At 42.1% G+C, this 72089-nt stretch overlaps 1 protein-coding gene across 2 annotated transcripts; it reads left to right on the top strand.

The window, feature by feature from the left end:
• The first annotated feature begins 27068 nt into the window (after positions 1 to 27068).
• PPDPFL (pancreatic progenitor cell differentiation and proliferation factor like) lies at positions 27069 to 39659 on the top strand. 2 transcript variants are annotated; one of them, XM_054017757.1, is made up of 5 exons: positions 27069 to 27271; positions 27705 to 27809; positions 29276 to 29368; positions 29458 to 29560; positions 36440 to 39659. In XM_054017757.1, exons 2-5 carry the CDS (start codon positions 27755 to 27757, stop codon positions 36474 to 36476), a joined length of 288 nt encoding a protein of 95 aa, XP_053873732.1. In that variant the 5' UTR covers positions 27069 to 27271; positions 27705 to 27754; the 3' UTR covers positions 36477 to 39659. The 2 variants fall into 2 exon arrangements, with proteins under 2 accessions (XP_053873732.1, XP_053873733.1); XM_054017758.1 differs by lacking the exon at positions 36440 to 39659 and adding an exon at positions 30208 to 31866 and having other exon boundaries at positions 27074 to 27271.
• The last annotated feature ends 32430 nt before the right edge of the window (positions 39660 to 72089 follow it).

Below are 72089 nucleotides of genomic sequence, written 5' to 3'. Positions count from 1 at the left end.
TTTGGATCGTTATCAAGCAGAACCCAGCATGACCTCTGGAATGGTGATTGAGCATGAAGGGACATATGAATCTTTAACACATCTAGCACATAAATATCTTGCAACGCCAGCTACAACTGTGCCATTCGAATGCCTATTCTCACTTTCAGGTGACATTGTAAACAAGAAGCAGGCAGCATTATCTCCTGCAAGTTGTAACCAACCTTGTCTGTCTGAGTGATTGGCTGACCAAGAAGTAGGACTAAATGGACTTTTAGGCTCTAAAATTTTACATTGTTTTATTTTTGAATACAGTTATTTTTAACATAATTCTACTTTTGTAAGTTCAACTTTCATGTTAAAGAGATTGCACTACACTACTTGTATGAGGTGAATTGAAAAATACATTTTTTTTATTTTTACAGTGCAAATATTTGTAATCAAAAATAAATATAAAGTGAGCACTGTCCACTTTGTATTGTTATAATTGAAATTAATATATTTGAAAATGTAGTAAACATCCAAAAATATTTAAAATAAATGATATTCTATTGTTAACAGTGCAATTAATCATGATTAATTTTTTTAATCACTTGACAGCCCTAATCAATATACCACCATGCAAACACCTGATAGTTGATAAGTACTGTAATAATTTGAAATCTCTGAGTGATACTGAGTTGTAATATGTTAATATAGGAAAATATTTTTACTTTCAGGAGTTCTAGTTGCAAATGTTTCCATAGTGCCTTGAAATACTGTTACTCTTTTTAGCCCACTACACAATAGGAATGTAGTACTGCTCTAACACCAGAACCATTTTCCATACTTGCTTTTCTTTTGTATGTTGTCATGTCAAAATTCACCCTAGTACAGAGGTTCTGCACAATGTGTTCTCTGCATCACATAAGCCCTTAACACCCCTGTGCCTGGGAATTTTACTATCTGTAAATGTTATTAGGAATAAAGAGAACCAATGGTGAAAACCAGAAGGCATGGAAAATACACTATGACAGGCTGAAAATGAAGACCGAGGAACAGACACACAAATGGGATCCTTGGATGGGAAAAATATTGTTATCCGAAGAGGTTCTTGCTCATGTCACCTTCAGGGACTGGCTGTTGTGGATTGCACACAAAGAAATCAACAGTAATGTTTTTACATGGATGTGTACACCATGATGAACTACCCTATATCTTTGTTTAGAAGCTACCACTTTTTAATAACCATTCTCAAACAGGCCTCATTCAGTGTCCATTCAAAACAACAGAAAGATTCCTATTGACGACAATGATCATTGTATCAGGCCAAAAAGATTGACGCCATGGGGGAGTGCCATCAATAATCATTAATGTCAATATGCCAACCCTAGATTTACCATGTAGTTTTAGCACCCACATCACGATAAAAAGATCATACCACATTTTTGCAAGTAAAGCTGGCTGAATAATGTGAACAAAATCCCATGATTACTTGTTAGGATTTTAAAAGAAATTTGCATTGGCTAAGATCATGATCATATTGTATTTACTTTTGCAGGATGTTGAATGAGCTAATGGTCATGAATGTTCACCAAAACAGGACATTATAAACAAGTGTTGGAGAATATTCATAGAAAGGGAATTTTGAAAGTATAAAGATAAGTATTTGCACTGCAAACTTGACTAGTAGTTATTCATATATAGTCAGGGTATAGAAACATACCATGTCCTGTACAGTATACATCCAATCAAAATTAACCAACACAGCTCAAATTTTTAATAAGGAATGCCTGCAAAGTTCTAGGTCACTAAAATATTACTAATTCTAAATGCCTGACATAGATAATGGGTCATATCCTAAACTAGTGTACCTCCTTCAATGAAGGGGTTTTCAAGAGAGCTACACCATTTTAAACCAGGTAAGGAGCTGGCTCAACGTCTTTGTAATTTATGGCAAGTGATCTACAGACCAAGAAGTATGTGCAGAAGATATTCAGTGACTAATTCTGACTAACAAATATGCTTGAGGACAAGAGCAATCAGCTTCATGAACAGATGGAGGCAAAATGGGTTGAATAGAATGCTTTTTGATTAATCTATTTACACATACGATACTATAAACTAGGGTTACCATACATCAGGATTATCCTGGACGTGTCCGGATTTTGCGATTTTAAATCTAAAAAGGACCAGGATTTCCTCCCAATGCAGAGCGCAGCGCAGCTACCAGAGCAGCCAGGCCAGATTGAGCCACTCGCATCGGGGCCTCCAGCAGCCAGAGCCCCACCCCTGCTCCCCTCACCCCCACAGTCTCAGCGCGCCTCACCGGCAGAGCTCTGGGGGAGAGGGGCTGTGCGCTCTGCGAGGGAGTGCGGCAACATGTCTGCAGCAGCGTGTCTGGTCTGAGCGGTACGGTAAGGGGCTGGGGAGTTGGAGAAGGGGCAGGAGGTCCTGGGGGGCAGTCAGGGGATATGGAGAAGGGGGAGTTGGATGGGTTGGAGGTTCCTGGGGGGGCTGTCAGGGGGCAGGGGTGTGGAGAGGGGTCGGGGCAGTCAGGGGACAGGGAGCGGGGGGGTTGGATGGGCCAGGGGTTCTGGGGGACCTGTCAGGGGGTGGGGGTGTGGATAGGAGTTGGGGCAGTCAGGAGACAGGTAGGGGATGGGGTCTCAGGAGGGGTCAGTCAGGGACAAGGAGAAGGGAGGCTTAGATAGGGGGTGGGGTCCTGGGGGCAGTTAGGGGCAGGAGCCCCAGAGGGGGCGATCGGGGACAAGGAGCGGGGGGGGGGGTTGGATGGGTTGGGGGTTCTGTGGGGGGCAGTCAGGGGGTGGGAAGTGGGAGGGAGTGGATAGGGGGGCGTGGAGTGTCCTCTTTTTTGAACGTTCAAATATGGTAACCCTATATAACCCAATCCCCTTAAGGTGTCAGAGTGCTGGAGTGCTGTAGTAGAGCAACCTTTTTTGGCTAGCTAGCCACAAGTTCAGAGGCAACTACTGTTTCACTAAAGCTACTAGCCTTTGGTGGGTTACCAACACTCAGACATCTGTTATTTATATATTTTACTGGCGGGAAAGAAAGGGTGCAAATAACCTATGCACAAAGTACTGTCACACACACCCAGTTCATTTAATTTCTGTGGCCCAGAAGCAGAACCTTAGACTGATTAATAACCTCTCTTTTTTTGTATTTTTTTTTATAGAAGGCCTCTGTATTCTATAAGTATGAGAAGCTAACTATGTGTTGAGAGGCTGCAGAGTCTAAGCAAAGACATGCTATAAGATATTTGTGACTGAGGCCATGAAAATGAAGAATCTGGGTAGTTTTAAGCTGAGTATAGCTGAGCAATGAAGAAGAAGAACAGGTCCAGCCTGTACAAATTGAGTCTTTGATCATCTCAGTGTTTGTGACTATCTTTCACCTTCTGCATGCTGACAAAGGTTGAAATGTAAAACCAAAGCAACATTTCTTGGCTGTAGCCTCAATATCCTATCCAAAGTAAGTGACTGTTTGAAGTGGCACAGAAGATCTTATTAGTGAATTTCCTGGCTTTTGTTTGTGTCCATCTCAAAACACAAAATACAAGCAAAGCAAAACAAAAGGTCCTACAAATCATCCTCCTGCATAGGAATTATAGAATAAGGGATATTGGAGATCAGTGATTCTCATTATTTTGTCTATAGCTAACCAGGAGAGACTTGTTGTGTAAGTAACATATCTCTACATGCCTCTGTTGCTCTTTGTTGCTGTGCCTGACACTGGGGAAGCTCACTGCAGAAGAACAGAAGGCCAGATCTGGGATGAGAGAAGGAGGGTCCCTGAGGCAGAAGGGTTAGAGCCTTAGGAATTTGTATCAGACTCTTCAGTGAGTCCAGGGTCACAGTGAAGCTTGAATTTCTATGTGAGGATGGTGGAAGAGACAGGACATCAGGCCTGTGGGGCTGTCTTTGTAAGTCAAAGCACACCCTGGTTGATGTTCATGGAACCAGATTCTGCTTGATAGCTGTTCTGAAGCTCTTTCCACTCTTCCTCCTTCCTTCCAAAACATGAAACTGTAGAATATGAGTGAGGTGATGCTCCAAGTAGGGGGATTCTTGGGCTCTTTGACATGGGCCTGGCTGCAGCGTTAGAAACATAATAGTGCTCTCAGTTTAACAGGGCTCTTGTTTTATTTGGTCATATTTTTGCAGTGGAGCCTTATTTGTTCTCCCATCCATTAGTACATGAATGGCCCTTCCTATATTTCTATCTTTTACACGCCATGGTCTAGTTTTCAATAGCCACAGACGCACTTTATTGTGGTATTCTTGCTTTTATCCTAAGTGTCTATGCTACGGCTTTCTGGCTGTAATCAAGAAAGATTAACTCAGACTGGAGCAGGTGCAGAGAAGGGCTGCTAGGGATGATCAGGGGAATGGAGACGCCATCTGACAAGAGGAGACTAAAGAACTTGGCTTGTTTAGCCTAGCAAACTGAAGGTGGAGAAAGGAGATGATTGGCTTCTATAAATACATCGAGGGATAAACAGCGGGGAGGGAGAAGAGCTATTTAAGTGAAAGGACAATGTTGGCACAAGAACAAATGGGTATAAATTAGCCATGAAAAAATGTAGGCAGGAAGTTAGAAAATGGTTTCTAACTTTAAGAAGTGTGAAGTTCTGAACTGTCCCCCCCATCCCAAATATGAGTAGTGGGGGCAAAAAGCCTAACTGGCTTTAAGATGGTGCTTGATAAGTATAGTATATGAAAGGGATTAAGGACAGGGTTGCCTGCAATATCAGGGGACTGGACTCAATGACTCAGGATTGGTTCCCTTCCAGTCCTATGTTCTTATGTTCCAGCTATGACTTTTAGAGTCAGCTGCAACCACCACCCTTAAATGGGCAGCACTACCCTTCACCTTTACTATGTTGACAGATTCAAATGGGTCTTGGCACTGAACTTTGGGTGCTGTGGCAGAACTTTGAACTACAGATAACAGGAAAGCTGATAGTGCCTCTGTGTCCTGGTGCAGCAGAATTACACTTGGCATAAGAAGAGAATAAAGTGTGGATGGGAAAGAAACATGCATTAGACTGCCGTTGCAGTCAGATGAAACAGAAATAAACTAAGGGCGAAGGCTGTGCCAAGTTTATTTATACCTATTTTCCACCATGGGAAATTCAATAATTAAAAAGCACATTTCTCTGTGTAAAGAAGAGCCACTCCCATGCATTACAGATTGAAGAATGGACTTCCTAACAGCTAGGCTGCCCCAAGTGGTGGCATATACAGGGGGGATATATTCTGGGCTAAATTCACCTCTCCATTGCTATGGTGCAAATCCTGAATACTTCCATTGAGGTGAGTGGAGCTATTCAAGATTTACACCAGTGTAACGGAGTGTAGAATTTAACTCACTATTTGTTTTTTAACTACACTTTCCCCTTTTCTCTGCTCCATTTTCATCCTACTTGTTAATTAGAGTTTTCTCTCTGCCTCCACAGTTTCTCCAAATCAGGCTGTGAATCCAAGAGAATTCATGTATTCAATGAACTTTCAAAACTACAAAGTTTGAATGGGTTTGAAATTAAACAAAATGAGTTCACCCACCCCTAATAATAAAGTTGGAATGCAAGTGGACCAAAGCACAGAATTAGGATTTAAGGCCTGCTCTATCTTTAATTCAGTCTTTTATAGCATATTGTAGAACATATGGTGGATAAAATTCTGAAATGATTTAAGATCCTTTTAATCATCACAAGATCTAATCAGTGAATTTCCTGGCTTTTGTTTGTGTCCATCTCAAAACACAGAATACAGACAGACAACTCCTAGCTAAACTCGATTAAAATCACATAACATATTGAATAAACACTATAGGGACTCTCTCTGTCTCTCTCTCACTGTATACCTACTACTTCTGTCTGAAGACTGTAGGATACAGTAGTCCGGTAAGTCATGTCACTTACATTAGTATTATGAACCCATCATGGATAATAAAGAAAATAGCACTAATGTGTTTTTTGGTGTTCAAAGGATTAGATAATGAAACAGTAATTCAGAAAAAAGATCTTACTTTCTAATTCACATAGTATATATGCCAGGACCAGATTCTGATCTGTGATACTGGTGTAAATCCAGAGTAACTCTGATTCTGATGGAACTACTCTAGATTTATAGTGGCATAACTGAGATCAGAATATGGTCCCAGGTTTGGAAACAGTCCACCTCACTCTTCTGAAACCTTCCAATCTGTGCCCTTAAAAGATATCTTAACATTTCTGTAATAATCCAAGGGCAGTCTTTTCCCCAGAAGATATGCACTTTACATTTATGGCTGATTGGAATATAATAGGGCTGGAAAAAAAATTCTAATGAAATTTTGCTTGACAGCCATCAGCTCCTTGCATTGTAACCTGTTCTTAATGCTGGAGAAGAAGAGGATTTTATTTCCTTTATAAAAAATATCTCACTTCTTCCTGGCACCTTGAAGGACTCTCTCTTTATCCTGCATGTTTGAAAATGTTCTGTATTGTGTATGAATTTCCTAAAGTAGTTTTTTTTTTGTGACTTTTCTTCATAATTTATTTTTGTAGTGGAGTCCCTCTCCAATATGTAGTTAATACAGGTTAACTAATGTTGTGGTGTTTAAAGACTTGTACATGCACACAGAGATAATTATAATTGATGCATTTTTTTGCATGCATTTAGAAAATAAATGAATGACAGAGTTTATATCAATGCATTAAAATCCAGTAATGATGGAATTACTTAAGCCATTTAATCTATAGGGGTCTGATTTTTTGTAGCTAGAATCAACACAAGTTACACATTCTTCACTTAGAACTGTGTTTTAAAGGCACAGCTTATCTTTTTCTTCTTGACTGTACAGGTCTAAATTGTGGTTTTAAGACACAGACTAAGCTAGGGTGCATTGTAGAGGTGCACCACGCCACTGGGAATTCCTGGAGGAAGGACTTTCTAGTACATGGAGGTGCAGTCCTTCCCAGAGTGTCAGGGAGGATTATACAGGCCACACCAACCTGTAGCATAGTGCAGCCAGCTACCCTTGATGTAACAGGTCCGCTTGCCTTGGCCCCACTTCCTCTTGTTGCTCTTGTATGTTGACTAAAAGTGATCAGTCCCTGAACCATCTCCCAAGCTTGGGTCTGCAATTATGACAGGCCCTTGGCTGTCCACACTAGGGGAGAGACTCATCGTGTTCCCCAACCAAGACCCCTGTATCAGGGCCTGTTAATGTCTGGGCCTTAATATTTATCAAACACATTAATACATTCTATAAATGCACTACAAGTAAGAAGGAGACAAAGGAAAGTGGGAATATTTTCATTACTTAATGGGTAAACAGAGCAAATAATGGATGACACAGAGACAAGTGAAGGGCTTAATGCCTTTTTTGCTTCAGTCTTCACTAAAAAAGATTTAATTGTATTAAGTATCTGGTCACAATTAATATTATTAACAATGTGGGTGAAGGAATACAAGGCAGAATAGGGAACAAATAGGTCAAAGATTATGTAGATAAGTTAAATGTATTCTGGTTGGCAAGGCCTGATGAAATTCACCCTAAAGCACTTAAGGAACTAGCCAACACAATCTCAAAATCACTAGCAATTACCTTTGAGAACTCATGGAGGATGGGTGAAGTCCCAGAAGACTGGAGAAGGGCAAGCATAATACCTATCTTTAAAAAGGGTAACAAAGAGGACCTGGGGAATTACAAACTGGTCAGCCTAACTTCAATACCTGAAAAGATACTGGAACACACTATTAAACAATTGATATGTAACCAGCTAGCAGTTAATAAGGTGGTGAGCAACAGCCAACAAACCATGCCAAGCCAATTTAATTTCCTTCTTTAATAGGGTAACTGGCCTAGTGGATAACGGGGGAAGCTGCAGATGTGATATATATCTTGACTTTAGTAAGGCTTTTGATAGAGTCCCACATGACGTTCATGTAAACAAACTAGAGAAAAAATGGTCTAGACCATTGGTTTTCAAACTGTGGGGCACACCCACCTGGGGTGCATGATGAGGTTATTGGAAGGGGTGGGTGCAAGGACCTGTTGTAGTTCCTGCTGCTTCTGCCAGACTGGAAGAACAAAGAGGAGGAAGGGATGGATGAGGAGGGAGGGAGTGTGACCTTTCCCAGCACAGGAGGCGAAGAGGGACCCATTCTTGCTCCTTCACCTCTCCAGAGGATGATGCACATGCGCCCCCTTGCTAGGGATCGCACCAGAGCCAGAGGAGCGTGCAGCCTATGAACGTGGACAGGGGCATGACGAAAGGGATGCAACTCAGCTGTCTGTATCCTCTGGCACAGCCTAGCTGGAGCGTGTCCCAGGGAAGTGATACTCACAAGCCACAGAGCAGCATGCACCCTGGCTGGGATGGGCTCCTGGATCACCGGCATTCATGGAAATACTGTTTCTTAGAAAGAAGGGGGCGCATATGCAACATGAATCTCTGAAGGGGGGATCAGCAAAAAGTGTTCAAGAATCTCTGGTCTGGGTGAAATAACTATAAGGTGGATTCACAGCGGTTTCAAAAATATATCAAAGAGCAGTTATCCATGGTTCTCTGTCAAGGGAAGGGGTACTGGGTCTGTCCTGAGACTGGTAATATTCAATATTTTAATTAACAACTTGGATGACAGAATGAAGAGTATGCTTATAAGACTTGCAGATGATATCAGATCTGGGAAGAGGTTGCAAACATATTGGAGGACAGGATTAGAATTCAAAATTATCTTGATAAATTGGAGAATTGCTCTGGGGAATAACTAGCTAGGGATTAGTATGGCTGAACAGGATTGGGGGCCATGTAGTGGGTCATGAATTGAATATGTCAAAAATGTGATGCTATTGCAAATTGGGCAAATGTCATTCTGGGATGTATTAACTGGAGTGTCATATGTAAGATATGGGAGGTAATTGTTCTGCTCTAATTGGCACAGGTCAGGCCTCAGCTGGAGTACTGTGTCCAGATTTGGGCACCATACTTTAAAAAAGTTGTGGACAAATTGGAGACAGTCCAGAAGAAAGCAACATTTTCTCTGTGGAGAAAGAAGTGGTTCGGGACTATTTAGAAAAACTGGACGTGCACAAGTCCATGGGGCCGGATGCGCTGCATCCGAGGGTGCTAAAGGAGTTGGCGGGTGAGATTGCAGAGCCATTAGCCATTATTTTTGAAAACTCATGGCGATCGGGGGAGGTCCCAGATGACTGGAAAAAGGCTAATGTAGTGCCCATCTTTAAAAAAGGGAAGAAGGAGGATCCGGGGAACTACAGGCCAGTCAGCCTCACCTCAGTCCCTGAAAAAATCATGGAGCAGGTCCTCAAGGAATCAATTATGAAACATTTAGAGGAGAGGAAAGTGATCAGGAACAGTCAGCATGGATTCACGAAGGGGAAGTCGTGCCTGACTAACCTAATTGCCTTCTATGATGAGATAACTGGCTCTGTGGATGGGGGGAAAGCAGTGGATGTGTTATTTCTTGACTTTAGCAAAGCTTTTGATACTGTCTCCCACAGTATTCTTGCCACCAAGTTAAAGAAGTATGGGCTGGATGAATGGACTGTAAGGTGGATAGAAAGCTGGCTAGATCGTCGGGCTCAACGGGTAGTGATCAATGGCTCCATGTCTAGTTGGCAGCCGGTTTCAAGCGGAGTGCCCCAAGGGTCGGTCCTGGGGCCGGTTTTGTTTAATATCTTTATTAATGATCTGGAGGATGATGTGGACTGCACTCTCAGCAAGTTTGCAGATGACACTAAACTAGGAGGCATGGTAGATACACTAGAGGGTAGGGATTGGATACAGAGGGACCTAGACAAATTAGAGGATTGGGCAGAAAAAAACCTGATGAGGTTCAACAAGGACAAGTGCAGAGTCTTGCACTTAGGATGGAAGAATCCCATGCACTGCTACAGACTAGGGACCGAATGGCTAGGTAACAGTTCTGCTGAAAAGGACCTAGGGGTCACAGTGGACGAGAAGCTGGATATGAGTCAACAGTGTGCTCTTGTTGCCAAGAAGGCTAACGGCATTTTGGGCTGTATAAGTAGGGGCATTGCCAGCAGATCGAGGAACGTGATCGTTCCCCTTTATTCGACATTGGTGAGGCCTCATCTGGAATACTGTGTCCAGTTTTGGGCCCCACACTACAAGAAGGATGTGGAAAAATTGGAAAGAGTCCAGCGGAGGGCAACAAAAATGATTAGGGGTCTGGAGCACATGACTTATGAGGAGAGGCTGAGAGAACTGGGATTGTTTAGTCTCCAGAAGAGAAGAATGAGGGGGGATTTGATAGCAGCCTTCAACTACCTGAAGGGGGGTTCCAAAGAGGATGGAGCTCGGCTGTTTTCAGTGGTGGCAGATGACAGAACAAGGAGCAATGGTCTCAAGTTGCAGTGGGGGAGGTCCAGGTTGGATATCAGGAAAAACTATTTCACTAGGAGGGTGGTGAAACACTGGAATGCGTTACCTAGGGAGGTGGTGGAGTCTCCTTCCTTGGAGGTTTTTAAGGCCCGGCTTGACAAAGCCCTGGCTGGGATGATTTAGCTGGGAATTGGTCCTGCTTTGAGCAGGGGGTTGGACTAGATGACCTCTTGAGGTCCCTTCCAACTCTGATATTCTATGATTCTAACATAAATGAAAAGAAGTTTAGAAAACATGATCTACAAGGAAAGGTTGAAAGATGTAGGCATGTTTAGTATACAGAAGAGAAAATTGATAACAGTCTCCAAATATGTTAAGGGCTTATAAAGAAGATGGTGATCAATTGTTCTCCATGTCCCCTGAAGGTAGGACAAGAAGCAATGGGCTTAATTGTCCCGGGTTTAATCTGCAGCAATGGAAGATTTTAGGAAAAACATTCTAACCATAGGGATAGTTAAGCACGGGAACAGGTTACCTAGGGAGTTTATTGAATCCCTGTCACTGGAGGTTTTTAAGAACAGGCCAGACAAACATCTGTCAGGGATGGTTTAAGTGCAGGGTGTTGGACTAGATGTACTCTAGAGGTTCCATCCAGCCTTACATTTCTATGATAAATCCTTGGATGGAAGGTATTGTTTATTATAGGATCAAGTCCTGAAGTTCTTTCTTAGTCTTTATTTGAGTTAATGGGAGTTTTGTCTGAGTAAGGAGCAAGAACTTGAGAATTTGGTCCATTAGGTTATTAATACCTAATAATACAATATCCACTATGGTCTGCTTTATTTACTTGCAGAAAACTTTAAACTGGTCCAGGCATCAGCAAGGAAGGCACAACTGGAATAATTCAGTTTCTCATGCATGTGTTGGGAACATGATCATAATTAGATATGATGCATTTTCAGTGAAAGCCACATTAAATCCTTGTCTATATATTGGGTTGGAGTGAGGAGGTTATTTAGGCTTTACAAAGAAAAAGATTTAGATTGGATAAAAAATACTCTATTGATGATTCATGATCTCAGGTATTGTGTTTAGAAATCTGAACTTAAGCTTGCTTAAATATCAGGCGGATGTTGTTTATCTGTAGGATTAAACCTTCAACTATTTCTTCAGGCATTTTTTACTTAAGCCCACAGGTTACCTTTGCTCCACAAAAAGGCTACTGGTTACTAGATGGTATAGTATGTGCAAAGAGTAAATTACAAACAGAGACACATGTCCACCGCATAACAAGCTATTTTTAATATCCACTAAGATGTCGACTAAAGATTGCATCTGGTTAACAAACTGATTGACAATGCATGTAGAAAAGTGAAAAGGAAACCCAAAATGCTGAGCTCTGCACTATCAAAAACTTTTAAAAGCATATTAATTTTTAAATACCATAAATTGCCTTGCCCTAAATGTACATGCATAAAACAGCATCCATAACATGGTTAATAGATTACAAGAGGGCTTAAAACAAAGAGCTGCTGACACCAATTTTTAAGACAACCGCAACATTACAGTTCATTGAAGGAAATTCACTTCTGAGGTATATATATTAGGGCAGGTGAATAACTCAGGCAGGAATATCAGCCAGCCTGAACTAGCTACATTCATGCTGTAACTGTGCCTCACCATTACAAGCTGGGTTCAGAAGACAAGGGATAACCTTATTTTAGCAAACATCACCACATTATAGCAATCACTTTTGCCCTGACAGCCTAGTGAAGCCCATTCTTTAGGCAGGTCTGACCCTAAGGACCTGTAACCACAGGAGGCTCTCAGTTCTCAGGGATCATTCAATGAAAGGAGGTGTGAAAGACAGTACAATATGTGCAGGGTGTACTCACTCCTGATTTGACCTTCTTCACAGAGGTCTTCATTTGGCCAGAGGCCAGCATTACCTAAAGGGTGGTAAGGAGAGGACTAAGTAGTTGGTGATGGCCAGGTGAATGGCCACTCTCTACCCACCAGACAACAGCAGAGATTTCCAGTGTAAATTATGCCGTTCCTCTTCTCAGAATGCTAATGTACTTTTGCCTGAGCATTGTATAATTTGGCCCATACTTCTGTCATGTGACAGACTGTACATTGACACAAATTCCTAATGTGACCCTCTACATTTTGCTTGCTCAGTTGTCAGGTGGGTGAAAAATGCATGATGTTATGCTGAAAAATATTTTTGGAAGGTGGGATAATATTTCAGAACTTTCTGAAAAGTACAAACTCTGATCAAATGCCAATTACTGGTGAGGGCATGAACTTTTCATACAATAAATACAGTTTTTTAGGCCTGTACCACAGACAAGGGATTGGCATTGTTCGGGAGGAGCTCCTTTTTTATCTCTGAGTAGTTTAAAATTTATGATTATTCCTGTTATATGAAAGATCACGTTGGGAATCTTTTGGGAACATGTCTTGGCAAGTTAGTAAATAGGATAGACAGTCCTTGGTTTTAGACTGGATAGGTACAGCATTCCATGTATGATATTACTGGGCTTCCATTCAGTGGCTATAAAATGGTTCATCCCATATTTTTGGAAATGTATGTACCCAGGAGGTCTCTGCTCAGATACAGCACCTGATTTTCAGTGATATATTGCTTTTACCTTGCTCTCTAGCTTGCCTAATACACACAAGATGGTAGAAGAGACTTGCCCAATACCATCATGTAAGTGTCTCAAACCAGATTATAATCAATATTGCTTCTGTGTCTGAAATCTCTTCCTGTAGCCATGAGGCCATATAGCCCCCTTTGCACTCTTTATATTATTTTAAGTGGATTTATTGCTTATGAAAGGAGATGGATTGATAGCCTTGGGACACAAAGTTTTCTATTTCTCCCCAAACAGGTGTAGCATGGATAAAAACAGTGCATACTTCTGCACAACAATATATTTGCTTTTAGAAAATAGCTTCCTATAGCCCAAAAGTATTAAAAATGACTTCCAAGTTCATTGCATAATTAAATATGACAGTAAGCAAACCGGTGCATGAACACGCTGACAGGAGAAGGGCAATATTTTCCAGTTTTTACTATCTGGTCACCTACAGTATCTAACTTACTGTGGTATTTATAAAAAACAGTGCTGGAAATTCTGCAACATACAATAGCTTTCAAGGAAGCTCAGATTTTATGTTTAATAACTTTGAGCAAGATTGTGCAATTTATGCACAACCAATAAGGGGACATTTTGCAGCTGCAGCACCCCATATGGAGCACTGCAAGGCTCCCAGGGGTACACAGGTGCTGTGCTTGGTACTACATTCATTTATGGGGGTCAGTAGCTGGAACAAAGGGTGACTTGCTCCCCTCAGCTCTGCTGAATGGTGACCAAAGGAGGCATCTCCCTGTTCCCTTTTGGATGCTGTGTGCCCATGGAGAATAGGAAGTAGAGACAGGGCAATCCTACACTCCCTTGATTTCGAGCCTACTGTGCCACCTGGCCCTTACACAGGCTGTGAAAAGGAGGGAAGGATGCTCCTTCAGCCACCACCACCCCTTGAACGTGCAACTGCACAAGAGTCAGTCTAATCTGTCCCTTTGATAGTTTCCCTTTAAGTACTTATACCACATTTAGGGCCTAAGCCTGCAAGCTTTACTCCCATGAGTGTTCCCTCAAGTCCCATTAAAGTCAAATGTTGAATGCTCCTGAAATCAATAGAATTATTAATGTGGGAAAGATTTTCAGGATCTGGCCCTTATTTCGTACAACACATTCTCAAAATCCTTTGCCAGATTAAGTAATAACTAACTGTAGATGGAGACGGTGATGTATCAGGGCACAATCCAGACTAATGAGCAGCTGTATCACCTCTGCCCCGCAACCTTACAATGCCTTAGAATGCTTGGTGAAGTAGCTCCCAGCTGGGCTGCTCACAAACAGCCTTCCAGCATGCAGGCCACACCCTGAGTGTCTGCGTGTAACTGCAGCCTGCCAGCCACACTTGGGTTACACTCTGGCTCCCACCAGCCTTAGTTATAAAGCAGGGTGGCCCCAACACACCCCCAGTCTGAGATTTCCCCCCAGATCTGTATGTCCTATACTACCCAGCCCTCTCCTGGGCATACAAGTTATATTAAGTCTGTCATTCCTTTAAGAGGATAATATACATACAACTTGTCACCCCAAATACAGTTACCCAGACACTTCAATTTAAACACACTTGATTAGATAAAGCAAGTTGATTAACTACAAAGAGAGAGATTTTAAGTGACTTCAAGTAATGAAACTTAAACGTCAGAAATGGGTTACCCAGGGAGGTGGTGGAAGCTCCTTCCTTAGAGGTTTTTAAAGTCAGGCTTGACGAAGCCCTGGTTGGGATGATTTAGTTGGGAATTGGTCCTGCTTTGAGCAGGGGGTTGGACTATATGACCTCTGAGGTCCCTTTCAACCCTGATATTCTATGATTCTAAATGGTTACAAGAAAAACAAAGATAAAATACTTATTAATGCCTAACTTAACAAACTATGTAAGATTCAAGCAAAGTTTTTCACCACATGCTTTGACTAGTCTTACTGACCAAACCACGTGGGTCAGAACCCCTCTTCCAGAGTCCAATGAATTCTTCCTTTGACCTTCAGGTGTTGTGAATACGATAGGCAGAGAGAGGAGGTACTTTGGATGTGTTCGTCCCTCCTTTTTATAGTTTCAGTCCCTCTCTTGAAAAACATTTCCAGCTGGGCACCAGGAGATGGAGAGTCTATGTGGGAGGATGTTCCCTGTTGTTTTTTTCTCACCTGTTTGAGCTTTCTTTATTTCCCTCCCTGCTTGATGATTCTATTTACTGCTAAGATGCAAATTAAGCAAAGCACACATTCCTTTTTTTTTAGGACAGACCTGTTTGCCAATTTATGTTTGGGCAGGGCTGTGAGGTTTGGTACATGTGTTAGTAACATCATATAGGGATATCTTATAACTTCACATGCAATGTTGACACACATTTTACCACAACAATAATGACCAGCAAATTATGAGTTTACAGATGACACCTCACAAGACATACTTTGTGCAAAGACTATGACAGAAGTGGATAGGGTGTGAATACAGGAGTGTATTCTGTCACAGAGACAAAAAGCTAGACGTGAGAAAACATATGGTTTGGGTGACATTAGAAATGAGCTGGAGAGCTGAGAATGGAGGGAGATAAGACAGGCTTTTCCATGAGGCAGGAAAAGCCACAAATTTTAAACAGTGAGGGTAATTAACCATTGGAACAAAACACAGCAGAAATGATTTTTCTACATCTCTTGATGTCTTCAAATCAAGATTAGATGCCTTTCTGAAATATATACATTAGCCCAACACAAATTATTGAGCTCAATATAGAAGTAAGCTTGATGAAATGTAATAGCCTGTGATATACAGTAGGTCAGATTAGATAATCTAATCATCCTTCTATGAATCTGTAAAACACAGATTGGAAGGTTCCTGTATTATCAATGGTCAGATGATGTTCAGGAGTATTGTGATGGGGTGGACTAGGCCTGGAGTACCCCTGCTGGAGGCAGGGAAAAGAGCAGAAGAGAAGTCCTCCAGGCTGCCTAGAGTGGCTGCAGGGGAGCAGCCAATCAGAGGGGCTGCTGGAGCGACCAATCAGTGGCCTGGAGCACATAAATAGACCCAGTAGAGGCACAGCAGTTAGTTGCTGCCTGGAGCTTGAAGAGGGAGATCTGGGTGGTTGGTTGGCTGGAAGAGCAGCAGGACTGTGCACAGCTCACTGCAGGCAGGATTGAGTCCTAGGGAAGGCTGCCAAAGAATGGGTGCCTGGAAGAGCAGCAGGACCATGGACAGATCTGTGGAGTCAGCTAAGCCCAGGGGACTGAGCCCAGACCCTAGCCAAATACTGTGATGGGCCCTGCTGGTATGGTTGAAGACTGAGGCCAGGGAGGGCTGCCGAAAGGACACCAACTGAGGGTACTGAGATGGCCCCTGTTGGGATGTTAAAGAAGGCAATGTCTCTGGGGAGGAAGTCTGAGTGCTACAGTCTCATAACAGGGCCATGAGAAAGAGCTAGAGACTGTATACCCCTGAAGGCGGGACAGTGTGTATGACTTGGCTGGAGGGCTGAGTCGTTGAAGGCCTGCTGAAAAAAAAGCAGGCTCACATGCAACCAGAAAGGGGGTGCCTGTGAGAGGTGGGTGCCGCACCGTGAAAAAGATTGAAGGATTGCAGGCACGTATTGGCCAGAAAGGGGGCACTCGCGAGAGGCAGGTGCCAACGCCGTTACAGGAAGAAAGGAAGCCAGTGCAAGATGAGTGGAGAGAGCAATGAGGAGAGAAGAGGTAGACCACTTAATACAACTGTAAATCAAGTGATTTTGCTGAAATCAATAGTTATACCAGTGCAACATGAGAATCGGGCCTAGCATGTGCATGTGTGTGTGTTGACAAGGCTTTCAAGCAAAGGAATAAAGGTTCAGTTATGAAGGACTTTTAGAAAGGGAAACCTGAGAACCTACATTCATAATACTGTCTTTCTTTAGATTTCTTAACACATGCAAAATAACTACTTATGTGCGTTATGTGAATTATTCAGGGAATATGGTATCCCCTGGATGAACATGTGTTTTTCCCCAATATCAAATGATCTTTGGGTAAACATAGTATTTTTTCCATTTACCTAGTCATTTTTAGTAGTACTGATGATAATATATGTGAACACTGCAATAAATACAAGTTAAAATATTGCAGTGTATATTGCAGAAAACCAATAAACAGCTTGTATGTATGGACGGGTGTGAAATTATTGCTTACTTTTCAACTATGCTCTAGCAAAATTGTGATTTTCAGATTTGATCTGTTCAGTCAAATTAAAGTTTGGTGACTGCCTCCAGACATCCATTTATCATCAAAAAACAAATCAAACAGAGAGAATGGTCAACAATACATGACTGTATTCAAAAGCAACAACAACAGCACCGGTGGGTGAACTTTCCAGCAGTAGGCAGATAACAGAAGCAGGAAATAAGAGTACCACAATAGATCGCATTAGGACAGGATATTATAGTATCTCAACCTTGTTCACTAATATAAAATTATGAGCTACAGCTTTCATAGCCATACCTGTCAAACTATATTAAAAAGCTAGAAAAATGTGATTGTTTCCTTTCGCATGTGGTGATTTGGTCAAGAAATTAGGTGTGTATGGTAACAAACATACAGTATGTCCTGCATAATTCAGAACTAACCCCCTGCCCCCCAGCATATTATAATACTGTATACTGTATAATACTGATTTGTATCTCACCGGGTCCCCTTTGGCTCCATTCACTGTATTCAGATGAATATCTTGCAAACCCTTTCTTGATCCTTAAAGCTGAAGATCCACTCATTGGTGCAGGAACTAGGAGTGCTGGGGGTGCTTTCGCACCCCCTGGCTTAAACTGGTTTCCATTATATACAGGATTAACAGATTGGTTCAATGGCTCTCAGCACCCCCAATATACAAATTGTTCCAGCACCCCTGGGTACACTAGTGAATAGAGTTGTGCCAGTAGAACATAACCATCTGGCTCTTTGTCTGTGGTACCAGCTCATACTCTTTAGAGTTGAGAAGACTGCAAAAGCTAAAGAATTTGCAACCCCCTTGTCACCTTAAGTAACTTATTTTCATTTAATCTATTTTTATTAGCTGGGAGATGTCTGAACCTTTTTATATTCTTAATCTTAGGGTGTGAAAGTGTGGCTGGCGGCATGCGTGTATGAACTCTCAAAAAGTCCTTATGGGTAAGGCACCATAAAGAAATTCCCCAGGTTTAAACAGCCCTAAATAATCTCTTATAAGATTAATCATTAGTGTGTGTTCTGTGTTCTATATTTAGAAGTCCTGAGAGATTATCAGTTGACATTTCTGGTAAATAGAACATGTGAAACTTTTGTTTATTAAGAATGTCCTGTTAAAGTGGCTTTTATGATATCCTTATGATGGGGGAGAGAAGGAAGAAAGGGTTAGCCACCATAGGAGTTTTAAACTAACAAGGAAGCTTTATAATTGGCTCTGAGACATACAATTGTTCAGACATAGATAATAACTTGGTTTCAGAATTAAGATATCTAATCAGCTCCAAGATTTGATTTTGGGAAAATTCCTTAGTTAGGATTTGTAACCAACTAGCCAACTTCCTCCTTAGACTCCCTCTTAGAATTTATAAGAATTTATTAGTTTTGGTATTACTTTGATATAACAAATGTGATTTTACTACAATCCAAAGTTGAGACTAACTTGTTTGCTATGTTGATTAGATTTTGCTATTAAATTGATAGTTGTATTGCTTTATTTCTAGTTTAATTTAATATTAATAGCTTATCTTTTGTGAGGTTTTCTTGATTTTTATGTTGTTTGTTTCAATGAAACTTATAAAAATAATACTGAATCACACTTATTTCAACAAGCAATCCAGATCCAGCCCCTTTGAGGACCTGGGTGGATATCAACTGGACAAACTGAAAGCCTGACAAGCTCCCTCCATGGCCCTCCCTCCTCCCCTGGTAGTGTTTGGTTCTCACAAAGGTGTAATGTTAAAATGTCCAGGCATCACACTGAAAATGTATTTCTTAACCTGGCATTAAGATAATATTTTCTTTGGAGTTTTTGTGTGTATGTATGTGTTCAAATATATTTGATGTTGTGCTACTGTATGTATCACAAAGAAAATATGAAGCAATAGTAACTGAGGCGATTTTATGTAGGTTAGTTAGATCCACTCAGCAGGGAGAAAAAGCAGAGACTAGATAAAAAATGTTTATTTGAACCAAACGATATGGATATTAAAATGCTCATATATTTGTAGCGTGTAACTGTAAAATGGACATGGATTTGAGTTGCCTAACCATCTCCTCTCATATCTGCAAAAGAGTCTGTATTTATATACCCATAGGGTTATATTAACATGTTTGTAATTAAAATCCTATTTTAATCCTATTCCACTTGGTAAGACTATGATTTATGATCACTATTCCTTATTTAGACACTTTGTCTATTGCTTAAGGCTTCTTGTTTGGAATACATAAGAGATGAAGACAATGAAAGAATCCCAAGTGAGAGCTGGAAACTATTCATGTACTATCTTGGAAAGGAAGCAAAAGATTCAGTTTGCTGGAGGTATTTAATCATCTTGTTGAGCATATAATATGTGCATCCTCCCCAAAAAGCATTTTAATTAAATGCTAAAATGTAGGATGAATGCTAATATGACAATACTGAAGTGTCTATGTTTCCTTGTGACAAGATCATACCATTGTGAGCACCATGCTATATAGCTGCACATAATATATGCATATTGAAAAAGAGAAATGTTATCAATACCTTTGACAGCTTGATGTATGTACTCAACTGCGAATGATCTTTAATCTCTTTTTAAGCTAAAAATTATATTAGTAGAGTGGTGCAAACAATTTTGCAACAATCTTTTCCAGGAGTTTTTGTAACACAACTTACTGCTGAGAAGTATTTCTCCCCTCTCCCCCACTCTTGTTGACATCTGGTGAGTTGACTTGCACATCACTGAGGTGAGCTGTAATGAGGCTGAAATTCCAGAATTACTTTGTTTTTGATGTTGCCTGGTTTGAATCTACAACTTGCCAAGATGATTAGTAGTGTTTACTCTTGCAGACAGACAACACAAGGAAAGGAGCTAAACTGAATGAATGATGGACCAATCAGGAAAAAATGCAAGGAGCATCACAAATTTGTTTCCTGATTTAAAAAAGAAAAAAAAAATCACCTAATGGGTGCGATTGTTTAGTACATAAGCAGTGATGGTGTAAAAGGTCCAAATAGCAGCCAGAACTGCCTGTTGAAAATTCCACAGTGCATGGGAGCTCTCATTTGATAAAGAGATGGCATGGCAACATACCCCACCTAACCCTGGCATGGGGACAGAGAAGTGCATATCCAGTCCATCATGTGCTCAGTCTATACCGAGCTAGTGTATGGCCTCTTGGGGATTCTTGCTAGCTGGCATAGGTTAAAATAACCCCACTCTCTTTACCTGCCCTCACATTTCTGTTTAACTTCTCATGGGTCCCCCAAACTCATATTTCCCTGAGCCCAAAGCCATACTTCCTGCTGTCTGGTCTGGCTCTCTGGCTCATTAGTAGTGTGTGCAGAGCCCAATCAGTGAGACAGGCAGGCTGCCAGGATTGTTCAATGGAAGTAGCTAAGAAACTGGAGAGGTTTTGATAGCTAATCTTTGCATAGCTCAGAACCATTATTCTGAATAATAGAAATAGCTTCTTGCACAAAGGCTGCTTTCAAATGTTACCATTAAACATGAAGAGTTATCAGAATGAGTGTGTGAAGCTTGGAATTTGCAGCAACTGTTGTTTAAACTCTATCTTTAACATGTGAAACAGAGCGATTTCAACTCTGCTCTAAGTGCAAATCACAGTGCAGTCTCAACTATGGAATCACTATTGACATGTCTATGACTTTATTCAGTCTTGCCATCTAATTCTCATGTATATGAGAGTCACTTGTGTCAACTCACATTTAGAGAGATGACTAAATGATGTAATATCCTTGTGTTTCTTAGATCCTCCTGAACATTGGAAGCAAGGTACTGCCTACTCTCTCAAAGTCTTGAGACAATGGAATGCTCTACTCTTCATCATATGCCAGAGAAAACCTGTGGCATCCTTTTAGGCACAGATGGGTGGGTATTACCAAAAATATTCTGGTTGAATGTTTAAATGAACTTGCTTAGGCCATTCTCATGCCATCTTTTAAGTTCACACTAAACAGACATGCTGGAAGTACTTGCACAGTCAGTCAAAGAACAGGCATGTGACTTATTTGACCAATCAGAACAACCACTGCTCAAATAGCAAATGTTAAATACTCTGAGTCCTGTTCATAATGAATACAACAGTGGGGGAGTTGGAATACAAAAAACTGTTTAATAATTTCACACAACAAATACAATCAAGGAGCTCACAGTCTGATCTCAGATATTCCAAGAGCAAAGAAAGCAGCTAAGTTTATTAAATAAACTATTTATTGCAAATGATTAATTTAGCTTGACTTCAAGGTGGAATTGTTCTAGTTTTGTTGAGATGTCATTTTATTTTTGTACATTTTAAAAATGGGTCATGCCAGGTAATATCTGACATTGTAGACTGTATGTTTGAACTCTGTACTGGATAGGAGATGTATTTATTTTGGCCATGTTGCCTTTGTTTTTCGAATTTGTTTTATTTTATAGTTGTGATAGGTGCTATGAAGGTTTGGGGCACCATATAATTCAATCTTGTAACTTTAATTATGCACATGCACACATACATAAAACTAAATTAAAAGCAATTATTAAGGTTGCAAAGTCAAGTACTCAAAAGTTAGGATATGGCAGAATTAAGGTAGCTCGTACAACCTTAATCTGGTCCCTTATGCATATGCATTACGATACAGTCTTTAATTACATGATCTCATATTATTATTTTCCACCCTTGCCTTATTCAGCACAGAATGGATATGCTCCGATAGTGGAGCATGGTTGTGCAGTGTAGGAGACTCTCGTCTGCAGGACCCCTGCTTCATTTGTTGCAGAAGTTGGAATTCAATGAAGCGGGAGATTGCAAGAATAGGAAGGATGGTCTCATGGTTAGGTGAATTGAATGCAGCCCTGGAGAACTGGATTCTATTCCTGTCTCTGCCACACAGTTCCTATGTGGTGTTAGGCAAGTCACTTAAACCATGGGTGGCTGTTAACTTTGTATTCATCATTTTCTGGGTGCCTGACTGGCCTGATTTGCAGAAATGCTGAACCCTCACAGCTGAAAACTGAAGGTAGAACGGTCTATGTTCAGAGAACTATAAAATGATAAGTACTCTGAAAAATCAGGTCCTAGGCACATCAGATTTGGCACCCCAGATCAGTGGATACTTTTGACCTTAAACTTTCTGTGCTTCAGTTCCCTATCTGCAAAATAGGGATAATACCCCTCATTTTACAAAAGTATTGTGAAAAAAATCATTGATATTGATGAAGCACTCAGACGCTATACTGATAAGCACCACAAAAAGGCCCATGAGGAAATTAATAATTAATAATCCTGTATTCAAGCAGGATTTGAATAGCATACCGAAAATAAGGCCTGGGGTGACTCACTGAACAATGGGGAGAAAACAAAATAGAGAAAGCTTCTCAGCAAGTGAGCACCATCCATCCTGTCACTGAATGAAGTCAGAGTCTTGTGGGAGAAAAAACAATAGGTGATTATGTAATGGAACACTGTATCATAATGCATAAGCACCATGGAACTGAATTAAGCTTACACAGGCAACCTTAATTTTGGCATTTCCAAACTTCAGAGTGGATGACAGGATGACAAAAGCAATATTCCTGATACAAAGACCATGCCCCTACTCTAGTTAGGGGGAAGGGATAGCTCAGTGGTTTGCGCATTGGCCTGTTAAACCCAGGGTTGTGAGCTCAATCCTTGAGGGGGCCATTTAGGGATCTGGGACAAAAATCTGTATGGGGATTGGCCCTGCTTTGAGCAGGGGGTTGGACTAGATGACCAGGTCCCTTCCAACACTGATATTCTATGATTCAAGTACCTGATCCCAAGCAGAATGGTACTAGAGCTTTTCAAAAAAAGGGTCACCAGGATTTTTTTTACAGGGGCAAGACAATATTTTTCACTAGCCTCATTCTTGGAAGTGGCTGAACCAACTGGCTAAACTTTAATAAAAAAAAATCATCTTGAGGCAGACACAAAGAATGGAAAATTTCATCCCAAATAGTTAAGGTTTGGTAAAGTTATAAGCAACTGAAAACAGGTTCTTATATTGGGAAGTATTGGGCACCTTTAATCAGAAGTGGTGCTACTAGCTCCTCCTATAAGACTGTGGTGAACATGATAAATGCCTTTCTAAACCCTGGACCCAGTTACTGTGGAGTTAACAATTAAAGGGCCTTTGTGGCATTGATGGCATGCAGTAAATGAGAGTAAACAGTAGTATCTAATGTCTGCCAATACGAAAGTACCAAGAGGGAAATTCTCCACTGAGTCAGTAAATATGATCTAACAGGTATTAGATAAGCTGAGCCAATAATGCAGATAAAATCAGTTCAGAGTTCTGTTTAGCTACCTTGAAACAAGATTCTGCAAACAACATCATGTGGAACATAAACTAGTGTGTTTTAAAGATATATTATTAATCTTTCAAAACTAACATAATGAAGTACTACTCTGTATATCGATTTACTAACATTCCAAGGCAAAAACAAGAAGTAAATCAGGGGTCTCAAACTCAATCTACCTTAGGGCCAGTGCCAGTCCTCAAATCCTCCCAGCGGGCAAATGTCACTCATGCCACCTAGAACCTGGCCCCCCAAAACTCCGCCCCCCACCTGCCTAAGGCTCTGGGACGGAGTTTGGGTGGGGGAGGAGGACTGGGATAGGGGATTGGGGTGCAGGCTCTGGGAGGGAGTTTGGGTGCAGAAGGGGTGAGAGGTTGGGCTCTGGGAGGGAGTTTGGGTGGGGGAGGGGGTCTGGGGTGCAGGCTCTGGAATGGAGTTTGGGGGTGGGAGTGTGTGTGGGGACGGGGTGCGGGCTGTGGGAGGGAGTTTGGGGGCAGGAGGGTGTGGGGACAGGGCACAGGCTCTGGGAAGGAGTTTGGGGATGCGAGGGGGTGTGTGGGAAGGGGAAGGGGGTGCAGGCTCTGGGAGGGAGTTTAGGGTGGGAGGGGGGTATGTGGGGAGGGGGTGCAGACTCTGGGAGGGAGTTTGGAGGTGGGAGGGGGTGTGTGGGAAGGGAAAGGGGGTGCAGGCAGGCTCTGGGAGGGGGTCGGGGGTGCGGTGCTTACCTGGGGCTCCAAGGCGGGGCTGGCCGGGGGGCCTCCGCGTGCTTCTGCCCCCGCAGTGTCCCATTGACCGCAGGGATGCTCGGGGCAGAGGCAGTGCGTGGAGGCACAGCCCTACCCAACCCCTGGGCCACAGGGAGGGGCCGGCAGCCACTGGAGTGAACAGGCAGATGCCGCTCAGCTCCGCTGCGCTGCTGGGGCCCCTAATGGGGGAGCGCCTGGGAGCGGCAGGTGGGACCAAGGGATAGACCCATCCCTAAAACAGCTGGAGCCCCACGGGCCACATTGGGGAGGCTTGCGGGCTGCATATATCTCGCAGGCCGGAAGTTTGAGACCCCTGAAGTAAATGATCTAAGTACAGTTAGTACCAAACCAATTGCCAGTTACTTATCCTTGTCAGCCTTACTATTTTAACCAAGGCAAGCCTCCACGTTCAACTCAGGATAGTTAGTCAAAGCTGCCATTTAAATCTCTGACAGAAGATCAGTGCAACGACCCTATACTATACAGTGTCATTAGAGATGATCGCAGGGCAGGAGCTCTGCTGTTGTACACTTTCATAAGCAATATGTTTCCCATAAGTATCATTTCACTTTTACTAAATGCAATAGAAGAAGACATCACCAACCCTGTTCCGGTTCTTTTGGTATAAATTAGGATATACCAGCTCTAACTTTTTTGCAGCCCCAAGCAGCAAAAAAAAGCGCCGCCCCGCCCCGCCGTAACACCCCCCCACGAGTGCCGCACTGCCGAACCCCCCCCGCTGAGTGCCGCACCGCCAAACCGGCACCCCCCGCCGCGCTGCCAAACACCCCCAAACCCCCACCACACTGCTGAACCTCCCCACGCGAAGCGCCGCCAAATATCCCCCACCAAGTGCCACGCCGCTGAACACCCCTCGCCCCCTGCTGAGCACCGCGCTGCCGAACACCCCCGCCCCCCGTGGAGCGCCACGCCGCCGAAACCCCCACCGAGTGCCATGCCGCCGAACACCTCCACCCCCCGCAGAGTGCTGCACTGCTGAAGCCCCCCCGCGCGAGCACCGCCAAACATCCCCCGCTGAGCGCCGGGCTGCCAAACACCCCGCGCCCCCCGCGGAGCACCGCGCCGCCAAACACCCCCTGCTGACTGCCGTGCTGCTGAACCCCTCCCCGCAGAGCAATGCGCCGCACTGCCCCCCCGCCACCCCAAGCACGTGCTTGGTTGCCTGGTGCCTGGAGCCGGCCCTGGATATACCACTCAAGGTGGTTAAGCAGCATTGAATGATGTGACAACTGCAACATAAACTGTGTTTTCATCTCTGCCAATCCTCCTATGAGATATGGCTAAAACTGTTCCTCCTTAAGATTAAAAAGCCATTTTTTAAAATGTGAAACAAAATTACATCAAGTATCAGAGGGGTAGCCGTGTTAGTCTGAATCTGTAAAAAGCAACAGAGGGTCCTGTGGCACCTTTGAGACTAACAGAAGTATTGGGAGCATAAGCTTTCGTGGGTAAGAACCTCACTTCTTCAGATGCAAGTTGTCCATCCGTTTGCATTTGGAAAGGAAGATGATATCTGTCTGTATTTGTGCAAGTTTCTTCATGAGGTTGATAGATTTCCATTCCATACGGCTAAATGCAGTGCCTTGCATGGTGTCAATTTTTTTTTTTTTTTGGGAAATCAAAATGCTTTGTTTAGATTTTGAGCCTTTTACATTTTTTAATATAACAAATTTTGAAATGAAAAGTTTTTTAGAAAAACATTGACATTTGTTGAAATTGATACAATTTTGCAAAAAAAAAGTTTGTCAAAGAGCATTTTCCAACTGAAAACCGTTTTTGATTAAAAGTTTGACTAGCTCTATTGCTGTTGGCAATTCTGCATAGCTCTGAGGGCAAACATCAAACCTTTCCTGATTAGGCTGTTTTGGATTTAGAGTGTTCAGATTCCATGGTGATGATTAAGTATGGTATAAATACATAGACATGCCAACCCCATATGTTTAAAAGAAAAACAAAACACCATGAGTCACAGCCCCATTTTTTTTAATTGGTTTGTTTTTATTTGCCATGTAGTTTCTGAACCTTTAGGGTGCAGTCACGGCACATTTTCAAGCTTTTCTCTGCAATTAGAAGGGTTGGAAACTAATTTCTTCAATGAAAGCTGAGAGTCTTATCTAATCACAGGATTTCAGAAGCTGGGGTTTTGAGAAACGCAACGCATACCACAAGCCCCACGATAAAATTGTGAGAGCTGCTGGCAACTCCCTTCTGCAAATCCTCTCCCCGTTGACTGCTTAAAACAGAGGTCTTTGAATAGCACTTTTGGGCCACTAATCTTTTCCCCCACCATGCACCCCAATAAATGGACTGAATATTAGGGAAAAAAGTGGGCGTGGGGACGAGCTAGAAGCCTCTCTATAGGGCGTGAGATCATCAGCAATGGAGTGATTGTACGGCAAGGCTCTCCTCTTCCAAATAGGGAGGGGGAGGGAGGAAGGAATGAAGGGGTGGTTCCCCTGTCTCCACCCTCCCTACGTGCCAGGAACCACCTGCTATAAGAGGTGTGTGCGCCCCCCAAAACCCTGGCCAACCCCATTCCTTACAGCATTTCCACAGCTGCAAGGCCGGGGGGTGGGGTGGGCTGTCCCTCACCAATCCTCTCTCCTTATAGCGCCGAGCCCTCTGCACCCCGCGATCACACAGGCCGGGGCAGTGCAGGTCCCCCGTGCCGTTCGCGGGACGTTCCCAGCCAGTGCAGCACACACTCCGCCCCCGCTCGTCAGCTGGGCGGCATGTGCGCACGCACAGCCCCTGCCCACCGCCGGGATTTCACTCCGCCCGCCTGGCCCGGGCCGGGGTTGTGTGAGGTCACCATGTCAGGGGGAGGCGCCCGCGGCTAGGGTTTCAGTCGCGCGCCAGGGCTCCTCTATATACAGACGCCACCGCCTCGCGCTTCCCGACTACTTAGCGCTCGGAACCAGACGGGCGCTTGCTGCTGAGGAGGGCTCGCGTGTGCATGCAGAGCCCCGTCCCGTTTGCTGGCTGGGCGGGGACGCTGCAGAGGGGGAGGCCTTTCGGGGAGCGTGGGCCATCCAGGTAAAGGGAGCAGGATTTCTTCTTCTGCAGGGGCAGCGGGGAGTGTGGGTAGGGGCTTAGGGTTGCTTTGCACAGGCCACCAGGATAGCTGCTGGAGCGTTAAGTTGGGTTACCCAGTGGGTGCTGTTGGTGCTCATTAGAAGTCTGTTGCATTGCAAATTGGGGAAGACCTGCAAGTGCTTCCTGACCTTATACGTTTAAGGTTTCTTTGGGACATATTTTCCCCTGCCCTCACGCTGTAAGTACAGTAAATCGGAAGTTATTTAATTAAAATCTGCTGAGGTCCATCAACGTCAACATTTAGCCCAAAGATCAGAAGGGCCCCAATAAAGATGTTGCACGAGGTTGTGCTGTACCTTGGTGTGAAAGACACTTTACACTAGAGCTCATTATTGCCAACCTATTTCTTTTTTTTTCTGTTGCTCTCCTGCAGATTGTTCTGTGCCAGTCTGCTTGACTTTTGCCCCAGTCAGTGCCTTTGCTATGGCATCTGTGCCTTCAGCTGGCTGCCTCCTGGCCAAGAATCAGTACTACAGAAGTAAGGTGTTTTTTAAAACAAACAAACAAAAAAATCTTTAAACAAAACCTGGTGCATGTTTTCTATTTTGTGGCAATTTCTTCTTGTTTATGAAGGAGAGAGTTACATGGCTGAACATTCTCCATCTCTTTGGATAGGAAACCTCTCAAAACTGATGCTGATTATAAAAATGTTTCAACACCTGGTTGTACAGTGTTTAAGTCACTTCTGAGGGATTTGGAGGTTTGAGGACTGTTCTATTTATTTTGTTCTTTATTGTCTATGTAGGGGGGGATAATCTTAATTTTTAGGGGGCTTGTGTATTTCTGTGACTTAATCTCCTACTTCTCCTTCCTCATATGAAGAGGAAAAACTTTTTCCTCTCATGAGGAGTGTGTAATTTGCAGTTGACATTAATAGACATCAAAAGGAAGGATGTGTAACCCACTGGTGAGTTTGTTGCAAGTCCCCCTCTTTGCCGACCCATAGTGGATCTGAGTTCTTGCATTAGCCAACTGTAGAACTTTACTTCTTTAGCTAAAGCTTGCTTTGAAATCTGGAGGTCCCTGGTGGGTTATTACATAAAATCTTATGGCTAACGCAGAGAACTAGGAATCAAGTGATTTGGCTTTTGTCTCTGGTCCAGCCTTCCTGTGTGGGCAGGTCACTTAATGTCTCTGTGCCTTTTTTTCCTCATCTGTAAAATGGGGAAATGCTACTTGCCTGCTTCTCCCAAGTAGTTGTGAGCCTAAATGTTCTGATGCTTTGAGATCCTTGGATGACACACTATAATGTAAAGCATTATTGATATTAATTTTGTTAGGAAAGCATAGGGAGAAAAAATGTTCTAGTATAATGTGTCCTATTTCTTATGTGCAGTATTGTTGTAGCTCTGTTGGCTCTGGGATATTAGAGAGACCATGTGGGTGAGGTAATATCTTTTATTGGACCAACTTCTGTTGGTGAGAGCGAAGCTTTTGAGCTTACACAGAGCTCTTCTTCAGGTCTTTGGAAGCTTGTCTCCCTCATCAACAGCAGTTGGTCCAATAAAAGAGATTACCTCACCCACCTTTTCTCTCCTATTAGTTATATCAAAGGTCAGTATTCTAGAACTGAATCTCTTGTATTAATAGCAATATATATGCCTGATCCTAAAATACATCTTGTGGACTTAACTTTCATTTAGCTTCAGTGAAAGTTACACCAGCAGATTACATCTCAGCATGCCTTTTCTGGTGAGGAATAAGTGGTAGCAGTAGGTGAACTCATAAAATAGTTATCTTGCCTTCATGCAATGTCCCTAGCAAAAAAGGGATATAAAATATACTGGAAAATTAGGTTTACTGAACAAAAGATATTATCTGTAGCTATACAGTGTCTTCTATGAGCCTTCTATCAGGGGTCTGTAAAGTCTTGGAAAAAAATCTTTAGTGTGGAATTAATGTATGTTCTGTAATTGAGACCATTGCTCTGTTTTCTACACTCAGCTCGATTGAATTCTGAATCCAGTGTTTCATCAGGTGGTTCATCCTTCTGTTCTGATCCCGTGAACTTCTCAGACCAGGATAAAGCCCATCATGGTATTGCCCTTTTCTTTCAAACATATGTTTTTCCCATTTGGGGCACTTCGATTAAATGCCAATCACTGCTATTATGTTCCCTTTTGTAGGGTTACCTGAATTATTTGATAAATGCTGGTGGATAAAAAACTTTTTCCATTCTGAACCATCTTCTTCTCCAAACATGAATGGAAAAACGTTATCGACCAGCAGGTAAGTCTTGCTTCTTGAATGATGGAGATAATTTACTTGTTTTATTTTTCTTCTTTACTTTTACTGATTGGAATACCCCTCTCTTTCCCCTGCCCTCCACACCAACTTTAAGGATACAATATCTTGATGTTGATTTAAGTGAAATGTAGTGGAAATGCAAGGTCACAGCTGAATGCCTGTGGACATTTCCACTCGTTTCTTGTTAGTCAAGTCCTACAAAAGTTTACAGTAAGCAGAGAATAGTGACCTTAACTTTTCTGATTGCTTGAAGTGATAAAGCAATATTTTGTTTGTTGGCATGTTTGTAAGATAATGCTTGGCTACCTGGCAAGGGTTAGAAAAATTACTGATATAGCATCTTAGCTAGAGGCCATAGAGAACAGTACAATACATACAAATGTGAAAATCTATTCAGTTCAGTAAAATTAATACAAATTTTAAAAATACAAAAGATAAAAACTTAAGGTCAGCCTTTCCCTTGGATCAGTTACACTTTTAAATCACAACCTCTAAAACAGTATAAGCTTGGGTACCTAGAAATACATTTCCTCTTCACCCTAACTTCGTTGACTTAAATACATATTTCATAATTTTGTTTACACTGGATATTATAATCCTGTTAATAACTTGTTCTTATCTGTTTACAGTGTTGCAAGTTGACTTTACCTGCAGTGATGTTACATATATAGATTCATTTCTCTAAAGCTCAGGGTCTTTCAGATGGCTGCATTCAGCTGTGTGAAGAAAATATACTGCTTGAAACTTCACTTCCACGAGCGAAAGTAGAATTTCACAAAGATTTGTCAGTAGCTTAAATGGTTTTGCTTAGGCAGGCATAGTTTCTACCTATGCTGTCTGCTACTGAGTTGTTAACGTTTGATAAATCTATTTTTAATATTTTTAAATGAAAATTAAATGGATTTAATATCCTAATGACTAGCCCATATCACCGGAAGAAATGACAGTAAAAAGTAAGATCAGCATAAAGTGGCCAGTGATTATCTAGGTTTTATTTCTGTAAATTGAAAAGCTTCTGTGGACTGTCAGTGTCAAAATTTTTCAAGGGTGCTGTGACTTAAAACAGAAAAGTTTGTGTTTGAAATGTCTATTCAGTAAGTAGTATTTTTCCATAAGTTTAAGTTTTACTATATCAACTATGCTGACATCAAATGGACATAAATTAGTTTCAGATTAACAGATTCCTGTTATATAATGGATCTGGCACATCTTTCCCAAGTGCCAGGTATAGCAGTTACATACTGTTAAGGAAGTTTACAAACAAGTTAAAAGGTTTAATACCTTTAATTGTGGAAAATTCTATTAAACAACAGTCATTAGCTCTGTCCCCTTGTTATGGCTGAATATGGATTCTGACCTTAAATACAGATGTGTACTTCTCATTCACATGCATGCACCTAAGTATTTGAGGACAGAAAATGAGGACTTCGTAAATAGTCTAACTTTCATGGATTTTGACCTTTTGATGTGCAACCATACTTCACTTTTTTTTAATACTGTTGGTTAAAGAGCCTCTTGTTATGTATTAAGTGCTCTCTATAAACTAACCTTATTGTATGTGAACTCTTTGACAGTTCTGTTATTAACAATTATCCCTGTCCATTACATATATTTTTACACTAATCATGATTTCCCTTCTTAAAGGATCCTAAGCTGCTTAAATTAATTATTAATATAATCGCTTCACTCAGTGATGAATTGCAGCCCTCTCTGGTGTGAAGTATGGTAGTTTAACAGTGCACAGTTATACAACAGCAGTTATGTTTTGTGAGGCGGATGAGTGAAATTGCTTAGGTGGAGGGGGAATTGCAAATATTTGGCTTGAGCATTTCATATCCATAAGTTTCAGGACTATTTCTCTATGCAACTTTATGATGTATCAGGTCTGTTCAGGTCACTTACTGAATGTATCTGATACATTTTTAAGCACTTCAGGTATTAAGTAACAATGTATCTTTTTAAAGTAAACATGTAAACTTTATCATGACATACAGATAGTGCTATAGATGTCCATGGCACTTGAGAAAATAATGAAGTAGTCCCTGCCCCAGAAAGTTTATAATGTAGCTTGAGACAGTATACACAGGGTAGGTGAGAACAAGGATGAAGACAGCCGTTAGAAGAAATAGTGTGCTGGAACTCATTACATGAAATATAAAAAAGCAATTTATCTATTTGTTTGTTTAAAATGATTGCATCTTTTGATCTTAGAATTATTTTAAATGTATGTTATAAGCTACTCTATTTTTATACTAAAATTTTATATTAATAAAGTTTAATTATTATGAGGTCTGAAATGTTTCTTCTCTAATACAAAATGGTAGTCACTGTTGCATGTGCATTTGTGGCAAAATCTACAAAATGACCATGAACAGAAATTAATGAAGTCATCTTTCAAAGTAATTTTTGAAACAATCATAACAGGAATGTGAGAGGAAGGGAGGAGTTTAAATTAGGAAAGAGAAACCAGGAGGAAAAAATTGCTTTAATGTCTTAGTGAAAACATAGTAAAAGAATATGGACTTGTAACTACAAATTTTGAAGATGATGATCTCCTAATTTGTCTTTTTCTTTTCGCTAAATGTGTGCAGGAGTTGGAAGAGGAAGTTTGCCTACAATGGCATGTGGCCCATCTGTGACTGCTAGTAGCAAATATTCCCAATGGCCAGAGATGGGGCACTAGATGGGGAGGGCTCTGAGTTGTTACAGTGAATTCTTTCCCAGGTATCTGGCTGGTGGATCTTGCAGAGATGCTCAGGGCTAACTGGTCATCCTGTGTGGGGGCAGGAAAGAATTTTTCCCCAGTTCAGATGAGCAGAGACCCTACAGGGGGGAGAGGGGGTTCACCTTCCTCTGCATCATGGGTCACTTGCTCAACATAAGAACAGTCATACTGGGTCAGACCAATGATTCGTCTAGCCCAGTATCCTGTCTTCCAACAGTGGCCAATGCCAAGTGCTTCAGAGGGAATGCACAGAACAGTGCAATTAAGTGATCCATCCCTTATTGTCCAGTCCCAGCTTAGGGCATGGTGTTGCATCCCTGATGGACCTGTCCTCCATGATTTTTTTTTTTTTTAACCCAGCTATAGTTTTAGCCTTCACAACATCCCTGGCAACAAGTTCCACAAGTTGACTGCGTTGTGTGAAGAAGCCCTTTGATTTCATTGGGTGACCCCTGGTGCTTGAGCTAGGTGAAGGAGTAAATAACACTTCCTCATTCAATTACTCCACATCATTCATGATTTTGTTAGACCCCTATCCTATTCCCCCATGCCCTGAATCATCTCTTTTTCCAAGCTGAAAAGTCTCAATTGTCTTAATCTCATCTCATATGGAAGCTGTTCCATACCCTTAATCATTTTTGTTGGCCTTCTCTGTACCTTTTCCATTTCTAATTTTTTTTGAGATGTGGAGACCAGAACTGCACACAGTATTCCAGGTGTTGGTGTACCATGGATTTATAGAGTGGTATTATATTTTCTGTCTTATTATCTATCCCTTAATGGTTCCTAGCACTATTCGCTTTTTTGACTACTGCTACACATGGGGTGCATGCTTTAAGAGAACTGTCCACAATGACTCCAAGATCTTTCTTGAGTGGTAACGGCTAATTTAGATCCCATCATTTTGTATGTATAGCGAGGATTATATTTTCCAAGGTGCATTAGTTTGTATTTATCAACACTGAATTTCATCTGCCATTTTGTTGCCCAGTCACCCAGTTTTGTGAGATCCCTTTGTAACTCTTCGCAGTAGGGTAACCAGACAGCAAGTGTGAAAAATCGGGACAGGGTGGGGGGTAATAGGAGCCTATATAAGAAAAAGACCCCAAAATTGGGACTGTCCCTATAAAATCGAGACATCTGGTCACCCTACTTCGTAGTCTGCTTTGGAAGTCAGTGAAAAAGTACCATTCACTTCAACAGGAGAAGGACCTATTAGTGCATTTTAGCTATGGTAGCTTTGAGCCGCTAAATTCAGAACCCTGATAAGGTTTCCCAGATCATGTATCAACTCCATGCCATTCTCCGCATTCCCCAGGTTAATATTAGGTTACATGACTGACTCATGCATAATATAAGGGCCTTGCTGCTCACCTACATTTGAGGGTTTTTTCCTCATCAAAACAAGGGTTGAGGTACTGTGCCTATTAGACCTGGAAATCTGCAGAGATATGAATACTTTTTTGTGTGTGAAATATATTACTGTGATAATTATAATAGCTGAGTTTTAGCAATTCTACATTATTCTTGGAGAAGTAGTGAGTACATTATTTTAATGCATTTAACTTTAGAAGTGTTAACTCCAGATTGTGGAACATTGTGTAATAATATTGACAGTCACCAGATAGCCCTAAAAAAGTTCTAATTAACAGAATGTATTGACCAGGGGTTGGCAACGTTCGGCACGCTCGCTCGCGCCACTTCTCGCTGCCCCCATTGGCCCGGGACGGCGAACCGCGGCCAGTGGGGGCCGCGATTGGCTGAACCTGCCGCGTCAGCAGGTAAATAAAACTGGCCCGGCCCACCAGGGTGCCGAACGTTGCCGACCCCTGGTATAGACCATTAGAACATGGAAGAAACATTGTACTGCTAACAGCATTTTGCCCACAAGATCTAAATGCCTGTTAAACAGAAATTGTAAGAGTATTTGTAATAGCATAATTACATATTGTGTATAAGAAATGAGTTTAAAGGGGGGTGGGGATCTACTGCCATGATACAATTTTGAGTTTCCTACTTTGTAGAGCTCTCTGCAGAAGAGTGTTAAATAAAAAGGATTCTAAAATACTTTTTATGAAAATGCAACAGCAAACTGCAAAGGGAGCTAGTGTAAGGTGTTAGAAATAAGTGTATCCTTTTCTGCACATGTGCAGTCATAAAGACTCTGTCACAAATAACATTTTACATCAGGACTTATTTGTAGCTTTCCCAGAAGGGCCATGCCACCTATGTCTTCTGGTTAAGGTATAGAGCGTCAGTATTCATCAGTATGGATTCTGCATTGTTTAATGAGTTACTGTGTCAGTAAACTCCTGAGACTGCACTAACCCCAAAAGAAAAGGAACTATAAAAACTAGCTATTTTTGTGGCTCCTTGACACTAAACAAAGAAAGGCTTCAACAAATCTGAAGGATAAATTAGCTTTAGGCTGTTGTAACTTACACAACAGACACTTGTGTGGCATCTTACTTTAGTTTTCACTAACACTGACAGTTTTATATGCGTGGTGGTTTTTTTGAGGATCAACAGTTATTACACTACTGTTCCCATGTATGGATTATTTTTGTACAAGTTACATGAACATATTGCTTATGTCTCCCTCACACCCTTGATGCAAAGCTTTAACAATCTTTCTGAATAATGAATTTGCATGACAAAAAGGTGAACATGAGAGAGCAAGGATTATTTTCTACCCTCCGCAGAAAGAATTTCACACTCACTATTGATGTTGATTTTATTGGTCTTTCATACTTCTTTCAATAACATGGAAAACTCTACTGGATTTTACTAGAACAATATTTTTAATTAGTAACTTATTTTTCTGTTGTGATGACACTACAAAATTGTGATGTTACAAAATAGAAAAGATCCTGCCTTAATTTATGATTTCCCCTTGTTTCCTTATGACCTTTATAAAAGGGCATCAGGACATACCCAATTAGCTATCTTCTTTCTGGGGAAGCAAGATGTGTCTAGCATTCTCATCGCTCTTCAGATGAAAACCTGGTTCACTGCTCTTCAGTTATTTGCACCAGCATTAACATTGTTTGGAAAATGCTTCTTAGATTGTGTTTGGCAGCTGGCCACTGAAAATTCTGACTATGTTAATGCTGAGTGACCTGCCTTGCATTTGAATGTTAGGAGCGCTCTGTCAGATATCCAATTTCATGTGCTCTGTCATACTGCCATTTTAGACTGTTCCTGCAGTAGCAGATCTGAAATATGCCGTTCAATAATCACAGGAAGATACGTCGGTGCAATAGGAGGAGGAAGCTATTAGCAACAGGGGAGGGAATCCGGTCAGAATATTGGGGAAAGGTGGAGGAACAAACTTTTTTATACATCCTTTGTCTCTGACAGATACTAGGGAAAATAGATTTGCTCTCCCCCTATTCTGAGCCTATGAGTCAGATTCTGATCCCAACTACTGTACACGAGTGTAAATCCAGAGTAACTCAAATGGCTTGGACAGAATTACTCCATTTCTACACTTGTATAACTCAGATCAGAATCTCCCCCACCGGCAATGCCCGGGTTGGTAGTGTCAGGTGAGAGGGATATTCTTTGTCTGCTACTGTGCAGCATGAGCTGTAGACTCCACAAGGACAGCCTGAAGACTTATAGCCTGTGAGGTAGCAAAAGGAGTGGGTTAGGGCATCCCAGATAGATGTGCAGGAGTTGAGAATATTTTGAGTGGTTACTAAAATTTCCTCTGCTTGTCCTTTGCAGCAACTGAAATCACTAGCGCATTGGAATGTATCTGATCCATTTTGCACTATGTTGCATGTGGATGATGATCTTTGAACAGTAGTCAAGAGATTAATCAAGAACATGTGCCACAAATAAGAGATTTTAGAGCCTGATCTAATGGGAGTCTATATTGATTTTTTTCAATGGGATTTGTGTTATCCCATTGATGATTTTCTGATAACAGCAACAACTGTACAGTTAATTGTTGAACGTAAAGATGACAGTGAGGATGCCATGCTTGAGTATGGCATTTATTGTTTAATACATTTTTAAAGCATGTAGGTGTTCTATAAAATCAGTGCTATACTAACCCTTTTTGCTACTATAGGCTAAAACTAAGAACCAGTTTTTCCAGAGTCTGATCTCTATATTTAACTGCAATATAGATCACTTGGACAGCTGAATGACAAATCAGATGTGTGACAGGCTGGATCACAGAACCCGCCGTGGGAGCTGCCATCTGATGTGCCAAGACTACTTCTGCCCCTGCTTTCCCTGCCAGCTCGGGACCCAGCACCCTGTCTTACTGAGCCAGACACGCCCATCTGTTCCAACAAAGACCCAGGGTCTGAATTACTTGCCCCAAAGCTGCAGGCTTGACTGAAAGCAGCTTACAGAAGTGTTTCTGTCTTTAACACTCAAATACCCAGTATCCAATGGGGTCTAAACCCAAATAAATCCGTTTTACCCTGTATAAAGCTTATACAAGGTAAACTCATAAATTGTTCGCCCTCTATAACACTGATAGAGACATATGCACAGCTGTTTGCCTCCCCCAGGTATTAATACATACTCTGGGATAATTAATAAGAAAAAAGTAATTTTATTATATACAAAAAGTAAAATTTAAGTGGGTTCAAGTAGTAACAAAACAAAGTAAATCACCAAGCAAAATAAAATGAAACATGCAAATCTATGTCTAATCAAACTAAATACAAATAATCTCACCCTTAAAAATGCTTCAGTAAGTTTTTTCCTCAACCTAACCACCTTCCAGGCCTGGGCACAATTCTTTCCCCTGGTACAGCTCTTGTTCCAGCTCAAATGGTAGCTAAAAAATTCCTCATAATGGCTCTCCATTTTGTTCTGTTCCAGCCATTTATATATCTTTTGCATAAGGCAAAAATCCTTTGTCCCTCTGTGGGTTCCCACACCCTCCTTCTTAATAAAAAAAACACACCAAGTTAAAAATAAATTCCAGTTCGGGTGACATAATCACATGTCACTGCAAAACTTCATTACCCACTTGCCAGCACACATGTATACAAAAAAACTTACAGGTAAAACAAAGCCATCTGCAGTCAATTGTCCTGGTTAATAAAAGTTATCAAAATTTCAAACCACAATTAATGGCCCATACTTTGCATAATTACAATAGGCCCTCAAAGTTATATTTCATATTTCTAGTTTTAAATACAGAAGTGGTACATTTATACAAATAAAAGAATCACACTTAGTAAATTATAAGCTTTGTAATAATACCTTACAAAAAAGCTTTTTTGTAAAGCATATTCCAGTGACATTATATTCACTCATTAGCATATTTTTATAAAATCATAAAATATAAAAGTGCAACGTCACAATATGTACATGCCAAGTGACCTAAGCTGCAGGCAAAAATAACTGCAGGTTGGAATGTTGCAAGTACAGCCACAAAAACGGATGAAAGACTGAAAGTTGGGCCTTAAAACTATAAATTGTTGCCTGCAGCCTGCTTCGCTTAAAGATAGAATTTAAAAATCTTGCACCTTCAGCTGTATAATAAGAGTGCTAAGGGCATTGTTGTATGATGACCATAAAAAAGATGCAACAAAGAAGCATCGAAATAAATCCATTTAGATTTATACCATTGAACCCATTTCATCCCATTGACCCTCACAATAAAGGATTCTACAAAAACAACAAGGAGTCTGGTGGCACCTTAAAGACTAACCGATTTATTTGGGCATAAGCTTTCATGAGTAAAAACCTCACTTCTTCGGATGCATAGCGAATAAAGGATTCTATGCAGCTCCTTCCAGAGACCTTCAGTGCTGCTCTCGAAACAACAAGTGCAATGTTCAGTCAGTTCACAAGGGTACACCTACACTGGGGGGGTAGGGGGTGGAGAGTCAGGGTCAAGCTGGAAGGTGTATTAATTCAGGTTAGTGAACCCAAGCCTCCTCTAGGCTTTAACTTGAGTTGCTAACCCAAGTTAAAAACTGAGTTGCTGTGTCTTCACTGTTATTTTTAGCGAAACTCACTGTTACCACAGGTCTCTCAGCTAGGTTGTTGAGATGATTGCCTGATGTAATCTATTTTGTTTAAAACTTTTTAAAATTATATTACTTAATGGCAAATGATTCAGTGTTTCGTAAAAGCAGAGAAATGAAAGAATAATTTTAATGGCAGAATATCCAATGAAGTAGGTTCCTTTAAAAAGGTATTGTTCCATTATATTTGAATCAGGTAAATTTAATGCTAGTTTGACTCCAGTTCAGATCTGCAGTATATTTTAAGTGTAGGTGAAATCTAGAATTACTATTTGAATTACAACTAGCTGGATTTGTTTGTGAAGGTCTAGTACTTAGCAGTGCAATCATAGCAATACAACTGAAGTTTTGAACATACAAAGCAGACTAAATATAAATTATACTTGGCAACTCCTTTTTATTCCATCAAAATAAAATTCCTGCCCACAAAATGTATGATCTATTTTTTAAAAAGTTTTTTTCATTATGTTCTTTTTTTTTTATAAATATTTTTTTTCCAGGTGAAGCATCGGTTGCTTCATATTTCACACTGAATTTACCTATTAAAAACCAAGGTGAATGGATGAGGTAATATCTTTTATTGGACCAACTTCTGTTGGTGAGAGAGACAAGCTTTCGAGCTTACATAGTAGATTATTGCTTTCTCTACTTATTAGTTTCAGTTATCATAATTTTTGTTCATTTTCTGTCAATTTTCTGTCATATAATGTATTTGGTGAGGGAGCTATTTGTTCTGTGTATCTATTACTATATAGTGCATGTAGCATCAGTGGTATTGGAAGGAGATGGTTTTGTGCTTTCAACATCAGGTTTTAAATACCTAGACACCTTGGAATTACAGTTTCAAATCCTAGGAGGGTCAGATGAGACCTTCAGGCTTCTGCGATAAATTTAATTAGACTGTAACTCTGGTGTGGGGACTGTTATTAATTCTGTGTTCTTACAGCACCTACGTATAATGGGGATCCTGAGTGCTACCGTAACACAAATAATAATATTGTCATGCATTATACTACTGTGTCGATCTTTCTAATTAAACTGTTAAAATGGTAGCCCTCTATGTAGGCATTAAAACTCCATGGCACTTTTAATAAGAGTAGTGTTTTGTCCTAGTGTCCTTGACCAAAATTTCTGTCACCCAGCACAAAATTGTGGGCAATTTGTAAGATGGCTATATTCTATACAGTATGTCATAACCAAATGTATTTATTGTTGTCACTGATTTCTACCATTTATCTTAGTCTTTAAACTAAAAGTTAATTTACTGTGTTTAAGACTGAATGCTAATTCAGTTGCCAAATCTTGAGCTCCATTGGAGTAAAGGCTCCTGTTCATAATAAATTGATGAAAATTCTTTATGGCTGTTTCAGTATAGAAAATGAACATAGCTTACCCTGGGCTCAGTGGTTGCCACCCACTCCCTATTACTTAAGGTCTTGACTCCCTAAAAAATAATGGCTTCAACAGCAGAAAGTCACAGAAACTGTGCCAGGTAACTGCACATTTGACTCACTCTGTGATCTGCTCTAGGAATGCCTGTAACAATTCTAGCCATCACCTTTCTGTGGGTTGAGACCTGCATCCCTTTTCTCTCCAGACCAGAGTTTTAGACAATATGGTCCCTAAAGGTATTGCATGAGGTTGCAATATCTGCCACAATATCCTCTACCCTTAGACAGTTAATTTATTTTGAATAGGGCTTCCAAGCATATTAAGATGTGGATTCAGTTGGGAGGCAGAGAGATTGCACCAATGAACTCTTTCTTCTCTGTACCTTGCTTTTTGTTTTTGTTTTTTAATTAACCCAACCACATTCTGGTTGCCCACAGAATATAAATTGGAGTCACTTTAGATCTGCATTAGTGTATCTCGTTAGCTCCTCCATATACAGGTGATACAGAACTACTATTTTACCTTGCCACGTCCTGTCTTCCTCTGCACAGCAGAACTAAACAGATTCCTTTGCTTTCTGGGCCTTCTGCCCCCATGGAAAGGACCAGGGACTGGAAGTATTCCTCAGAGCTGCAGGATATGATCAGCACATCTAGAAGACGTACATCTCTTCCTGGCTTGTGTTAGAAACAGACCGGACAGTTTCCCAAGGAAGAGTCCAGGCCTACATTTAGAACCCCACATAGACTTCACTGAGCATGTTCTAGGTAACATTTATATTCAGCCAATTGTCATGGATGACTATCAGATTCAATACCTATAGTCCGTACAAAATAGTGTGTAGAACTGGATGAAAGATGTTTTTTTCCTCTAAGGAAAATTTTGACTTTGCAGAGAAAAAATGAAAACTAAATTATTTCAAGTTGGATATGCTACTGCAGTGCCTGATGGAAGTTTTAGTTTTGGTACCTCTTGCTCCTGTTCTCCTTGATAGGCTGCACTCTCTGTTCTGAATATGTCTCCCATTGCACCACAGTCCCATGGCTACAGTGTCCAATAGGAAATGAGGTCCAGTTGAGGATTCATAGACTAGTTGGGGAGTCTGAAGTAAATGAACTACAACTCCCATGGGAGAATATCCAAATCAAAATAATTTGGCAGAAATATTTCAGTTTTAGAAAAAAAAATTTCAACAAAAGTCAGAGTTTTCCATGGAAAGTTGACAATTTAATTTTCCATTGAAAAATAGCATTGATGGGCTGTTTTGGTTTGACTACATCAAATAGTGTGGGCTAAGGATGATGGAGAGAGATGCAGTGTGATGAGTAAACTTAATATCATGTTCATCTGCCATGCCAAAGAGGGGAAACATTTTAATTAACCCTAGGTGAGCAACGCTAACTTCTGTGGCTATCTGCATATGTGGTTATGTCTACACTGCATGTGGGAGGGAGCCTCCCAGCCCAGGGTAGACCAACTCATGCTAGCAGGACTTGAGTTAGCACACAAAAAATAGCAGTGTGAATGTTGAGGTTTGGGTGGCAGTTTAGACTTTTCAAGCCCACCGGACCTTCTGGGTCAAAGCTTGGGTGTAGACACTGTTGTTTTTATTGGATTAGCTCAAGCCCCAGTAGCATGAGTTTTTCTACCTTGGCTGGGAAGCTTGCTTCCATCTGAAATCTAGATATACCCCTGAGGCCTGACTCTCCCATTTTTTTTATAGGCAGAACTGGTAGCTATGCCTATAATTAAGGTTGCCCCACACTTTCCATTAAAAGACCCTGTTTTCAGTTCCTTATAACTTTATCATACATTAACAGTTTGGGCTGAAATTTTCCATGCCCATTGTCTCTCTTAGGCTGAATTTATTTTTGGAAAAGCTGTTGCACAGGCAACCCTAAGCCTGGCATTTCCTCACTTTGGATTGCTTTACTTTTCCATCCAAACCCCAACCACCACTCAGCCTCATTTCCATTTCACTTTTTTGTAGAGGAGTGGCCTATAGAAAACATTGTTTATTTTTAGCTTTCTCAGATACAGTCCTTCCAGTTTAGGAGGAGGAGTTAATCACATGTAGCCTTCTATTTCCAAGTAATGAAAGAGCCGTGTACTATTACATAAGCTAACCAGCATACCTTGGTTAAAATCTCTGCTGTGTAGCCGGCATAGCTATATTCTATAATTAGCTGACAGGTAATAGAACATTTATTACAAGAACGAGAAGGAAAAGCAGATTCATAAATAGATCATGGGGACACATACATTGTCCAAACCCATTTGTTTATATAGTGGTCTTAAAAATATATTTTTCACCGAAATCAAGGACTTGCACAGCTTAGGGTATTCTGCTTGCAAGCCAACATATTGCAAGTATTAATTTTTTATTTCAACTGTTATCCTTGAAGAAAAATTCTCAAGTGATCCCCCATTATTCATATTTATAGTACTGTACAGTAATGTTTAAAAATGCACATTGGAGGGAGGGAGAGATCCTTGTGTACCTTGGTAGAACTATCCACAATCTAGCCTTTGGGGTTTGGTGGGGAAGGCAGGTGGATGGAATTTTGATAACAAAAAGTTAAAAGCTGCTGAGCATTGGTTCTGAGTATGCTCAGATGAGATCTGCTAGTATTTCTTTTAGCAGAAGCTGATTAGGGCCTGTTCTGTTTGTGCCATCACTCAGGGGCTGCTACTGTCAGGTGGCTCTTGGGGTACTTTGTGAGAGGGAGATTGGAAATATTTCATTGTATCATTCACGCAGAAATTAAAAGGAATAAAAACAAAACCCTAACTTTCCTTGGTATCTAAACAAAGAGAAAATCATAAGTGGGGCAGGAGGGAATGCAGATCCTATGATTTTTAGTTTTACTCTTCCAGGTTTTGCTTCATCCTGCAACATTTTGCACATTCTAAAATTATCATTTAAAAGTAGTCTGTCTTTTTCCATTGTGAAGTTATAATTATTCTGCTGTTTTGCTAACCAATCTTTGCTGCCACAAATTAAACAGCACCAGCACACTTCCCCTACCCTTAACCTCAGTGATGTGTGAAATATGAAGTCTGAGATCATTTAAATGCTAACATTATTAAGCACAAACATTTTCTTTAAAATAAAAATAAGATAAATGCAAAAACTACATTCACAAAAGGATAAAGTATATATCTGGAGCGGTGCTAGCTGATGAAATTTACACAATCCTCTGTATTTTATGGTACACATTAAACAACAAGCACAGATATGTATTGAAGTGTACACACACACACGTGCGCACACAAAAAGATAGTATTGAAATAATACTTATATACAACATAGTCAAGACATCATCATTGTAGGAATTTGCATTTACTGAAAATTTTTGCTGTTCAATTTTAAAATTATATTAAGTTTTTTAAATTTAAAATGGATACTAATGTGTATTTCATAATGCAATCTGTTTAGTATTCTATATCATATCAAATCTCCAAAACCACCATCAGGGATACTTTTTCCTAATTAGAGGACTTAAATTAGAACAAGTTTAAATCCAAAAATTGCATTGCAATGGTGCCTGCATTTCTGCAGGGAAAATAGTTTCTGAATACTGTAAGTCGTTATAAGACACTATTACTAAGAGAGTTTCCTTTTTTTCCCCACAGAGAATTGTCTCAATTTTTGTGTACCATATATGTAAAATTTATTTCAGAGGAGACCATTGAGACATTTTTTTACATTTTCATTTTATTATTACTATTTATTTGGAAATAGTTTCTCCTTTTTCTTCTCAGATATTTGCCTTTCCCTTGGCAAATACTGTCTCCCTCCCTCTTCCCCCCCACCCCCCCGTGTTTCTATTGAACTGTTTTATTTAAATAAAACTTTGGTTTTCATGTGATTGTCCATGTCCTATCATCTCTGTCCATACAACAGAGTAGTTAATGATGTCACCACAGCTCTGGGAATGGTATTTGTGAGATAATAACTACTGCAAAGCCAGCAGAGGGAGCACAATACAAATTCTTCCACGTTTTTGGTGATGGTGGTAGATTTAAAAATATGTATATTCACAACTGTTGTCTGAGGTTCTACTTATGGGGTGAGGTACTTTGGCCTGTGTTTTGCAAGAGGTCATAATGGTCCCTTCTGGTCGTAGTCTATGAATCTACAAACCAACGAACTAATGTGTTACACGGCAGGGGCACTGTTTTTAGTTTTTACAGATGATTATCCCACTGATTCAGCATGGCTGAACATTCTATAAGGGATTCTAGTCTCAAAAATGAGGGGAACTCTGAATGAATATGTGGCCATGGGATTGGTCATCAAGTGAAGAGATTTCCACAGCATGTTAGGTGCAATGGCCAAGCCCAAGCAACGGTGTTCCAATATTCACATTATGGTATTATGCCAAGTCATTGCATAATAAATACTAATAAATACTACACCTCTACCTCGATATAACGCTGTCTTTGGGAGCCAAAAAATCTTACCGCGTTATAGGTGAAACCCCGTTATATTGAACTTGCTTTGATCCACCGGAGTGCTCAGCCGCCCTCCCCTCCCCCCCGGAGCACTGCTTTACCACGTTCTATCCGAATTCGTGTTATATCGGGTCACGTTATATCGAGGTAGCGTTGTATATTTAAAATCCGCAACCACATAGGGGGAGTTATCCCAGACACTGCAACAATGCCAGAAATCTTCTGGACCAAGTTATTCTCTAACTCTGCTATTTGGATTTTCAACCTGTTGTTCAATACCATAAGCATCAATCATTATAGTCAATGCATGTGCTCATTCCTTTCTAAGGATCTCATCCTACTTCCATTAAAATCAATAGCAAGACCATGCACAGGAATTTAAATGTGACCACTTTTGGAGGAGTATGTTCTGTGTTCCCGCTGCAGCCTTGGGGCTGGAGGAGCTCGCTCTCCCCTCCCTCGCCCTGGGGCTGGAGGAGTTCTGCACCCCTGCTGATTACTGGGGGAGCCCATGTCCCTATTTGCCCTCCCTCCCTCTTTTGCATGCCCCCGATCAATAGTAAAACTCCAACTAACTTCAGTAGGTCAATCCTATAATAACTGATATACAGGAAGGCAAAATCTTCATAGAGTGATATTTCATCTCAGCAGATTTTTAACTGGCCTTTGTGACAATGCAATACACTGATTTAATCTTGAATATATGATTTGCCCTTACATTCGTCATGGGCAAACATTCTTTTTTATGTATGAAGCCATCAGTGTATTTAAGGCAATTTGCTAAATATGGCAACTTCATGAGGCTGGAAAGGCTGATGTTCCAGGCACTGAATACAGCTGTAGATCAGTTACTTTGTCTTCTTTTCTGAGCAGGCATAGCACTCAATGGTTGCATCATCAATCATCATCATCATCAATAATAATAAATATTATGTATTTATATGGGGCCAGATTCTGATGGGCCTTTATGGTGCTGCACAGAGGGGAGAGGCATAGCCTGCACAATGACCAGGCAGAACTGCAGTCCCAGCTATATAGTATTTAATAGAATATGCTGTTGTGTAACTATTTTTACTGTAATGGTGCTTCACTACTTTTTAATCTCCTTATATGTGGGCCTTGTCTTTCTCCCACTGGAGTCAATGGGAGCAGGACGCAGGCCTTTTGCTTATAGAGTCCATGTACTGTTTTTATGTATGGGTATTTTCCCCCTACAAATGCTTCAGGGTTGATTTCTTTTAGCAAATATATCACTGAGGACCCAGACATCAGTTTCAAGCATTCAAAGTGTTCTAAATGGCAGTGAGGAAAGGAGTGAATTTAAATAGTAATAACTTCACGTTTCTATGTCATCTCCATCTGAGGGATTCTAAAGCACATTCCACACAGGAAAAACTGTGCAACAGGTTTCTTTTGGGAAGTGTAGTGAAGAATAACTGTGAAGAATAACTTCTCTAGTTTAAACCAGAGGGGAAATTATAGGTAAGTAGAATATCAATACCCAAATTGGATTTTGTCCAGTAGTCAGGGTCAATGCCATTATTATTACTTTATTATGTTCTGTACTATTTGTTAAGTGCTGACATTGTCCTCAGAACTGTGCAAAATGCAAGATACAGTAATTATCTACCCCAAAGTCTTAGAATCCAAAGAAGACAAACACAGAGACGATTGGATGCCCAGGAAAGCCCCAATCAGAAAATAATTTGGAGTTTTATTTTGGTTTTATTGCTATTCACCTGCTTATTACTCTTATGAAAAATACCCCGGGATCTTTTAATGATAATAATTGTTCTGGGTCTTGATTTTACATCTCATCTGAAACATGGAACCTCCTGGAGCACACTGCCCTCTAGTGACTATGTTAACTCTAGTGTCCAGAGTTTCAAAGTAAGATATGTACAATTCCCACATACATTTGCACATGCCTAAATTATGCATGCAGCTACCCGATATAAGTGAATTGCACTCTCACTTTGCCAGTTACCACCTCGTTCTCCATGTACCTGCGCAGATACCTGATTTGTACACAGACATAGTGTTTGTACTCATAAGTTAGGCACATACAAATGTATGATGGGAAGCTGCACCCTAGCTTTGAAAATTGGACCCAAGGAGTATTACCAAAAGATGGCTGCAGACCAGGGCCAGCTCCAGGCACCGGGTTGCCAAGCAGGTACTTGGGGCGGGCACTCCGGAGAGGGGCGGCAGGTCCAACTATTTGGCGGCAATTCGGCGGACGGTCCCTCACTCCCGCTCGGAGCGAAGGACCTCCTGGCGAATTGCCGCCGCAGATGGCGATCGCGGCTTTTTTTTTTTTTTTTTTTTTGCACCGCTTGGGGCGGCAAAAACCCTGGAGCTGGCCCTGCTGCAGACTTTAGCACTGGGAGCTATCAAAGAAAGGAAAACACAACAAAAGGGAAAGGAAATATACCTTTAGATTTTGAGCATCTTTGCTCTGGTCAGTTTTCAGATCGGTGGAACCAAGGCTTCCCTCAGTGTGGTTCAGCTCAAAGAATCCACTGTCAGACTGAGGTAGGCCTGCTTCAGCCAAAGGAAATAAACAGCTTTATCTCAGGGAATGTCTACACTGTAATAAAACACCTGCGGCTGGCCTGTGTCAGCTGCCTCAGGCTTGTGGGGCTATAACATTTCAGTGTAGAAGTCTGGCCTCAGATCTGGGGCCCTGCGAGGGAGAAGGTTCCTAAAGTCCGGGCTCCGGCCTGAGTCTGGATATCTACAAAGCAATTTTATAGCCCTGCAGCCTGAGTCAGCTGACACAGGCCAGCCATGGGTTTTTTATTGCAATGTAGAAATACCCTCAGTGTCTCTGGCAAGAGGTACAGGCTTTGGTGGCAATAATATAGTCAGCATCCCAGGTTCTCCATGCTCTTAGGCTGAAGCATGGTCTGGGAATCTCTTGGGTTTCTTTATTTTACTGAAATTGGAGGAGAAGAAGACGACCCCTTTCAAGTGACTAAGGAATCAGTTTCCCACAGGTTTTATGGCACCTTATCAGGGCCTGCTCTGGGTTTCTTTTGTGAGTATTGCCTTCCTAGACTGGATGAAAACAGAGGGTGAAATTTTGTCAATAGCAAAATTCCCATTGGCTTCAGAGAGGCCAGGATTTCACCTAGAAATAATTCCTGTCTTCCAAGAACTCTTGGAAAGGAATTAACTTCTTCCCAACCTGATTTAGTGTAGAATATGCACACACACAATCCCTTATCCCTTAATTGGAACAAGAGTGTGGTTGAAACAACAAATATGACTTAGAAATGACTGAACACTGTACCAATCCCATGACTGAAAGATATAACAAGAGAAAGGCATAACACAATCCAATGGCTGGAAGCTGAAACCAGACAAATTCAGACTGGAAATGAGGTGTACAGTTTTAGCAGTGAGGGTAATTAACCGTTGGAGCAACTTACCAGGGGTCATGCTGGATTCTCTATCACTGACAGTTTTTAAATCGAGATTGGAAGTTTTTCTAAAAGCTATGCTCTGGGAATTATTTTGGGGAAGTTCTGTGGCCTGAGTAATACTGGAGGTTAGACTTGAGATCATCCCTTCTTCCCTTGGAATCCATGACTCTATGACTGAGAGAAAGTTGTAAGTCCATTTCTACAAAATTAACATCTAAAGGGTAATCTGTCATTAAGAATTTAATAACCAATTTTGCAAAAGCCACTAATTAAGGGATAAGCTGTGAAAGTCAAACAGCAATAAAATCACACATCTAAAAAATGTGAAGAATAAAACATCAGATTAGTCAAGGGACATCTGGAGGGGAGAGCTGTGATCATGAATTACTAGTGCTAGCAAAGCAAGAGATTCAGTGTATTAACAAACAAAAAATATCATTCCACTGATGCTTGTACAAGATCATAAGGTAACTCTTGCATTAATTATCATTCAACACTTCCAAATCAGGTGCAAAGGAATTGAAAGAAGGTCAACTCAGAATGATAGTTTGTTTGTATTTTAACTTTTCAATTATATATAACTTTACTAAATAATAGTTCCAGAGAGCAAAAAATTATGACATTATTAAAACTCCCCCCAGGGAACTTAGTTCTTTCTAAGATTGCTCATTATGAGCTATTTTACATTTCTGGTAAATATGATAAGCAAGATTCTCTTCTCATACCCATTAGTTATTAGTGTAACTCCATTGATTTAAGTAGAGCTACTCCTGCTTTTCCCCAATATGAGGGGCCGTATGTGTGTTTTGCACTGGGGATGTGCTTGTATCAAACAGATGAACTTCATAATAAAGGGAGTGGAGGGCAATCAAACCTGGGAAGGGCAGGGAGGGAGGGAGAAATGAGTCTATTTGTTTTATCAACAACTAAAAAAATTAAGGAATTTTTGAACAAAATGAATTGTTTTTAAATGGAAAAAATATTTTTTTTGACCAGCCCCTAAACATGAGAGGTTTGGCTCATAGGAAAGGCTGTTCTCTACAGCATTATACTCACAAAGGATTTCCCAGCTCAAAATAATACTGACCCCATCATCATTATCTTTCACAGTGATCCCTCTCTGTGAGCCCCTTCAAATAGCACTAAAAGGCAGCTTCCAGCAGCACCTGAATGGGAGCCTAGCCCTGTGAGTGTTCTAAGGGCGACTAAGATGATCAGAGGAATGGAAAACCTGTCGTATGAAAAGAGATTAGAGGAGCTTGGGTTGTTTAGTCTGACAAAGCGAAGGCTGAGGGGGGATATGATTGCTATCTTTAAATATATCAGAGGGGTTAATACAAGGGAGGGAGAGGAATTATTCCAGTTTAGTACTAATGTGGACACGAGAACGAATGGATACAAACTGGCCGGGGGGAAGTTTAGGCTTGAAATTAGACGAAGGTTTCTGACCATCAGAGGGGTGAAATATTGGAACGGCCTTCCAAGGGAAACGGTGGGGGCGACGGACCTGTCTGGTTTTAAGAGACTCTTGCCTATATGCTCGGGGTATTACTGATCGCCATATTTGGGGTCGGGAAGGAATTTTCCTCCAGGGTAGATTGGCTGAGCCTCTGGAGGTTTTTCGCCTTCCTCCGCAGCATGGGGCAGGGATCACTAGCAGGAGGGTCTCAGCCGATTGAAGTCACTAAAACACAGGATTGGGGACTTCAACGGTAGAGTCCAGGGAAGGGTCTTGCGGCCTGCAGCATGCAGGGGGTCAGACCAGATGATCATAATGGTCCCTTCTGACCTTAATGTCTATGAGTCTATGAGTCTATAAGGTCCGTATACATCTCAGGACTCTGTGGGTTTATGGGACCAACCCCCCTGGCTGCTCCTAAGGAAGTGCAATCTCTACCCACCAGTGGGGTGATTCAGAAGAAACTTTGCAAAGAGGCCTAGCAGATTTTCCACCAAAATTCACCCCCTTTCACAGATTTTTCCTCAGAAAAGGCTGATAATAGACCTAGCTCATGGGATAAAACTGAGCGTTTACACTATGGATTTCTTTCCAGAATTGGAGAGCTGTTCGGTTGTGTGTACTCTCCTTCCAGTGGAATTCCCTTTCCCAAGCTTTTGGACAAATTTTTGTCAATAACATGGTATGAGGGTCAAACATACTTGTGAAGGGGCATATGCCCCACGATGACACTGGAACAGCAAAGGGGAGCTGGAAAGCTCAATTAGGGCATCTGCTAGGAACTACAGGCCATGACAGGACCAATTAAGAATAAGGCCCAGCTGGGGAGGAGCTGGGTGGCTATTATAAAGGAAGGGCTTCAGAGAAGGCAAAAGAAAGTGTAGGGAGAGAGTTAGCTGGGGAGAGGACTACCTTGTGTGTGCCCTCATAGGGGGAATTATGGTAGAAAGTCAGGTGAGCTATAGAAAAGGCCCTGGAATGTGGTAAGCCTTGGTAGAAGGACAGCATCTGGGTCTTTTGGGAGGTGTTCAGCTGAGGAACAGAGCACAGGGGAAATTTAAGAGAACCTGAAGTTCTTGCCTGAGAAGGGCAGAAGGGGTTTAAGTCTATATTTTAATTTGGGATTTTGGGGGGGATTTCAGGTAGGAGCCCCATGCTGGAAGGAAAAGTGCACCTTGAGGTTCTGTGCCTGAGAAGAATACAGGTGCACAGTGGAGCCTGAATGGGGATGTGTGAAAATCTTGCAGATAGGGTGATCTGGGATGGAGAGATGGTGAGAGTCTGAATAGGCTTCCTTTGCCTGCTTATTAGAGGGTTCCTATGCTGGAACCCAGAGGAGAGGAAAGGACTGGATTCTTAACTTTCCCAGTGGGGTTGGAGATGTGAAAGTCCTGAGACTAGGCATGGAATGACTACTGAGTCTGGATTTGGATCAACAATTCAGCATGATGCTTTTAGACGTTGTTGTTGCACTCAGTGTTACCCTGGAAGGGGTGAGACAGAATGTGATCTAGCCAGAAGGCTGAATCACCTGAAGAGGCAAACAACAGAACTGTAGGTTGTGGGTGCCAGATGAAGAAAGTATGCCCCAGCCACAAGGGGGAAATGCTGATCTGTGAATCACTCTTCTACCATTCTGCACTGGGAAATCTGAAATCACTTTTTTTTTTTTAAAGCTTCCATTTATTCTTCTACCACTAAAAGCTGGAAAACAGGGCAACTGATATATAATGATTGAATTCACCACCTTGAATTGTTAGGATGAAATTCAGGTCCAGGTGAAATAGTGGGTAACTCACAATAACTTCAGTGGGGCTACAATTTCACTCAGGATGTTTGATATTTTAACCACCCCTTTAAAACAGTGTAATTCCCTAGACTTCCAGGGTTTACTGACTTACACCAAGGTGTGCAAGAAGGAAATCAGGCTCATGAACAGCACCTCCACTTACCAAACCTAAGCAGAATTTATATTTCTGGAGCCTTTCTCTCCCCCTCCCCCCCCCCCAATAATATTCCTGAAGCCTAAATGAATGTTTGTCTTCCTGGGTTATTAAAAAGGACTTTTCTTGCTTGTTTGCAGTGTTGTAATTGTTGGTTGAAGGATATTAGAGATAAGGTGTATGAAGTAATATTTTTTTTTTTTATTGGACCAACTTCTGTTGGTGAAAGAGAAGCTTTTGAGCTACACAGCTCTTCAGGTCTGAGAAAGGTATGCAGCATCACAGCTCAATACAAACTGGAACAGATTAAGTATAAGATTTTAATTTGTGTTGCAAGAAACCATTCAAGATTAAGTGGGCAATTAACAACTTTGTAGTCACAGGACAAAGGAGGGTCTAAGGCAGGGGTGGCCAACCTGAGCCTGAGAAGGAGCCAGAATTTACCAATGTACATTGCCAAAGAGCCACAGTAGCTCCCCACTGTCTCCTGCCCACCGGTAACCCTGCTGATTAGCACCTCCCCCTCCATCCCCATACCACCTGATCAGCTGTTTTGTGGCATGCAGGAAGCTCTGAGGGGGAGGAGTGAGGGCACTGCAGGCTCAGGGGAGGGGCTGGGAAGGAGTGGAGTGGGGGCAGGGCCTGGGGCAGAGCCAGGGAATGAGCAGTGAGCACCTGCTGGCCCATTGGAAAGTTGGCGCCTATAGCTCCAGCCCCAGAGTCGGTGCCTATACAAGGAGCTGCATATTAACTTCTGAAGAGCCACATGTGGCCCTAGAGGCACAGGTTGGCCACCCCTGGTCTAATGGGTTACAGATTGGTATAAAACCAGCATTTCTACTGAATCTATGATTTTTAGTGTTCTAACAAAGTTAGGCATTTAAGCTCCCAGGCTTGTCTTTTGGAGCTGATGTGAATGAGGACTCAGAGGTCAAATACAAAGTGATTGCTTTGTGAGAAGTGTTCAACCATTGGTGATAGACAGTGGTTTTTTTCTGTTTTTTATTTACTTTATTGCTTTACAGGAATCTATTTCAACTATGCACACAACTTATGATTTAACTAAATAGCCACAGGACATAAAGACAACTTCAATGCCACATTGGTCCACAGTATTTGTGGAAAGGTGGCATTTTCAGAAGTGAAAATATGTTGGTAAAATTTAGACATGAGTTCCTTACTGCTGCTGGAGTGGAAAATGCCATTGTGTTGAAAGTCCACAGCAGGTAGTACTGAACATGCAGCGTGGTCATTTTTTGTGAAATGCAGTCAAGTCAAAATAGCTGTTCAATGTAAAGACAGCAGGGCCTTGCAGTTGAAGAAAGTCTTTCATGAACTAGCACTTTGTTTTATAATAGGAGAGAACAACTATCACCTTCAAACTGCTGGGTATGGTATGAGCATAGAAGAATACACTGTCCCTGCCACCAAACAATTTACAATCTTAAAAAAAAAAAAAACCAGAGAGGCGGGGGAAGGGGGGGTAGAAATACAAAAATAAATAAATAGTAATTGTTCTCATTCCTTTTTTCTACCGCTGCCCCACTTATCATCCTGGCAACTCACCTTTACCCATCTCTTCTTGCCAACGTTCGTTAATTCACCGGTGCTTGCCTTCCCTGCCTTCTTGCCCCTACTAATATTGACTGAAGACTGAATGACCAGAGAAATTGCAGCTAATTCACAACTGTTAAAGGCCCAGTTGTCCAAAGGTGCTGCAAGTGTGAGTCCCACAGATGGCTGCCATTCCTCACCCCAAACTAGAGGCATGGTGGGGGGAGCTTAGGTTAAGGGTGAGGGAGTCATCCACTTTCCAGCTGCTTTACGCTGGGTGAAAGGGCTGGTGCAGACTAAAGGTGCCCTAAAAGCCTCCTATCTAGCTGGGGGAGTCTCTACAGTTTCTGTACCAAGGGAACAGCTATAGGGCTGCTTCACAGAGACTCTCAAGCCCTGGCATAGGAGGGAATGGCAAGGCTGGGGCGGGTGTTTTAGAGGGTGAGGCCACAGTGCAAAGCATTGTGGAGGTTCCAGACAGTGATAGGGTTCAGAGGGCAGCCTGGCGAGACTGCTGTCAATGGGCTGTCTGCTGTGCCAGGCGCCTCTCTGGCCCCTGGAGCACCCCAGAATTGGCATGTTTAAAGTCACTCTAATGCTAGCCCACTCTCCCCTGGGCTGTGAGTGCTCTGCTTCTTAAGGTATATCTACCCTGCAATTGGGTGGTGTAATTCCCAGCTTGGGTAGATGTACACGCGCTAGCTCTGAGCTACTGCCCTCAGATTGGCAGCGTGGCCTCAGCAGTCTGGGTGTCTGCTCAGGCTAGCAGCCCAAGTACAAACCTGTCTGAGGTGCTAGATGCACACTCCAAATAGCTAACCTGAGTCGCTGCCTGTGCCACTGTGCCCACATTGCTATTTTTTGCATGCCGGCTCAATCAGAGTCTGATTGTGGGTCTGTCTGAGCTGTGAATTACACCTCCTAGCTGCAGTATAGATGTACACTAAAAAGTACAGTACAGACTCGTACAATAGCTCTCAGTATATGGTTTGGGTAGGAGCCTCTATACCACCTTCCTGCCCAATAGATCTTAAAAGCAACAGTTCCTGCTGCTGTTCCTGAACAGCTAAGACCTAGTGTACAGTGGTTATAGGATGGAAATCACACCTAAGATTTTTATGAGCTGCCCTGCTAATTTCTCAGACAAGGACAAAGCAGTTCACTTCCTTTTTCTGTGTGTCAAACACAATGTGTTGTCAAAAATCATTTATGATCACAGTTGTGCTTGTCACAACAGCAATAGTTAGAGGGTTAGATTCACTGTATGTACACCAGCCTGTTGTGCCGCATCTGAGAGAGATTCACAGAGGAGCAAGTGGTACTACCTGCTCTTTCTAAGGATGGCCTCTGTGGGAAGGCGCTGTTTTCTATCTGCTGGAGTCTCCATGAGAGCTCTACTGGTGGAGGCTACACTGAATCAGTACATCTCCAGCCATAACAGTGATAGCACCCCTTGCTGCCCTGTCATGTTTACCCAGAGGAGAAGTTGTGGTCACTTTGTGCTGCGGTCACCCTTCATTGTTACTTACTGACCCACCAGGGGTTTTATTGAAGTTATTCTAGGCAGGATAAAACTTGATAAAACTGTCAGCATTAGCAACATGATTTCCATGCTAACTCCATGTTTTCACATGTTTAGAACAGTCTGAAAATATTATTTTTGTCTTGAAATGTTCCATGTTAGGTGTCTGCCCAAAGATGAATCACTTTAGAGAGTTTAAGCAATAAATCTCCAGCTGTTCTCGCATAGAGGAAAGATTAAATGTTTCCTATTTTGTAAAAATTTAGGTCACTTTGCTATTTTTTTCATGGGGACAACACAAAGGCTGAACATGAAAACCACAGGCTAGATGTATAAATAGGAGTATATGAGGAGTATATCTTTTAATACCTGTTTCTGGGGGTGAAAGTAAAAATAGGGACTTACCGGTTCGGGGCTGGGTTAGGGCTGGCTCTGGCCCCCGGAAGGGGCGGGGATGGGGGAGGGGGGATCAGAGCTAGCCCCGGCCCGCCCTGTACCAGTAAGTGCCCTCCCCCTCTCCTGCTGGGGTAGCAGCAGCCCTGGGGCCCAGGGCAGTAGAGGCAGCGGGAGTCCCGGCCCTTTAAATAACCCCCGGAGCCCTGCTGCCGCTACCCCAGGGCTCTGGTGGCAATTTAAATTCCCTGCTGCTGGGAGCCCCAGGACCTTTAAATTGCTGCCTTGGGAAGCCCGGCCGCCCCAGTGCGGCGTACCAGCTCTTGCCGGTATGCCGTACCAGGGCGTACCGGCTTACTTTCACCTCTGCCTGTTTCCCCCCCAAAAGTAAAATATTATGAATGTGCACCACGAAATTCCATTAAGCTATGAGCTCCATGTATCTATCTAGGCATATTTAACACCCAGCATCTGACCTGTCTCCATAGGAGCCAAAAGAAGAATCCTCCCTCCATGCCAACAAAGCAGCTGTGATATAACTCTGCAGAAGTTCCTTCAGTCAAACTAACCTGGCCTTGCCACCCCTAATGTGGGCAGGATCTGTACATCATCTGTTTCTGCTCGTCCCTTGGGCATCACATGCCCTGCATCTGCTTCCTCTTGCAGGGAGTTCATTCAGAGCCAGGCTCTACTGCACTGGATGCTCTCTGCATACCCCACTCCCTCTCCTGTCTATCAGCCTCCTGACACAAAGGAACTACATGGGTTTTTCTGCCATGTGGTCAGCTCTGGCTGCAAATTAGAGGGGGCTTCATTTGCCCTTAAACACTGCTTAATTTGTGCCAGGGCTGAGCCCTGGCACCTTTAGGCTTGGCAGTTCATAGCCCAGGCACCTCTGGGATTGCTGCATCAGTTATGAATGTAAAAAATATTGCTTGAGCCGCAGCACCTCTTTTGTTACAAATTGAGCTCTGACCTAAAAGATGGATGTAGTGTGGTTAGCTAGGTAACTGCAGCTATTTGTAACTTGTAATCTTTTTTTTTTTTTAAATGTGTAGTAAAATTCAGTGATGGAGTCTTAAAATCAGATAGCAGTACTGTTTTGGGGTTTAACTCTCTCTGCTTGCAGTCCCCAACTCCCTTCCCTCTCCCTTGGATCTCAAGAATATATGCCTTTAAAATATTTGTATACAAAATAAGAATGTGGTGATTTATCTGTACAGTTTATTAATTGTGTGAGATTATGATCTCTGTCTGTGTCTCCATCAAGCTGGAAACTCCATTTTGTGCCTCCTCTGTCCTTTTACTTATTTGTTGGACCGAAACTCCAACAAATAGTGCTACAGGGCTGACAACTGAAAGCTGTTAAAATAGTGTGGTCCGCAATTCAAATACAAACATCCTAGAACAGGGGTTCCCAAACTCGTATGCGTACTCCCGGGGGTATGCAAGACATCTCTGGGGATACATGAGAGAAATTGTGTAATGGTGGATTTTATTTATTGCATTTTCATAATAGGCTACTCAAACAAAGCTTTAAAACTCTGGAAATTTCTTATATAAAATACAGTAGTTAATTCACTTCAAGATATACCAATGAGAAGACAGATACAGAGCCCTCACCTCCAATCACCATAAAGCATGGGGTTAGTTGTCTAGCAACTGTCGCATCTAACTGAGCTCAGAACTTAAGGGTTTTTTCAGTTGTATACATCACACTAAAACTATATCTGTACATAACAATGAAATATGGACGGATGGCTAAAGTCAGGTATTGTTAAGAAGAACACACAATGTATCAGGGGTATGTAGGCAACTGGTAGATCTGGAAGTGGGTACACAATAAGACAAGCTTGGGAACCTTGTCCTAGACAATAGGCTGGCTTCCACCCAGGAAAACTGGTTTGTCAAAGGAGAGGTCACTTAGCAATGAAGTCACCTAGAAGGTGTCTGATCACCTGAGGAGGCTGATCTGGGAGTCACTTGACCAGTACCGGGTTTACTATGATGCCAGTGGTGCCAGGCCCACACTCAGAAGGGGCCCCGGTGTCCAGACTTGCTGCTCCAGCCTCCAGCGGCCAGCCCAATCCCCTTGGCTGGCTGAGCCAGCCAGGAAATCTGCCCCCGCCCTGCCTCTTCCCACCCCAGCCCTGCCCCCACTCTACCCTTCCTCACCGGGTGGCAGGAAGTGGAGTGACCCGGTCCCAGCCTGCTCTGCTCCGCTGCCTCCCAGACATGCCACCAGTGAGTGCTGGGGGGCGGTTCCACCCTGCACCCCAAGTCCCAAGGCTGGGAGCCAGGGGAGCATAAGGATGTGGCACTGGGTAGGGGGGTGGTGTGGTGTGGGCCTGCCCTCAAGGGGAAGGGGCATGCTGGCAGTACAGGGCTGGGCAGGCCAGTATGCCTCTGGCAGGTTTGTAAACAGTGCCCTCCTGCTGGGCTGCACAGAGCGGGGTTGCTCCCAACACGCTGTGCCTCATTGCCCCCAGCCCGCCCTTCACTCTGGAGACTGACCATCCTGCCCCCCTGTACTTTGCCCCATGGGGGCCCACAAATATGTTTGGTGCTGGGCCCACAAAAAGTTAATCCAGCCCTGCACCTGACAGAGGGACTAGAAGGTTATAAAAGGGCAGGAACTGGTTTATTCAAGTTCTTTGGTCACTTTCACCAGCTCAAACAGAAGGAATCTGCTGCAAGAGTCTGATGAGGCGGGGGAACCCTGCCTACATGAACTGAGATGGTCTCCTAAGAGAACGGTGATCTAGAGTGAAGGGCATTGCATTCAGGTTATTAGTTTTATAGAGAGCACAAATCATGCTGAAAACAATCATGCCACTAAGTAAAGAGCAATGGTTTATAATTCTGTGCAAAGCATGCCTCTGTGTTGGGTTACAATATGTACAATACCCTTGAAGAGGTACACTTTGGGCCCAGAACACCATCTTGGCTGGAATATTGGGAGACTGTGTTTGTTATGGGGGGGATCCTGAGGGGTCAGCACTGGTTATAGGCCATGTAGTTGTAGCTCTTAGGAGTGGGTGCTAGGATGTACCTTGAGCCTAGGGACCCCAAGACAAGGGCAGTGCCTGGACTCCATTCAGACTCAGGACACTTAAAATACCCAGGATCCAGCGACTGAGTCCCCTCACATCAGTCTGGTGAGCAGCCAAGAGGGAGCACTGACTGGAGCTGTGACCGTGCAATTTTTGCTCTGAATGTTGCCCTTCATTACTCAGCCCTACTGGAGCCTTGAGCAGGAAGAACTTTGCATTTCTCATCAGCTTTGTGGCCCAATTTGCAGTGCTTTTGTTATGATTTGTTCTTTATCAAAGTGCCTAATGGATACACATGTGCTTGTCTTGGCGAGTGAAAAACTGGGCCCATGGCCACTCAGTGACGTCTCAAAGCCTGAAGGGATTATTGTTCAGTGGAATTAACTGTTGGCATCTTCTTCAATTTGCTTCGTCTCTTGCTTTGAATCAAACCAGAAGTCTTATTCTTTCCTCCATCTGTAAACTATCTTTTTCTTTTGCCTTTCAAAGTGAATTTAACGAGAGCATGGACCTGGACTAGCAGAATGGACTCTGAAATTCTCTATTTATCCACACACTGAATTATTGCCATCGTGACTAGAGCTGGCCAGAGGCTGACAATTCCATTCTGCAACAACTTACAAGGTTTCAAAACTTGTCCACACGGGAATGAAAACAAAATCTTTCAATGGTTTTGTGAAATTGAACTGTGTTGAAATATCTACCTGATCTCTTTGATATTGGTCTCTCTCAGAAGTGGCAAGAGAGTCATTACACCCTGGACTTCTGAAACATTTCTATTGGAAACTTGATTGAAACCGATACATCTTCAGGAAATTTTTGACTTAGATAAAAAACAGATTTAAAAGTACACCCAGTTTGTAATGGGTCATGTTTATAAGGATGCTATTCTGAATTGGTCATTTTGTTTGACCCTTTTGATGGTGGTGGCTTCCTCCTGAACATACTCTCTACCTTCTTTCTTCATTCTGAATGAAGGATTAGCTAAAGGTGGAATATCTTCAGCTAAACTCAGTTAATTAGAACCTTTAATTGTTTAATGGAGTGCTTCAATACACCTGTCAATGGACCAGAAGCTAGGTCCCCCTAAAGCATGCACATCTCATTCCTCACATATGTCAGGGGATCTTGGCTACTTCGACAGCTCTGTTCTGCTCTCCCTATGGAGGGCACTTAGCAGGTTCAGGGTCCACAAACAGGAGAGGAGGTGGGGCTAAGGGAAGTGCAGATCTCTTCCCTTTAGCCCTGTAGAAAAAGTTAGCCAAGGGAGAGTCTGTGGTAGGGCAGCTTTAAGATACCTATTCTGCCAGGTACAAGTGGAACAGCTGGGCAAGACACAGCTAGTGAGAAGGCAACTGTCCATTGTGGGTTGCCTGGTCTCTCTCAGATCCCTGGGGATCTGCCAGCTTTGGGTGTTAGACATTGTGGCCTTTTCCATAGGGGAGCATACACCACCTCTCTGGTGAGATGGATCAGATACCTCTCCTCGTCCCCTGCCCCTCCACTGCCATTGTATGGCTTTTCTCTGTGAAAGGAAAAGATAAAGGCCCTGGTTAAATTCTGCTTTCAAAGAGGTGTAGAACTGAAGTAACTATTAAAGTCAATATCACTCCAGATTTATACTGGTGTAACTGAACTTAATTCAGCCCTACAATTTATAAACTAGAAGATCAGTTAGTGACAGTTTCTGGTGGTAGATTTAATGATATGAGCACTTGTCTGCAAAGAAATCAAGAGAACCATATTTAATTTCCCAGTGGACCACAGAACAGCTTGCCGATGCTAGTATATATGTTGAAGATGAAGAACAAGTCATCCAAAATAGATCTTGCCACACAATGGCCACAGAACAAGAGATTTGCAACCTGTTGGAATAGTTTCAACTTTACTCAAATGACAACTCTCCGTGTGTTTTAAATTGCATGACCAGAGGGCAGACTTGCCTGGAAATACTTTCTTGCACTGAGCACTCAGCTAGTCTAGATTCAACCACACATCCACTTATTAAAATCATTAGTTCCAGTGAGGTTTTTTTTTTTTCTATTACCATCTTATTCCTGAAAATATTACTGTCACCAGATTAGGGTTAGGTGTTTGGCACCATTGACAATTTATGTGGATATCCCACTGAAATGTATGTTTGAAAGCAGAGTAGCAGCAGTTTGAATAAGAGGTTTCTGAAGGGGATGAATTTTTTTGATTGAGAAAATGAACATTTTGGCTTCCTAAGTAATATTTATTGTGGAATGCATGGTTGATGCAGTGTTCTGCAGTTACACCTTCTTTGGAATTCTGCATTGCTAGGTTGACTACATCCAGGCAGTCACCTAAGTCATCTGTCAGCTTGACAGACAGCAGTAGCACTGACGAGACATTTATTCTGCAGTGCATTGAGATTGGCTTATCTAAAGAACTGACATCAAGTTATTTAACCTCTTTCTTATCTTTTTGGTCTTGTACACATCATATCTATGGGCGTTTCTTAACTCTAATTGTCAGTATTTGCCCAGAGAAGTAGAAGAGTGAAATGTTAATCTGCTTCTTGAATTCAGGTGCATAGATCCTTCCAAACACTCTCAAATCACAACTTGCCTACTAGCTAATGCAAAATCATCTGTGGGAAATATTCTACTAAATTGATCTTCTGATACATATCCTGTCAGAATGCCTAGGAGAAAAGGAAAACAACATTACACAGAGATGTCTGCTAGGAGTTAAAAGGGTCAGGGTGTTTTGAGGTCTTGGAAAAAATTTTGAAAGAGAAAGTGGTTAAGGACTTTGAAGGAACAGTAATCCACACCATGTAGAGTCAAGAACAGGAGTTTATTATGCACAGTGCTGGTGGAATGTCACTTTGCTTATTAGGCTCAGAGACATTGCAGAACAATGAATTACAATAGACTATATAGGGTGCTCATTGGGCAGAGAGACACGACAGGGGATGGGTTTTTCCAAACCCCTGGATAGGTTCTAGCAGCAAGACAAGAAAAGCACAGTAAGCCGATGGTCTAAAAAATTACATGATGGCTCTGCCCGTGGCCCAAATTAACATATTGCTGACACACAGGTAATTACCTCCAAACTATGTTTATTAAAGTGTATAGGTTAAATCCTAATTTTGGGGTCCAGGGGAATGAGGTAGCAGCTCTCCCGGTTGACCAACAGGTACATTCCTGGAGATTTAAAGCAAAAAAGCAGTAATTAGTATTTAACAATAATAATTGTTTATAAACTAATATTGGCATACATCTGTGAGGGGAGGGTGTCATAACTTATGTCAATTATATTAGGCCTCTCCCTGAACTGTGTCTGGGATCTGAGGGGTATTGTACCACTATCTCTTCCCTGCATTAGGGAGTAACTGTGAGGCCTTTCTCAGTGCTTCATGTGTCTACAACTCAGGATAAGGACGCCCAATTACATTAGGCGTTATGCTGACTTTGCTCACTGACTTGAAACACACAAGATTATCTGTTTACCCCAGCTTTCTCTTAGCTATGTATTGTTCTTTGTTAGCTAGTCTTCATCCGGGCCTATAAGAAAAGTCCTTAGCAGAAACTGTAATTAAGATTTTACATCCACAGCAAATGGATTTTGGCCCTTCAGACATTGAGGTCAATGTTAATTGGGACAAAATACAACATGGTTTTACAAAAGGTGGATCATGCCAAACCAACCTGATCTCCTTCTTTGAGAAGGTAACAGATTTTTTAGATAAAGGAAATGCAGTGAATCTAATTTACCTCAATTTCAGTAAGGCATTTGATACGGTTCCACATGGAGAATTATTAGTTACATTGGAAAAGATGGGGATCAATATGAAAATTGAAAGGTGAATAAGGAACTGGTTAAAGGGGAGACTACAATGGGTCATATTGAAAGGTGAACTGTCAGGCTGGAGGGAGGTTACTAGTGGAGTTCCTCAGGGATCGGTTTTGGGACCCATCTTGTTTAATCTTTTTATTACTGACCTTGGCCCAAAAAGTGGGAGTGTGCTAATAAAGTTTGTGGATGACACAAAGCTGGGAGGTATTGCAAATACAGAGAAGGACCAGGATATCATACAGGAAGATCTGGATGACCTTGTAAACTGGAGTAATAGTAATAGGATGAAATTTAATAGTGAAAAGTGCAAGGTCATGCATTTAGGGATTAATAACAAGAATTTTTGTTAAGCTGGGGACTCATCAGTTAGAAGTAACGGAGAAGGAGAAGGACCTCGGCGTATTGGTTGATCACAGGATGACTATGAGCCGTCAATGTGATATGGCCGTGAAAAAAGCTAATGCGGTCTTGGGATGCATTAGGCGAGGTATTTCCAGTAGAGATAGGGAGGTGTTAGTACCGTTATACAAGGCACTGGTGAGACCTCATCTGGAATACTGTATGCAGTTCTGGTCTCCCATGTTTAAGAAGGATGAATTCAACCTGGAACAGGTACAGAGAAGGGCTACTAGGATGATCCGAGGAATAGAAAACCTGTCTTATGAAAGAAGACACAAAGAGCTCGGCTCGTTTAGCCTAACCAAAAGAACGCTGAGGGAAGATATGATTGCTCACTATAAATATATTAGAGGGATAAATACCAGGGACGGAGAAGAATTATTTAAGTTCAGTACCAATGTGGATACAAGAACAAACTGATATAAACTGACCATCAGGAAGTTTAGATTTGAAATTAGACAAAGGTTCCTAACCATCAGAGGAGTGAAGTTCCAGAACAGCCTTCCAAGGGGAGCAAAACACATATCTGGCTTCAAGACTAAGCTTGATAAGTTTATGAAGAGGATGGTATGATGGGATAGCCTAATTTTGGCAATTCATTGATCTTTGACTATTAGCGGTAAATATGCCCAAATGGCCTGTGATGGGATGTTAGATGGGGTGAAATCTGAGTTACTACAGAGAATTCTTTCCTGGGTGTCTGGCTGGTGAGTCTTGCCCACATGTTCAGGGTTTAGCTGATTGCCATATTTGGGGCGGGAAGGAATTTTCCTCCAGGGCAGATTGGCAGAGACTCTGGGGGGTTTTCACCTTCCTCTGCAGCATTGGGCATGGGTCACTTGCTGGAGGATTCTCTGCACCTTTAAGTCTTTAAACCATGATTTGAGGACTTCAGTGGCTCAGACATAGGTTAGGGGTTTGTTGTGGGAGTGGGTGGGTGAGATTCTGCGGCCTGCATTGTGCAGGAGGTCAGACTAGATGATCATGATGGTCCCTTCTGACCTTAAAGTCTATGACTCTCTGACACCAGCTGCGATATTAATCAAGGACAGGAATTAAATTAGAGCACTCAGGGACTGTGCACAGATCCTGCCAGTGCACAGATTGTCTAAACTGTTATCCTGTGAAGTGCCTCATTAATACCCACTTTAGGGTTACAGTAACTGAACCTATCAAACGCCAATCAGCCAGTAGTAATATTTGTGATTAACTGAGAACACCCTATCATTGTCACATTGCAGTCTGGGAATAACTGGGAGAAAATGGCTTTGCATTTACACTTTAGGCTTCATTAATAAGTGCATCAGTCAACTATGGTGAGTTTGAGGATTAGGTTCTAAGACACTGGAACAGTTTCTCCAACTATAAAACCAGAATTCACAGAAGTGTTGTCTCCAAAACACTCTTGCAGAATCCTGTAACAAAATTGTTGTCCTAGGCTCTGATTCAGCAAAGAACTTAAGAACTTGCTTAAACTTAAGAATACGATTAAGTCCTATTAACTTCAATAAGGATACTTGCATGCTGAAAGTTAGGAACATACTTAAGTAACTTACTGATCTGGAAACTCACCACTCACATAAACTTTGCAAGAGAGTTTGGGTCCATGTACACAGCCCCTGGTAGCAAGCCTCCCAGCCCAGGTCACCAGGCCTTGTACTTGCACTCTAAAAATAGCTGTGCAGACAGCACTTTGAAGTTGCGGCTTGGATTCGGAAGCCTAGGGAGGAGGCCCCAGCCTGAGGTGCAACCTCAAAGTGCAATCTACATAGCTATGATTAGATTGTTAGTATGAGCCCTACCAGCCCAGGTCTGTCAACCAAGCTGGGAAGCTTGGTGCCACAGGCTATGTGGACATACTCTTAAAGTGTCATGAATACACTTGTATCTGACGGGAGGGGGAAACCATAACATTTTCCTCTTTTCTCTTTATGAAATATTTTGCTTGAATTGCCAAATGGCTTTGGAAAATAGGCACTCTTACTTGAAACATGAGATAGGCTTTATCTTTACCCTTCCAGTAAAAAAACTGTTGTGTAGTGTATTTGTATTTGGTTGTAGAAACAAACCCCAGAACCATAGTCTCCACTGCCTTTTACCCTCTGGAGTGTTACAGCTGTGTAAAGTGAACATGCCACTCAGTGTCTTATACCTGCTAGTCAGGCTTAAATGACCACACAAGTGGTAGAGCACTGAAGGAGTAGTTAGATGCTCTTTTCGATTGGAGCATCTGCAAGGAGTTGCCTTGCTGGTGATTTGCAGTGTGGACCATATCTTGACATGAAACAAATGCTGGTGGTTTTTTTGGTAGGGTGATCATATTTTAGGGAAAATGGGACACTGTGCGGGGCTGGCCCGAGCTCTGCCCACCCCTGCTTGTGGGGCCGGCCCATTCCCTGCCTCCCCTTGCCTCCCCAAACATGCAGGGCTCTTGTCTGAGCCCAGCCTGCTCCTCCTCACCCACAATCCCTCTCCCCCCCACTGTGCGGTTGGTGTCCCCGCTTACCCCCCTCATGTTCCTCTGCACCCCACTAGGTGTGCGTGCCCCACGTTTTTGGCAAAAGTAGGTATTTGTCCTATTTGCTCTTGCGAACTGATCAATGCCCACTTCTGCCAAAAAAGTCAGGATGGCCGGGACAGGGATTAAAAAAGGGACTGTCCCGGCGAGGGCTGGCTCCAGCTTTTTTGCTGCCCCAAGCGGCGAGGCCAAAAAAAAAAAAAAAAAAATCGGCAATCGGCGGCACTTCGGCAGCAGCTCTACCGCGCCTCTTCATTCTTCGGCGGCAATTTGGCGGTGGGTCCTTCCCTCTGAGAGGGAGTGAGGGACTTGCCGCCGAAGACCCAGACATGCCGCCCCTTTCTATTGGCCGCCCCAAGCACCTCCTTCCTTTGCTGGTGCCTGGAGCCGGCCTGGTCCCGGCCAAAATGGGAGGTACAGTCACCCTAGTTTTTTGTAATCTAAAAATTGCAGGTTTGAAAAATGCCAAATATTAAAATGCTTTTTCCTTATTCATGTAAAATGTGTTGTTATGCTTTGTACATCTTTAGCACCTTCAGTCCAGCAGTCAGAAAGCCCTTTACAAACATTAACCTGACAGCACTCTTGTTGATCAAGTCATCTACCACTGAAGCGTATTTATGGCATAGGGGGGAGACTGTGACCTGTTTTAACAGTGCACAGCAATATTAAATAACTGGAAGTGAAGGAGAATCCTTTTCCCCCAATAAAACAGCAGGGCTTGTAACACACAACTTTCAGATCATTAATCCTTAGCAAACTGGCCAAACCTTACGCAGCCAACCCATTAAAGATTGGTCAACTGGGTCACTGCTTGCTGGCCAGTCCTATTGCATTTCTCAGCCTTCCTCTTTCCCTGTATTTATTTTCTCCTGAAATATTTCCATCAATTCAGAAAAATGAGGTGCATCAGCAGTAGAAATCAAGGAGAGAACTGGGTCCAATCTTTTATATTTAGAAATTATAAAAAGACAAATTTAGGAAATGGTTACCTTTCACATGATATTAAGTTTTAGTCAGATATGCTAGAAAGACTTCCTTGAGTGTGTTTTCAATGGAGCACATAGCACTAGAGAAGCAAAGACATTTAATCTACTGAAGATAGGCATTAATGTTTTCTCTGTAGAAGAAAATGATGGTTCTTGAAGTTAAAATTATGAAAGAGGAAAAAATTAACTTGTCAGTTAAATCAGAAATAATTACAATAGGAAGTAAAGTGATATATTCAGCTTTACAGAAAATGAGAATCCAAGAATTTGGAAATAATAGGAAAGTTATCACTGGCTTATTAGTTGTTGTAGCATCAAGGAGCCCCAGGCATGCGGGTGAGCCCCAGGACCCTGTTGTGCTAGATGATGTACAAACACAGAACAAAACAAACAAAGCGGTGGTGAGGACAGGACATCTCTACATCAACTTCAGGTGTATCTTTGGACTTCAGAAGTGCTTTCAGAGAAACTAGCATAGAATCATAGAAGGTTAGGGTTGGAAGAGACCTGAGGAGATCATCTAGTCCAACCCCCTGTGCAAAGCCGGACCAACCCCAACTAAATCATCCCAGCCAGGGTTTTGTCAAACTGGCCCTTAAAAACCTCTAAGGATGAAGATTCCACCACCTCCCTAGGTAACCCATTCCAGTGCTTCACCAAGCCCCTAGTGAAATAGTTTTTCCTAATATCCAACCTAGACCTAATTTCCAAAGCAACTTGAAACCATTGCTCCTTGTTCTGTCATCTGCCACCACTGAGAACAGCCAAGCTCCATCCTCTTTGGATCCCTCCTTCAGGCAGTTGAAGGCTGCTATGAAATTACTCCTCACTCTTCTCTTCTGCAGACTAAATAAGCCCAGTTCCCTCAGCCTCTCCTCAGAAGTCATGTGCCCCTGCCCTCTAATCATTTTTGTTGAATGCCGCTGGACTCTCTCCAATTTGTCCACATCCTTTCTTTAGTGGGGGCCCCAAAACTGGACACAATACTCCAGATATGGCCTCACTAATGCCGAATAGAGAGGAATAATCACTTCCCTTGATCTGCTGGCAATGCTCCTACTAATGCAGCCCAATATACCGTTGGCCTTCTTGGCAGCAAGGGCACACTGTTGACTCATATCCAGCTTCTTGTCCACTGTAATTCCCAGGTCCTTTTCTGCAGAACTGCCACTTAGCCAATCGATCTCCAGCCTGCAGATTCTTCCATCCTAAGTGCAGGACTCTGCACTCGTCCTTGTTGAACCTCATCAGATTTCTTTTGGCGTAATTATCCAATTTGTCTAGGTCACTCTGGACCCTATCCCTACCCGCCAAAGTATCTATCTCTTCCTTCAGTATAGTGTCATCTGCGAACTGCTGAGGGTGCAATCCATCCCATCATCCAGATCATTAATGAAGATGTTGAAGAAAACTGGCCACGGGACAGACCCCTGGTGCACTCCACTTGATACTGGCTGCCAACTAGACATCAAGCTGTTGATCACTACCCATTGAGCCCAATGATCTAGTCAGCTTTCTAGCCATCTTATGGTCCATTGATCCAATCCATACTTTTTTAACTTGCTGGCAAGAATACTGTGGGAGACCATATCAAAAGCTTTGCTAAAGTCAAGATATCACGTCCACCACTTTCCCCACATCTACAGAGCCAGTTTGCCTTCTATGATGAGATATCAGGTTGGTCAGGCATGACTTGCTGAATCCATGTTGACTGTTTCTGATCACCTTCCTCTCCTCCAAGTGCTTCAAAATGGATTCCTTGAGGACCAGCTCCATGATTTTTCCAGGGACTGAGGTGAGGCTGACCAGTCTGTAGTTCCCTGGATTCTCCTTCTTCCCTTTTTAAAAGATGGGCACTATATTTGCCTTTTTCCAATCATCCAGGATCTCCCCCGATCACCACGAGTTTTCAAAGATAATGGCCAATGGCTCTGCAATCATATCAGCCAACTCCGTCAGCACACTCGGATGCACTAGATTCGGCCCCATGGACTTGTGCATGTCCAGCTTTTCTAAATAGTCCTTAACCTGTTCTTTCACCATTGAGGGCTGCTCATCTCCCCATACTGTGCTGCCCAGTGCAGAAGTCTGGGAGCTGACCTTGTCTGTGAAGATCGAGGCAAAAAAATCAACATTGAGTATTTCAGATTTTCCACATCATCTGTCCCTAGGTTGCCTTCTTTTTGTTGTTAACATACCTATAGAAACCCTTCTTGTTACCCTTCACATCCCTTGCTAGCTGCAATGCCAATTGTGCTTTGGCCTTCCTGATTACACCCCGGCATGCTCAAGCAATATTTTTATACTCCTCCCTTGTCATCTGTCCAAGTTTCCACTTCTTGTATGCTTTTGTTTTGTGTTTCAGCTCACTGAAGATTTCTCTGTTAAGCCAAGCTGGTTGCCTGCCATATTTGCTATTCTTTCTACACATCAGGAGGGTTTGTTCCTGTACCCTCAATAAGCCTTCTTTAAAATACAGCCAGCTCTCCTGGACTCCTTTTCCCCTCCCAGGGGATTCTGCCCATCAGTTCCCCGAGGGAGTCAGAGTCTGCTTTTCTGAAGTCCAGGGTCCGTATTCTGCTGCTCTCCTTTTTTCCTTTTGTCAGGATCCTGAACTGGACCATCTCATGGTCACTGCTGCCCAGGTTGCCATCCATTTCGCTACCAATTCTTCCCTGTTTGTGAGCAGCAGGTCCAAAGGAACATGGCCCCTAGTTGGTTCCTCCAGCACTTGCACCAGGAAGTTGTTCCCAACACTCTCCAAAAATTTTCTGGGATGTATGTGCACTGCTGTATTGCTCTCCCAGCAGATGACAGGGTAATTGGAGTCCCCCATGAGAACCAGAGCCTGCAATCTGGAAACTTCTGTTAGTTGTCTGAAGAATGTTTCGTCTATCTCATCTTCCTGGTCTAGTGGTCTATAGCAGATGACCACCAAGACATCACCCTTGTTGCTCTCGCCTCTAAATTTAATGCAAAGACTCTCAACAGGCTTTTCTCCAGTTTCATACTGGAGTGCTGAGCAATCACACTGCTCTTACATACAGTGCAACTCCTCCACCTTTTCTCCCCCTACTGTTCTTCCTGAACAGTTTATACCCATCCATGACAGTGCTCCAGTCAATCAATAAAGAACATTAAAGACCTTTAGAAGACTAACTTCCAGATGCTTTTGAACCACATAAGACCTTATTCTGTTAAGTTTCTTTAAAACAAAATTTAGTTTGAAATTTACTAACTGCTCCAGTGATTAAACTTTCCAGGAAGTGTTATCATTTAATTAGCTATGCTGAACAGCTTTTCTCCCAGCCAATGATGCAATCATGATGAATTAATTTTGTGAAAATTCTCATGATGTACAATTAAAACTGTTTAAGAACTGTACCATCAAACTTATGGCAGAATGACTCAGTGCAACTGTATTCCATTACAGAAATGATATAAAATAATTTGAATCTATATGCTGTAAGCTTTTAGACTGTTAGGTATCCAGTTTGATAAATTGTTTAATCATAAAAATGTCAGGGACCTAAAATTAAATTTGAAACAGAAGAGTGATATGACCGTCTTGTACACAACAGAAATTTCAGGTCTCCCATACATTATTTTCTTAGCATGATAATACAGCTCCAAGAACTGACAAGTCTCTTTATTGAAAGAGGAACATTTTGATTAGCTTTCTTCCATCCTCCCATATTATTCCAAGTGTTGTTTGTTTGAACACAGTAGCATGTTTTGATGTTAATGTATTTAACGACCTATTTGAGGGTACCATCTTGATTTTATTTTGCTGCATCATTTTAAAGGTGAACCACTTTGAGTAAAAAAATAAACTAAAAATAAAGGCCACAATGAAAACCTGGCTTGGGAGTTAAAATAACTTTGTAATGGCATTTAAGTGTAGACATAAGCATTGCAAATAAACACATTTTCAAAGAAAATGTCTGAAATTCAGCTCCTCACCCACCTTCTCAAGCATACCCCAACTGCTGCTGATGTCACGTGATGCTCTTAGTGGATGCCAAATGCATGTTCTGCATGGGCCAAGGACTGGCTTTGCTGTCACACAGTGCTCTGGCTTTATGTTGAACAAGGCCTTGGACTTCCAATATGGGATCTGTATGCCTTTCAAGTAGGCACCTCCAGTTTTAGGGGGGCTATCCACAATTCTGCAGTGTCTGTATGTTCACATATTAGTGGTTTTGGTTACTCTGTCATAACAATACTTGGGAGTGTGCACCCAGCCATTATTATGTATGACTACGTAATGGGGTCAAATTTAATAACATATATAGCTACCCATATGCACGTATATTTGACCCTTTGCCAAAGAGTCCTGTGGATTCTCTAACAATGGAAGTGTGAGGGTATATAGTCAGCTATCCACCATAATATCACTGCTGTGACATATCTATGTATATGCATGTCACTGAGGACAACTTAGCATATTGCATTAACAGGTGGCGTCTGGGCTAGGAGCTGAGATTGGCTTCCTCACAAGCTGCTTTCTGAGGAGATCAGCTCTCTGTGGTTTTCTGTGATCATCTCCCACCACAAATCTCTAAGAGTTTGGCTTTTGTTTTAGCACAGATTCCTGCAAGCACCCTGGCAGGCATGATCAGGATACTATCTGAATACAGTGTGCTTTCCTGTGGAAGTACTAGGAACATCTCCTTCCTTTCTGTCTTGCAGCTCCTGATTGTGGATAGACTCTTAAACCAAGATGTGATGATCCATGGGCTCATTTTTAGCTTTTAACTTTGCCTATGACTTCCTCCTTGAACCAGGACTGCACCTCTGACATACATTGGCATATTATGACTGCATCTACATGTTATTTTAAATACAACTGCTAAATCATAGATGTCTTCCAGTTTACTTCATATTCAGTGTAGCTGCATTTCTCTTTGAAATCTGCAGAGGCTGCCTGTATACTTCCTCTGTGATACATTGATCTTACTGGATCCTTTGAAAAATCAAGGCCCTGACACTGCACTATGTCCAAACAGAGCGGAGTTTCGGCGCCCTGATACAGAGCCACCCAACCCCAGCAAAAGTGAAGGCTGCGTAGGGGCAACCCTAACTTACACCAGCAAAGGATTTGGAATAGCCAAGCTCCTTTCCACTCTGTCCCCTCTCTCCCCTTCTTCCCCATGCCCTACCCCTGGAATGCCTCCAACATGCCCCCTCCTTCCCCTTACACTGAGACTGGTGAAGGGTGACTGGCTTAGAAGCAGAAAGCTGCCTCTGCCAACTTATGCCAGCAGAGAATTCCCATTCACACGTGGAATTTTCCACTAGTCAACACTGGCTGCTTTAATGCCACTTTACCCTGCTTATGTGGTACAAAGTAGCATTAGTGGATTGGAGAATATGGCCCTCAATGTCAGGGGACCTCACTGAGGGCCCACTGTACAGGCGTTAATTGAAAACAATGGGAGTTTTGCCTAGTACTGCAGAACTCTATCCATGCAACAGTTATAGGAAATTCCTTCCCTTTCTTCACACTAATGGATTCTGGCTGCTGCCTAGCTAGAGAGAATATAGAAGCTGACATGCCCAGTTACCAAATATAAACAACTTTAAGTGTGCAATTTGTTGATCCAACTGAAGTATGAATCAAATACAATTTGCCTCTCTTAGAGTCGTTTAGATAAGGATCAATAAGACTGGAAGTACACATTACAGTTAATGTTTTTCTTGTTTTCTTTTTCTCTCTTCTGCTTCTCATGCATTCATATTTTTTTTCTTCAGCTGCTGATGGTGAATATTGATTACTTAAAAAAGGAAACAATGTTAAGGAAAATTTCTTCCTACCAGCCCACACTTTCAAGGTACCCAAGATAAGATTGTTGTGACACATCACTCTTCTGCTGACATCTGCACTACTAGAATCACATGGGCCAAATTCTTCCCCTAAGTAGCATGGCATTACAAAGTCAGTGGTGTTACATCAGCAATGAATTTGGTCCCTTATCCCTAGTCTTTTCTTTTGCTTTCCTTCCTTTGCCTTACTGAATGTCTCATTTGCATCTGCTATAAGTAACATCTGTGTCCAGACTCTGTGGATGTGCTTTATTTTAATTTCATGCTGTTATAGACAGTATTTTGTATATACTGATACATGCATCTGACCGTCCTTAATTTTATCCCATTCTGATCTGTGAGCTTTCCAATACTGATAGTTTTAATTTGATTTATGCCATTCAAGCTCTATCTTCCAAAGAATGCTATCTCAAATGACTAAAGTTCATTTTAGTCTTTTTCTTTTCTGATGCTAACACGATTCCATTTTCTTCTATAAGGAAACATATTTAACTGGAAGCATTCACATGCTTGACAAACGAATAGCAGCTTGTAGTTGAAATAAGAGCTGGGAATTTTCTTGTCTCCTTGGATGGGCAATGGAGACCTTGTATCTCATTAGCTAATTCTAACAAAGACATTTTAAAAACACACTTGAATTTGGTTATTCTGAAAATGAAGGACAAATACTGTAGCATTAAGACCCCAATCCTGCATCAATTAAATTAGTGGGAGATATGCCATTGACTTTGATGGATGATGAATCAGGCCCTACAGGCACAGTGATCTAAATGCTGCTTATATTTTACACCCTCCCGATTTCATTGTCTTCACTGGGGTTACATCGGTATACATGAGAGCAGAGTGTGGTACAGAGGATAAGTGCTGTGCAAGAGAAAGCATGGTCTAGTGTGTGAGCACTGGACTGGGAGTCTGCAGAATTGCATTCTGTTCTTTGCTCTGTGACTTTGGGTCAGTCACTTCAGCTCAGAATGTCTTGGTTTACCTTCCCATCCTTTTGTCCAATAGATCTTCTATTCTAAATA

Source organism: Malaclemys terrapin, chromosome 2 (assembly GCF_027887155.1).
Source record: "Malaclemys terrapin pileata isolate rMalTer1 chromosome 2, rMalTer1.hap1, whole genome shotgun sequence".
NCBI classification, from domain to species: domain Eukaryota; kingdom Metazoa; phylum Chordata; order Testudines; family Emydidae; genus Malaclemys; species Malaclemys terrapin.
Note: the sequence above shows the minus strand (reverse complement) of the source record. Positions and strands in the feature narration are given on the sequence as shown.

Coding starts and splice junctions, on each gene's coding strand:
- PPDPFL (XM_054017757.1), top strand. CDS start 27,755: ATGGCATCTGTGCCTTCAGCTGGCTGCCTCCTGGCCAAGAATCAGTAC. Junction 27,810..29,275: donor CAAGAATCAGTACTACAGAA/GTAAGGTGTTTT, acceptor TTCTACACTCAG/CTCGATTGAATTCTGAATCC. Junction 29,369..29,457: donor CCAGGATAAAGCCCATCATG/GTATTGCCCTTT, acceptor TCCCTTTTGTAG/GGTTACCTGAATTATTTGAT.